At 51.8% G+C, this 66,106-nt stretch overlaps 2 protein-coding genes and 1 pseudogene across 3 annotated transcripts; 1 reads left to right on the top strand and 2 right to left on the bottom strand.

Annotated features, from left to right (window-relative positions):
• Positions 1 to 34,015: 34,015 nt before the first annotated feature.
• LOC118655548 lies at positions 34,016 to 35,092 on the bottom strand (annotated as a pseudogene).
• A 3,256-nt stretch (positions 35,093 to 38,348) lies between these two features.
• LOC118655547 (F-box only protein 31-like) lies at positions 38,349 to 39,848 on the top strand. The gene is made up of 2 exons (XM_036307444.1): positions 38,349 to 39,508; positions 39,632 to 39,848. The coding sequence occupies exons 1-2, from the start codon at positions 38,349 to 38,351 to the stop codon at positions 39,846 to 39,848; spliced, it is 1,377 nt and encodes a 458-aa protein (XP_036163337.1).
• A 9,215-nt stretch (positions 39,849 to 49,063) lies between these two features.
• LOC118655611 (tigger transposable element-derived protein 1-like) lies at positions 49,064 to 55,211 on the bottom strand. Of its 2 annotated transcripts, none has more exons than XR_004967309.1 (3): positions 55,101 to 55,211; positions 50,023 to 50,212; positions 49,064 to 49,872 (listed from the first exon to the last, which is right to left on the bottom strand). XR_004967309.1 is itself a non-coding variant. In XM_036307615.1 (3 exons), the coding sequence occupies exon 1, from the start codon at positions 52,838 to 52,840 to the stop codon at positions 52,097 to 52,099; it is 744 nt and encodes a 247-aa protein (XP_036163508.1). In that variant the 5' UTR covers positions 52,841 to 54,496; the 3' UTR covers positions 49,064 to 49,872; positions 50,023 to 50,212; positions 51,672 to 52,096. The 2 variants fall into 2 exon arrangements, 1 of the variants encoding a protein (XP_036163508.1); XM_036307615.1 differs by lacking the exon at positions 55,101 to 55,211 and adding an exon at positions 51,672 to 54,496.
• Between the last annotated feature and the right edge of the window lie 10,895 nt (positions 55,212 to 66,106).

Here is a 66,106-nt window from a genome sequence, read left to right as displayed (position 1 = left end):
GCACACAATGGGCAGGAAAGGAGAGGTGCCAGCACGGGAGCAAACACAGGGGAAGCCACCCCAGAGCCAGCACAGTTGCCAAGCCTTTGCTACACACTGCTGACGCGCATCAGCAAAGATGGCCAAGCGCAGATAAAGCAGCCACTGACCCGAAATCTCAGCAACAGGAGAGACAGAGGCAACCCACTGGAGCTGAAACAGAGACACCTCCCATGACATGGCAGTGATCAGGATATCAGTTTCTGCCCTTGAAAAGGCACACCGACCACAGCCCAGAAGCACATGCATGAATCTGTCAGGCAACAGAACACACCGCACCCAGGAAATCACCGGACAACCCTGGGGGAAGCACGTGACCCACACAGCTGGAAGCACCCAAGAGAAGGCAGGCCTGCAGGGCTGGACTTGGGAACAGCTGTGCCATAACCCAGGTGTGTTCAGAGGGCAAAGATTAAAGCAGCAAGCTGCCCCTGCCACACACAAATACTGACAGATGAGGCCAAATGCCAACGGATGCACCCTTCCTTCCTGCGGCCCTTCTTTCCCCCGCGGCACAGGGGAACAACCCACCGTCAAAGCAGCAGAAGCATCCCGAAGTAGCCAGTCGAGGAATGCAGGGACTCACAGAGCTTCCTCTTGGAAATCTGGGCCATGACCAAGGGGGGACGGGGGCATGGCCGGCCTTGCAAGCACACAGTCACAGGAGGGAGGAGGCAGGCCCATCCCTCACGGAACGCACAGAGGGCCACCTTGCTGTCTAGGGCCTGCCAATCGGGAATACTATTGGGCCTCATGTCTGTGAACACCTTGAGCACTCAATGGCAGGAATGGGGCTGCCAATGCTTTTCCCGCAGCGCCAACAGAAATCATGGGGGACATGCCTCTGGGCATGAGCACCTAACTGTCCCAGCAGAAAGTACCGGTGTCAATTTGGGAACCCCCCCAGTCTGCAGTCTCCCAAGAAGCAGGGACGTTGGTGGAAGCATTGGAAAAGACCAACCGCTCAGGGTACAGGACCATACCATGGCATACAGCCTTGCCATGAACAGCACGCATACCTTGCTGAGAGAAACAATGGCATTGAAAGGTGGACTTGGTGGGACAGTGCTTGCTCTCAGAGGGGATCGTAGGCAATGCTTCAGGATTGCACTGCATGGTAAGCAAACGACCATGGCACCAAGGAGCTTAAAGACACTACAATGTCTGGGGACATACAGGCAACTTGCATCTGGCAGCAAGGTCGGGATGAATGGGTTCTGCTGGCACTGGATGGATGCAAAGAGTGGGAGACGGCATAGCTGATGACAGCTGTTATCCGGGAATGGATGACATGAGTACACCTTGCAAGAAGCCTTGTCATGTACCTGTCAGCTCCGCTGCCTTTGGAAACACTGGTGTCACAGGCAGCATTGCAAATGCAGTGGAAAGCCCAGATATCCTGTGCAAAGACTAAGGCAGCAATCCTTAAACATGCTCCATGGAGGCTTTCAGAAGCACTGGAATGATGGCACGCATATGGAGAAGCCCAAGTATTTGCCCATCATGGTCAGCTCACTAAGTATGGAGTGTTTTGGTGTACCCACTCGGGAACATCACAGTGACTCACTCAGCAGGCAGTGTGAGAAAGGGGACATTTCCCACGGAGTGGATCCACGGCGCTACTCCCTCAGGAATGGCACACCTGGAAATAAATTGCACACTGTGCACCGTCACCATGCCCTTGGGAGTTGTCAGTGGCACATGGGCTGTCTTTGACGGCCTGGCATTACTTTTCAATGGATTAGGAGGCACCACCACCAAACTGGAGGCAGTCACAGCGCCTAAGGAAGTGAAAGCTGTCTTGATCCCAAGACATGGGTTGCCCCCATGCAGCGCTAGTCTCCCATTCAAATGGGTGCAGGGACAGTCTGCATCACTGCCATGATCTGTGAGGACCATGAAGAAATCACCAGGACCAAACTGTAGAAGAGCATGCACCTCCCTAACGGAACCCAGTCCACTTGCACACAGGGCGAGCTGCAAGCTTGCTCGTCTCGAGTCTCAACAGCATGTGACATCCAACTCACAACTGTAAGTACTGCATCACAAGGGAAACGAGGCAAGCACTCTGAAGGCGCAGTCAATGCTCCTGTGAAATACAGGGAGACAGCATCATCAGGGCAAGCACTGCAGCAACCATGGACAGCAGCAGTGCAGTGCAGATACAGCACTTCCTTGGCAGGGCCTCGGCCATGGTTCCACTGCTGTAATGCCATGCTTCTAGCCTTGTGACAGTGTCTTGGTACTGTGTGCTTTCGCAGCAGGCTCACATATTCATTTCATGCACACGGCAGTGATCACGCTGCATCCGCCATGCTGCTGTCATGGAAAGGGGAAGCATGCACACAACCCCGGTAAGGAATCGCAGCCCAACGGGCACAAACATCATGCACAGGGCCAGCAGTCGAGCAGACAGGACAGCTGAGCACAGTGGGATCAGGGGAAAACCCCCGCAAGGGGAACATGAGGGGAAATTGTCACATCTGTAAGCTGCAACACACACAGGTAGCAGGACGTGTCATGGAACAGAAGGTAACTTCATGACACGGGAAGCACACACCTATCCAAGAGCATGAACAAGCATGTGGGAAAGACCCATTTTGTGGTCTGCTGCACATTCTCATACCAACGTCAACAGAATGGTGACTAGCAATCGGGGAGCTCAGGGCATGGAGCATGGACAGACTGACGTCCTAAGCACTGCAGTGGCCTGAGAGGAACCTCGCCGTAAGTGCAGTCCATGTCACCACTGAAATGCACTGTTTCGCACCATCAGTGTGGCTGAAGTCATCGTACCAGGAACAGGAAGGCACGACACACACAGAATCATGGCAGAAGAACACGCAACGGCCAACAGACACTCGCAGCAGAAACGCACAGCACAATTCTGCCTGTGCTTGAAAGCAGACAGCATGTGTCAAGGGTATAGGAGCACATGCAAGGGCCAGCACCGAACCAACCAGAAAACAGCGCCGACCACAGCAGCACACACAACCAGCAGGAAGGCAGCAGCCCAAGCAGAAAATGTCTCATGACTGCACAGCACCACACAGGACAGAACACACAGACTGCACAGCAGCAGCAGCACTTACCTTTCCTGGCAGGCAGGCAGAAATCATTCGCTGCAATGGGTGACGGACGTCGCCGTTTCCCAGGGAGCAATGCCACAGAGCTACCAGCACACATCCCTGCGGAACATCGGACAGTCAGTGAGTGATGGCACTGTGCCAGAAAGGGGTTCCCCGCAGCACACCTCATTCCCACCATGGAGGAAACCGACGAACGGAATGGAACTGCATAGCAGCCTCAGGCAGCAGCACAGGGGCAGGAAAGAAATGACAGGAAGTGCACATCAGGGAAGACAACCAAAGGAAGGACCACAACCTCAGGCCGCAGTCAAGCGGCACAAACACACAAACAGCAATCCCCACGCACGAGCAGCACAGCAGCTGCACTGCAGCAACAGAAGGCCCATATTTCGAAATCATACTCCAAACGGTCAGAAGAGCATAAACAAGACTGGCAAGGGCTGCCGGCAGCAACAGCAAGGCTCACAGAAAGCACCATTCTCAACAGCACATGTCAGTGACTGAGCCCGAAACCAAGAGGCAGAGCCACAGTGGGGGGGCATGCGTCCATAGTTGCTTTGCACACAATGGAAGACACTGGAAAGAGGAGAACAAGCAAACACACATTCTGCACCCATGTCTCCCCGTGCCTCCCCGTCTCTCTCTCTCTCTCTCTCTCTCTCTCTCTCTCTCTCTCTCTCCTTCTCCACTCCCTCCAACCCTCCCTACCACGCCCTCACCTCCAAAGCTCCAAACCTCCATTCCCCCCAAACCCACTCTCTCCCACACCTCAAGCACCATAAGAACATGGGAAAAGTGAGCACGGAAGACACAGGAAAGGACAGACAGCAGTCATGCGAAGAGCCATGAAAATGCGTGCATCAGATGTGGACATCCAAGCACAGAAGCATCGTCAGGGAACAGCTGCCAACAGTGCCGAAGCCAGCAAACGACAGTGAACAACTGCCTGAAGACAAGGCGAGAAACAAAGCAGTGAACAGGAAGCAATCCTCGACAGCAGCAGGCAGCACGGAGACAGAAGTGCACCTCAGAGAAGACACTGGAAGAAACAGGCAGCAGCTGCAAGGAAGGCTCCACGGCGCACACAGTCATTGGGCCAACACACTGTGAGGGCAGACTGTGCCCAGCAAGCCTTACTGGAAGGCAGTAAAGCAAAGCCCGGGAGGGAACACACAAGAGGGGACAACAGGGAAGCACACGCACTCAAATAAGAGCGGACTCTCCACGGGAGCTGCCCAGACTTAGAAAGGTGCCCGCGAAGAGAACACGTGGTAGGACGTGATCGCAGGAAACACAAAAGCTTCCATCAGGAGAAGAACTCAGAAGACATGTCAGGCGAAGCCTGAAAGGAAGCCCGAAACAGCACAGTAAGAAGCCTCTCCTGAAATGTGAAATGTGCTGCAGTCCAAAAATGGCCACGAGATGGCGGCAAAGGATCACGAATAAAGTGGCTTGAACTTCACAGCTCACAGAGAAGCGATTGTCAATCCTCTGTCTTGGAACAGCAGACACTGCCAATCTGAAGCTGCCAGCATGGAGGAGAGGCTGAATGGAAATTACTGACAGTCCAGGGGAGGAGCACTGTTGAAAGCCGCAGGGGAAATCAGAAAGTACTAACCAAACCTGACATCTGAAGGATTTCCTGGCACAACACGATGCAGCACAGGAAAACATGCAAACCGGTATCCCGACAGCCCAGGGATGGCAAGGCTCCATTTGCCCAGGCACCAAACCGAAAAGGAAACCTCAAAGCAGACAACTGGAAACGGCTGCACACGCAGAAATGGCAGGAAGGAATCACCGCAGCATCACTGTCACAGACTGACTGTGCGGAACAGCACGTGGACGCCACCATGCACACACACATGCGTGGAAACTGTGTAAAGAGGACCCACGGCATCCTTGCTCATGGAAAGCACCTCACTGAAAACACAGACACGGAGATGTTCCCTGCGGCCTACAGAAAGCAGCAATGCAGCACACAATGCCAGCAGTACAGGTGCCCAGCACTCATTTCCCTCCTTTAATGGAGAGTCAGTGCCAGGAATGAGGCTGGAAGGAGAAGCAGACACATGGAGCAGGACAGGAATCTTGCAAAACAAACACAGAAAGGAAAGGAAGGCAAGCCAGAGGCAGCACGGAAAACAGCAGCCCTTTGCCACGGCACAGGAAGTCGTCGCCTCGTGCACCTGGGACAGAAAACCTGCACCATGTTCACGAGCACAGGTGGCCAGCGACATCACAACGCACACCCCCTGCAAGCACAATCCCCAAACGGCTGTGATGGGGCACCTCAGGGAAAATGCACCACAGAGTGCATGTGACTAATTTTAGGAACCCAAGGACAAACACACAGTTGTGAGGTCCAGGGGAAACTGCAAAAGGAATCGGCAGGTGCTATGGAGAAAAACATGAGTCATGGAAGGGTTTCCTGTGCTCAGTTAGCAGACATGCTAAGTACAGCAGAACTCCGATATCCAAAGCACACCTGGCATAGCAGGAAACAGTAACGCACCGGACGCTCACGTCACGGGAGCTGCTTGCAGGCAGGCAGGCAGGCAGGCAGGCAGCCAGGCAGCCAGGCAGGCATGCAAACAAACAGGAAGGAAGGAAGGAAGGAAGGAAGGAAGGAAGGAAGGAAGGAAGGAAGGAAGGAAGGAAGGGAGGGAGGACGGAGGGAGGGAGGGAGGGAGGGAGGGAGGGAGGGAGGGAGGGAGGGAGGGAGGGAGGGAGGAAAGTAGGTCATAAGCAGCCTTGAAAGTGCCCTCGAAACAGCAATGCACTAAGAAAGGGTAACGGAACAGCACCAGCTCCCCACCGCTGCTGAAATACTGCGCCACCCCACTGACAGCCACCAGAGGGCAGCAGAGAAGCAGAAGCGACGCTCAGAAACCTGGAAGCTCAGCAGCGCCGGGACATTGTGAACAACCCTCACACAGCGCCCAGCGGACGATGACAGTCTCAAGCCAAAAGCGTCCAGTGGCGGCTAATTGCACAGGAGTCACAGGCCAACATCCCAAAGCAGCACGGAAACATGCAGGACAAACCATGGACCAGCAATAACATCCGTAATCAAAACAGGCAGGCCACTTCTGAGAAGCATGCCGTCAACCAGAAGCATGCCGTCAACCAAAGAGCACATGCGCTCGAGGCCGGCAAGGACACCGCGCAGGCAGCAACTGGACGCAGACAAACACTCAGAAAATGACCAGGAAGAAATGGCCAAAGAGGACCACGCACCAATGGCAGGGGCTGCCCTCGCTGGGATGACATGTGCATGTCATCAATGACAAGGGGCGGAAAGCATGGAAACGAGCAGTGGCATCCCAGATTCTGGAAAGCACCACTATCAGACTCGCAATGCAGGGACCTTTCCCACCGCTCCTGCAGACCGGGAGGCAACCAGGAAATGTCCAAGTGACAGTTGCCCAGATCTTCTGTGGCCCCTGCACAGCAGTAACTGGATCAAGGAGGAGCATGCGAACAGGGCATGTGGCAAAGATGGGCATGCAACCACGGAAGCAACGAGACAACCGGAGAAGAACGGGAAAACAGGAAAGTGGGACAAAGCAGGGCACAGCACACAGAGCAGCGCATGGCCCCTAATGGGAGCCTGAGAATGTCAAGCCAGAGCGCTGCAGCGAATGCTCCCCATCCCAAACCAGACCTCTCCATGGGAACCTGTCGGAAGGAGGGGCTGGTGGCAGGGGGGGGAGAACTTCAGGTCCTCACGGGAGGCAAGCAGTGAGCAGAAATTCGCACTGAAATAGTAACCCTAACCCACCCTTCTGCAATCCTTGTGGAGTAGCACATGCGAGCTGTGCACCTGCACACCAGGTGACTATGGCTGGCAAACAGCAAGGACGAAAAAGTTCAACACACGCTTAAAAGCCAAAAATGTCCCATGAGTTCAGGGCAATCGGGGAGCACGCAGACAAGCCCACAAGGCCCCAGGAAGGGGAGCCGAGCAGAGAGATTGCTCTCCGCCCAGAGCACAGTCCGTCAGGCACACGCACACAATGTAACCACTGGAATTCATGAGCACACGCCAGGAAAGGGAAATGACCAAGAGGCCGAAAGAGGACCCCACACAGGGGAGGGAGCAAAGCACCTCTGAAAGTCTATTCTCTTGGACCGGGAGGACTGAGAACGTTGGAACATGAGCCGTGCAAACACTGTGGACCCACTGCCATGAAACTCACACCTACAAGGGAAGCAGCCCCACACCTGCCCGAATTCTGACCGAGCCAACGGACAACGGGCCCACCTGCACCTCAGCGCCCGCACTCACCGCTCCTCCCTCCCTCCCTCCCTCCAGCTCTCTGCCCCGCTCACCTGCAGTCTCACGTCTGTCCGCACCCACTCCAGAGTGGCCCGCCGTGCTCTCGCCTCAGCCTCCAACACACGCCCGGGGGCCCTGTCTTTGAGCCGCTGAAGCCAAAAGCAAAGGAGGCGCCAAGCGGCTGCCAGGACAATGCTCGCACCTGGCCCTGAAGCACCCCATTGTGCGCTGCAGCGGGAACAGCTCCCTCTCCTCAGGGCGGGGACTGGATCCCCCGCCTCAGACACAAACATCGACCCTGACAGGACCCGCTGTCTCTGGGCAGCACAGACGGCAGAGCCGCAAAGTATTTCAGTCGGGGCTTCCCTGCTTCCGGCGCCTCGACAGCCAGAAAAGGCGCGCTGAGGCGCTCGGTCTTTGTCATTGAGATGAAGCTCACCTGCAGGCAAGAGCTCTCCCAAGCAGGCAGCCCCCCATCCTGGCGGGAAAAGCTGAGTTGTTGCCCACGCCCCTCAGCTAACAGCCAATAAGTGAGAAAGAGAACCAGTGACGCAGCTTCCTTCTGAGGGCACCTCATAAACGCAGGATGCGCCCTCATCCTCTCTCCACACCATGGCTGCACTCCTCTCTGGCCACGGCCCGCTCAGCCGCCCAATGAGCAGACCACACAGAGTCACGACATAGACGGCCGCAACCACCTCACGTCCACAACGCTTGCCATGGTCGCGGGAAAACTCCAAGGAAGGTAATGGAAGCACCGTGCGCACCGCAAGTCAAGGATGGGATTCACCAAGGGACCCGTGACCCCGCCGACTGCCTGCCGCATCCGGAAAACCTGGGCAAGTCTTTCCTTGCATGCAAGGGGGGGACCCTCCGCTGCTTATGGACAGCATCTCACTAAACTCGACCTGCTCTCGTTAGGGGGGGGGGGGGGGGGGGCGGGCAGTGCTCCGATAAGCTAACGAGGAAACGGCAGGAACAGCAACGGAGAACTGCAGGGGAAGGGCGGGCGGCTGCGGCTGCGGCTGCTTGTGGAAGCCGATGTGTGGGAGTCTGAGCAGAGACCCTGGGCCACACCAATGAGAGCTGGAGGAGCTGGCACAGGAAGGTAAACGACCCCACCCTCCTGTATGCAGAGCTCCGTAGTGTTCCTCGGGACACAAGACCCTGTTTCGGAGGGGGGGCTGGGCACAACTGATGAATACAGAGAGAAACTCATCGGGCAACCTGCACCCCGTAAATGGGGAGCCCTTTTGGGTTAGAACTTCAAAGGCCCCTTTGGAGGACCAGAGAAACCTTAGCTAGCGCCACAAGTGGAGAAGGTCAGCCGGAGAAACAAGTGAGTACGAAGCCCCAGGTGCCCCCTGTGCGTGCTGCCTGAGATGCCTCCTGCTGAATTCCACTGCACCCACCCGTTTCCATACAGGCCGTGCACCTGCTGCCCTAGCACTCCCGGGGGATGCAGTGATAAACAGGCCTAACAATCCTGACACACGTTCCTCCGGAATCCCAGCAGCTGCGTTGGGGGAACAGCCACTGTGAGGTGGAGGAACCCAGTAAGGGAACACATCCTGGAACCAGCACCAGAGATCAGCACGTCAAGCGCAGACCTACCTGAGTTCCTGCAGAAACCTATTGGGCTTTCAGGAATCTGCAGACACAACATGCAGAAACCACGCGCACTACATTGGACACATGCGGTAATGGGGACACCAGGTGGCAAGTAAGACGAGAAAATGTGCTGCACACAACAAGAACCCTACCGTAATCCAGGATCACACTGACGGGGACGGAAACTGTAGACAGTCAATCTGCAGAGATAACCTGACTCACTGTGGTTCACAGGTGGGCCAGCTCCCAAGGATGACAGCAGACCAAGCTGAGGGGGACGATGCGATGGCTTCTTTGGGAATGCAATACGGTGACGGGGATGGCGTACAATTGCTGGGCTCACATCCCTGCGCTGCTGGGCAAGGAGGTGAGTGCCTGTGCATGAGCACAGAGGGCACCACTGGCTGGCCCTCACAGCTGAGTGGGTGGGGGTAGTACTGCAGCAACAGAGCAGGAGCCACCATTGAGGACAGACAGGAGGCAGGCGAACATGCTGGGGTATTGGGGGAGGAGACAGGCTGAAACTGTCCGTGGCAGCATAAGGCAGAAAGGCACAGGGAGGAGGCAGGTAGAAGAAGGCGTCTTCAGGAGGAAGAAGAACCAAGATCCCTGGAGTCACAGCAGAAGAATAAATGCTCCCTGAAAAGTCCATGGGCTTCACAGGACCTGACAGGGACACTAACAGGCGTTGGTGGAGCTTCCCACTTGCAGTGCTCACACAGGATTCTGGAGGATGGCGAAAAAGGAACAGCAGCTCCTGGAAGGACAGGCAGAGCAGGAAACAGGACGGACAAAGAGGTGAGTGGTGGGAGTTGGCTCCAAAGGGATGGAGGGCTGACCTGCACGGCTCCAGGGAGATGGGAAGGCTGCTAGGTGGCTTTTGGGCAGACACTAGGTGAGGCTACAAAAGGAAACATGGAGAGGCTTGTCACAGACTACTGTGGGGAGGCCAGGACTGGCTGCCTATCAGAAAGGTGCAGAACACACAGATTGCATAGGACTCCTGAGAGCAGAGCTGCTGACCAAGGCCCATCCCTTTCCACCACACAGGAAACAAGACTCAAGGTAGCATGATGATGCAGCTGAAGCCAGGCAAATGGAAATCACGGTGGTGAGAGGCACCTTCCTGGGATAGGCCACCCTGAAGCAAACTGGTCACCATCACCCACAACCATGGCGATCAAGGGGCACAGGGACACATCACCCTCCACGAGCAAACCCAGGAAGCACTTGCCTGAGCTGCAGCCTCCATTCCCAAGAAGCTCCACTGGACACACTGAACTCCAAGCACCCCAAGACTGTGCCCTGCTACCTACGGCCTGACCTCGCAGCAAACCCGTGCCCTCCATGTACCTCCCATGTAACCCTCACCCCAGCTGGTACCACACTCACGTGCTGGCCTATCTCTGTCCCTGCCCTTATCCCTATGCCCACGACCCTTTTGACTGAGGCTCAGTGACTCCAACAAACATTGGGGACGAGGTGCTGTGTGAGGGTGGGCACAGAGGAAAAGGTGGAGCAGCAGCACATGCAACAGACCAGGTGACACAGTGGATGTGGAGGAGATGCAGGGAGGTTGATGGGGAGAGACCTCCGTGGGACATAAGCCCAGGCTCCAGGGTGAAAAATACACCAGCACATTCCTCCCTCCCTCAAAGTGCAATGGGGACGTGGCAATCGTGGAGGTGGAGATGACAGGGCAGCACTGGGCTGAGGGAAAACATTGAGGAAACACCCTTGGGTGAGAGGGACACCAACACATCAGTTCTATCATTGAGCACAGCACACTGCAGTGGTGGAATGAACCACAGCGATGGGCAAGTGGGGGGAGGGCATGGTTCTCCACATACACGGTGACACAGCAAGGTCCACCAACATACAAGGACTGATGAGACACCCACGAGGGGGCAGTGGGGACAGTGGGAAAACACACTCGTGCATTGGGCTCCGAAGTCTATGGTCTTCATCATGCTTTTTGCAGACGCTGCTCTACCACATGGGGCACACTCACTCTGCACCCCCTAGAAATGGACCTCAAGTTCAAAGGCACGTGACGGGAAGAAGAGGGGTGGGAGCACAAAGAACTAGACGCGTGGTCAGCGTCAACACAGTGCCTCCATTTATTCTGGAAGTGTGCCAGGCTCCAAGCAAACCCAAGAGTCCACAGGGGAAACTGGCATCCATAATGAAGAGGGCACTGCATTGGAGAAGTGGGGCGAATCTGCACACATGAGGGCACATTCTCAAGGGAAATGACTCTGGGGAGAAGAAACCCATGGCTCACTGGGGGGGGCGCTACAGACAGGACGGTGGGGAATGACTCCCGAAGAGAAGCCCTTCGGTTAAACCTGCACCTGCACCTGCACATGGAGAAACCACTGCAGGGGGTGGGGATGGGGCGAGCACATTCCTGTACACAGGGCAGAGCTGGGATCATGCCAAGCATGAAACTGCCATGATGCTTGCAGTGGGGGGGGGGGGCGGGGGGCACACGGAATACACGGGGGGGGGGGATTTTCATGGCTGCCCAGACACAGGTGACAGCAGGGGACAGAAACTGGCACTTTCCTCTTTGATAGTAGGTGGGCCATGGAACCCATGCAGCCTCTGCTGTGCCGAGAAAGGTGCTCTCAACTTCCCACATCGAGGCCACATCCTAAGAACTTCATAAGAGCACAGACAACAAACTCAGTCAGATCTGGGAAAACTGCATTTACTTCAGGTCAAAGGAAACTCGACAAGGTGCCCGGCGGAGCCAGCACCTCAGAATGGGGGGGGGGGGGGGGGGACGCGGATCACAATCGGCAGTGGGCCGTAACAGGGGCTACACTGGGCGGGAGCCATCAGAGCTCATTTTCGGGATGGCATTCATTAAACCCCATTGGTAACACTACGGCCGGCCATAACCATTAAAGACTAGAGCCGTAGTCTTCGTGTTTTTTGTTTTTCCACTGATGCGGAGCAGTCGCGGCTTTTCGACCCCATGTGGTGCACACACCCGGGGTGGGCAAATGAGCGATGATCGTTCTGGCGGCGGAGCCATGGAAAACCAGAGGCTGATGGACCCAGGAGCGCCAATGCCAACTCTCAGGATTGGGGAAGGGAGTTACCGCTCACAAAGGACCGCCCTTGCGTGGGGGGGGGCCTTTTTCGGAGGTAGAGGCGCTATACCACTAGCGAGTTTTCCCAGTCCTGGGGGGTGGGGGGAAAGGCGGACACCTGGCACCGCACTCCTGGTTGGAAGGGGGGGGATCACTGCCAAATCCCAGAAACCACCACGCCCGCCTGCGAGACAGGGGCGGGAGGGAAGGGGGCACTGTTGTGTGTGGGTGTCACAGAAGACCTACTGGTGAGAGAAGCAAAGAGCTGCTAGCCAGTCGGTGGTGAACTGTTTGAGGGGGGAATGGGAGGTGGGGGGTGAGGAGCGCACAGGTGTTGTGTTAGGGAGACTGCCGCCAAGCTGGTGGTTGGCTGACTCGCTACCCGGCCCTACCTACGCTACCCACTCTGCTTCAAACCGCCCATCAACAGTGAAACCCGGAGGGGGTGCGGCAGCGCGGTGCAAACGGGCCTGAGGACCGTGAAACGCCCGAAAAAATTCCCGCACTCACAGGACTGTGCACCTGTCATGGGCACAACTGCTCTTTCCGTTGAAAGTGGGGGGAGTATGTGGAACGGGGTGTCACAGAACTTCTGAGCCTGACTCAAAAGGCACGATCCTGCTCACTCCGGCAACCTTTCCCTACACCTGCGTGCTCAGCCAGACCACACACCCCCTTAAATCACAGCAGCAACAAAGCGTGTAGGTAGGGGTAAGGGGGGCTGCGCTAGGACACGCGGCTACAAATTCACTCAGGAAAACTTTCTAAACATACACGGTGACAGTGGGGCCGTTGGACTGGTTGCAGAACAAAACTGAGAAATACAGAGAAATCAACCAAGAGACAAATTGGACCTTGGGTGACAGTGGGTTAGGTCGGATTGCATACAGATAACAGGTGTTGCCAGCTGTTCAAAGGCTCTCACATATATGAAAGCTACATGTTTTCAAATGGACTCATCAAACCCTAAAAAGCATGGTGCCCAGGAGCATGCTCCACCACGTATGTTAACATGGATGGCAGCTTCGGTGAACAACGGGGTACAGTGACTCGGCACTGAATTCTCAGAGGTGTTCAGCACCTGCTGACCACAAGTGGACGTTCTGCTGGCCCACCCTTGAAACTGAAAGGGGTGGAGGGATGGATAATTGCTTTCTCAAAACCACACACAGTGGAGTGGACACTACACGCGGACCAAACTCAGTGAGTAGGGACTAGGGAACCTAAGGGGAATGCTAAACACACAACTTCATTGGGGGGCTTCCCAGAGTTTTCTGGAATTGGAAAAAAAGCAGGGGGTTGCAACACAACAGAGCAACATCTGGAAGGATATTGCCCACCTTGAGACAGTGGTCATCCCTGTCAGCTTCACAAATCAAACACATAACCAACTTCATGCCACTGATACACAAGATAAAATGAGGTGTCTAAAGTACTGACTGAACAAATGATGATGGGGACAGGAGATGGACTCGCTCAGGGCACATGGAGCATAGAGAAAACTGTGCTGTTTCCTAACTTCAACAAAGAATAGGAACCATCCAGCCCCGACATTAGGAATCAGGAACCACACTTACCATACTCAGTATACATCAGATGTCTCCACTGTCCCCCATCCACTCAGACCAAATACCCCTGGTTCCATGGATTCGTGAAGACACGATAGCACCAAAGCAACATAGCTGCTCCCCTACATAGGTAACTAAAAGTTGCCTTCAAGGTAGGAAGGGGAAATGTACAGTAGGCAACCACAGCAAATACACAAAAAATAACTTGACACCGTACACATATAGGATGGAAGGGGAGGTGAACGATGACCCTGGCAAGGTTGAGGGCTTTGGTAAATCAAACCAGTTCTCCTGTGAACAACCAGGAAGATAAAAACACCCCACATGAAACCATGTCCATGAAAACCACACCCAACAGGACCCTGCAGCCATGCCAGCCACCCTAACTGTCAGCTCATTCACTGTAAACCATGACTGGGAATGGACACATAAGGGGCTGATTGTGAGCTCTGCTGAACATGGCAAATGCATCATGCAACATGGCCGCACGCCACAGTCAATAAATACAGGCCAAGTGTACACACAACACGTAACGACAATGGGGCGTACATAGCATGAGGACAGCCACATAGTCTGTGGCCTGTGGAGACGCATCACCCTGCGTTATACAGGGAGACCACACAAGACATGCTGTCAGCAGATAACTCCATGGATGCATCCCAAACAACACTCTGCAGGGATGTCTTCAGGATCTCTGTCTTCTGTCCTTCCAACAAGGCAGCCATCCTGTTGAGGGCCCACCCAACCCATACAGCAAGTTGGAAGTCATAGAGACACAAATGACAAAGCAAACCTAACGATTCACACACGGAAAACAAAGCTGTGCTCACAGTCACAGCTTCCCATGAGGTGCCCCTGGGCATCTCAAACTTCATTCAATGCTGACGAGGTGATTCCAAGGGGCACCTCAAACTTCATTCAATGCTGACGAGGTGATTCCATGGGGAAAACAACGCACAGATCCCTCAAACCAACAGCAACCTCCATGGGGAGAACATGGACACCAGGAAGGGCACAAACACCTAGAAAAGACAAATTTCTGTTAGCAGAATCCATAAATAGCAAGTGAGCAGGACTTCAAGCACAAGAAACCCATTCATGAACCCAAACCAACCAAGCAAGCAACCAACCCACCCACCCACCCACCCACCCAACACATGCAGTCTAGGATACTCAAAAGAAAAATGGACATACAGGATATCCCAAACTCTCCAGCCTACTATACAAACCTATACATGATCAAACATCAATACTATGACCTTGAAAACAGACCACAGCACTTCAAATAACTTCTGGCTCCTTGGGGATGGGAGCAGCTCTTCAACACTAAGGGGATGCCTTCCAAATGCCTTCACGGACTAGGAGGACATGGCATACTTCAGCACAACCTGGGCTGGGCTGCTTGCAATGAAGGTGGCTTCCCAGAGCTGCACAGGCTTTGGGAAAACACTCAACGACAGACACAGATGTCACTCTCTGCAACATGACCATAAAAATGCAACCTGCCACCCTCCACACCATCCTTCTCTTCCTGCCGGATTCACTCTACGGGGCTATGTCCTTCACGCTCCACCAGGCCCCTTCTACATCCGTCTTTTCTACAACATAACACAGCACACCGCGACACTCTAACCTTCCCTGACAATCATGGGAGAGCAAGGACCAGGCCTACCTGGACATCACTAGGACCACACACAAATGCTCTGACAGACCCTATGGGCACTGCAAAGACTGGCTCAAACAACACCCTTTCCACACGTGACATTCTCACCCACCAAACAGAAACAACAGACTCAACTCCTCTACGGTGCCAGGTAACTTACAATCAACACATACTGTGGCACAAAAAGGAAAAAACTCCCACGGGGAGCCCTGCAAATAATGGATGCAACATACTGAAAAGGACAGGGAGCGGACAAAAGTAGGTGGGAGACACTGCTTCAGAGAGGACCTACACAAAGCACCTCCTCAGACTTCACAAACACAATACAGCAGATTCACCTAATAAACACTCCACTCTCCTCCTCCTCCTCCTCCTCCTCCTCCTCCTCCTCCTCCTCCTCCTCCTCCTCCTCCTCCTCCTCCTCCTTCCCCCCTGCCCCCCCAACTACAATCTATGCATTTGGGCCACATTTCAAACAGAAATTTTTAGAAAATCGAAACACACAGGTCATACACACCTATATCTTTTCGTTCAAAAAAATTAGCATGGCTTCCCATGGACCTTAACATACAGTCAAACAGGAGGACAAGGGAAAAACATACGCACATGCATGCAAGGAAACCACATCTGCACATGGTCTTGACTCCTCTCCTACAGGGGACAGACACGGCAAATCCTAGAAGCGAATCCTAGGAAACCTACACCGTGGAAACATACAATACACCACATGGATGCACAAGACGCTTCGGTCCACAGGCAACAATCTGCACACGCTCTCCACAAACCACTACCTAAACCTCCTACTCTGTGACATCCAACAGGGACACGTACCTTCTTCCTTTTCACCTAGGAAAGGAATAGCCAAGCTTCACTGTGTCGACGTTGAACACGTGCAAATCAAGAAGCACGTTCATGGAATGGAACTCACTCAGGAACAACACTACAGGGCACAGCCTTTCTCAGACAACCCCAAAACACATCCTCACGGGCTCAGCTTTCACACTTTCTATTCCTCACTCACTAATGTCCTATCACACTTATCCTCACACTCAACTCCCCTACGACAGCACACTGCCATCTAAGCAAACACACCTGCTCTCTGCACCTGAGATCACTTCAACAAACTCTCATCATTCAGAACCATGCCACCTTCTTACCTCTTGATGGCATGGACACAGCCACCCAGAGACACTCTGCTTCACCTACAGGGAAGCTCCAAGGAACAACGACCTCCCACAGATGGCCAAACAGGGACTTCGACATTCAATACATGACCGGACCTGAAAGAAAAAAAGCAACACACAGTTAGACAGCAGCCTTCACCACACACGATCAGAAGGAACCCAAAGCACACAACACACACTATTTGGAGGGAAGGGGGAAGGGAGCCTCACATGCCTGCACAACACCCACCACAGGGATGTCATACTCACAACAGCCTCCAGAGACCACGACGGGTCACTGAAACAACTGGCTACAGGACTCCTGTGCAAAGAGTGGGGCCGGGGGGGGGGGGGGGCGACCCTGAAAATGGCACAGGACCAATCATCACACGAGCCACTTGCCAACACATACCCTCCATGCCTGATTAGCTTCACCACTCCCGTGCCATTTGAGGAGGACACCAGACATACTCACACAAACACATCGGCCTTGCAGCTCCCAACTACAACCATGACAAACACACACATACAAGACTTGAAACAAATCTATGCAACTACCAATGCCGATTCAACTACCTCTCACACCCATCTTTCTTTCTCTGCTCCCATCCATCCCTCCCTCCCTCCCTCCCTCCCTCCCTCCCTCCCTCCCTCCCTCCCACACTCTACAAATCACTAGAACAAATATCCGCAGTGCTTCCATGACCATTTAAAAAAATAATGGCGAGGGAGTACAATCCATACAGGGCTGGGACACAGAGACAAGCACACCCCAACCCCTCAAAAGCACTGGTGGAAATCACTCCTAAGGGGGACCCCCAAGGGCTCAAATCCTCATACTGACATAAATGCTGACTGTGGACACACATCCTCCATCCATGCTCCTCAATGAACACATCATGGGACTAGGTCCCTACTGAAAACAACACAGATCAACTCAACACAGATGAAACGATGACCAACCTCTCCTAGCACAGGCACAGACACCTCAAAACTCAAACACACGACAACCTCAAAACCCATCCCCTCGGCCACTCTCCTCTCCAGGGGATCTTCCCTTCTCTCCCGTGCTCTCCCTCACTTCAACAAAACAGGAACAAATATAATATTTGTATTGGCATGTGGCCCACAGGCCATACTTGGAGGACCCCTGCTCCAGACAATGGCCTCCCATGCACCTTGACAGCACAACACAAGGACAATGGAAAAAGAAAAACAGGTCCATGGAAGAAAACCACATCTAGAGAGGATCTTGCCTCATCTCATGCAAGGGACAGAAACAAGCAAACAGATCACGCCTACAGTGTGGGGACGTGCACCGCACCCGTTGAAAACACAAAACTCTTCACTCCACAGGCCTCCACGGTCCACAAGGAAGAAAACGGAACAGGGAAAACACATCTTCATGCCACGGCCCATGAAGACTCCCTCCGCTAGGCACTCAGTCAGTGCTCTGTTCATTCTCTGACTTGCTCTCAGCCACACAATTCTAGGACTGCAATGCTCATCCATCCTTTAAAAATCGACAGGCATCCTTGGCTAACGTAGAATCCCCAAAACCAGCAAATACTGACTTCATCGCCAAATCACTCCACAAGTTCAAAAACGTTCCCGTGCCGCTTCAAACGCTGCCATGGACACATACCCCTTTGGATCGCTGCACAGAGCGTCAGCCTCCACCATCTACTATCCCAGATGCCATGACAGCCAAAACTGCGTACCTTGGAGATAAGCACATCCGTCCCATGTTCAAGCTGTGAAGGAAGCAGCTGATCCGTGTCTCAACCTCTGCATCCCACACCTCTCCCTCTCCATTCCTCTGTAAGACAATCCAGAAAATAGACTTTCATTGAAAAACCTGCAACGATGCCTACCTCCAAAACTGTACAATTCCATTCAGCATCTCACACTCCCTGCTTGGCAATGCACACAGACTGCCCTCTTTCAAACTCATTCTGCACAAGAACCATGAGAGTACCCATGGATGACACTTAGAACAGACAATGTGCATTTTCAAAAATGATGGGCATGGAGGAGTAGCAGAAAAAAACATGGCAAAAGGAAACGATCAGAACAATGACATCAGGACCATTCCACATTCTTTCATTCGGGGACATCCATGCAACACACATCCTCAGACACTTAAAAAGGGTGGACATCAGACTCCCCAAGAAAGGTGGGAGCACAACACCCACTGCAGCTTTCACAAGGGAACGGTCATGCACACACCACAGAAGGACGACAGACGTGCACCGCTCAAGACAAACAGCACAAACACTGCATACTCTGCACAAAGCCTACATGGACGGTCTCAGGACACTAACAAAGGCACTTTGTCTTCTTCAATAGAAAACACGGATGCAAAAGAAAACGAAACGCACAAGAAACCCATGTGGATACCCCAAGCCACCAGAAAACTGGAAAAATACATTCCATCGCTAGGACGAAAAGATGCACATTTTGGATACAAGCAACAAGCACTGCCTGAGGGGGCTCCCCTGCCTCCAGCCACAAAAAAAACTCCTGACATGGCCTGGCCCTCCCTTACTCACAAACACACTTACTCTCACTCCAACACTGCATTGAACTCCTTCGGATACTGCGGGGAGGGGGGGTGGGGATCGCAAACCCTTCCTTGCCCAAACCTGCTTCACCCAAAGGCCTTCCACATCCTGCACTGTCCTTCCTACTTCACTGCCCATCCCAAACTCCCTGACCCTCTCAAACTCCCTTGCCCTCCTGCCCCACTGACTGCAACCCCTACATAACACCACAGCCTTTCACAACCCTTAGTCCAACAATTAATTCACAACATACCGTGTGCATACTTGTCCTTTGGAAACTGCCTATGTAAAAAACTCCCTTGGGATGACCCACATAGATACCACATTTCAGACACTGACCTGGGCTTCCAAAATACTACCAAAGGGAACAGGACGAACGCTACTGTTCCGTGCCACCCTGCATCCGCGGCAGTGGACCGACGACTCACCGGCAACACGGGAACACAGAGGCTCCGCTGGAAATACAACACATCCGGGAAGTGCTTTCTGGCACATGGCCATGCCACACACCATTGATGTCTCCTTTCACTTCCAAACACCATCCACTGACGACACCTGTCATGACTCAGGGAACAAAGGACAAAAAACACCGCCTACACCTAACACACATGAACGTAGGACCTTCCAGTGGTCAAGGAACCCACTCTCACCCAGGAGGTGGACGACACTCTCTTGGGCTGGACCACGATCAAACATCAAAACACCATCTTCCTCATGAACCACCTCAACAGAGGAACCGAAGGGATCCAAGCACAACATTTCAATCTTCTCAACAAAGAATAAATGACCTCGCCATTTCACACAACATCAGTGCCAACACATGAACCATCACTCGCACTCACACACACACACACACACACACACACACACACACACAGGAATCCTATCTATCTGTCACAAATCCACAAACACAAAACCAACTTCCAGGATTCCCAACTTTCACTGCATACTGCAAAACTTGGGGAAGGACAAGGTCATCCGGACCCCAGCCTCTCAGATCCCTACAACACTCCACACACAGGACCGCACTATGGACCACACGCAAGGGCAACCGGCGGCACACACTCTACACAAACCGCCATCGAAACCTCCTGCTCTGGGACATCCAACGTGGACACTTACCTTCTCCCTTTTCACCTACAAAATGGAAGGACGATGCTTAACAGGGTCCACATGGGACACATGCACATCAACAAACACGTACACGGGATTGCAATCACTCAACAATACACGACTCAGCCTTTCTCAGGAAAACACAAAACACATCCTCATGGGCTCACCAGTCACTCTTTCTGTTTCTCCTTCCGTAAAATCCTTCCACACATGGCATGGCAATCAACGCTTCTACAACACTCCGTGGCCAGCTAAGCAAATGCTCCTGCTCTCGGCACCTCCTGTCCCTTGAACCGACTCTCACCCTTCTGAACCAGAACCCCTTCTTACCTCTTCACAGCACAAGCACATCCACCCAAAGACATGCTGGGTCACCGCACGGGGAAGCTCCAGAGGACAATGACCTCGCATGGATGGCAAAACGGCAACATCCACCTTCAATACAGGACTTGGCCTGAAAAAAAGCAACAAGCATTTCCACCGCAGTCTTCACCACACACGGTGGGAACGAACCCAAACCATACCACACACACGGTTCGGGGGAGAGCCTCACGCGCCTGCACAGCACCCGACACGGGGCTCTCACAACTCACCACCACCTCCACCGGTCCGCCACGGCTCCCTCCAACAACTGCCCACACGAGTCCTGTGCAAACAATGGGACCAGACAAAGACCATAGAAATAGCACATGACCAAGGATCACAGCACACACTCACCGACACCCATCTTCCCCACACCCACCAGTTCACGAGGACCCCACACACACAAACACACACGACCTACATCGGCCGAACGGCTCCCACCTACAACCGTTCACAACAAGCACATACAACACTCAACACAAGTCTAGAAAATTACCAATCACAATTCAACAACCTCTCACATCCATCTTTCTTTCTCTACTCCCCTCCCTCCCTTCCCCACCCCCCCCCACCCCCATCAAAACCTATTGCGCCAGGGACACTGCCACGTCACCCACCTGGCTGGTTCCATCACACCCAACAGCCAGCAGGGACATCGACCTTCCCTCACCCTTCTGACACCCAACATCTTGTAACCACAGGCAAGGATGAACAAACAGACGGACAGAAAACTGGGGAGAGAGGGACCAAAGTCTGAAAAACCTTTTAGAAAACGATCATCACACCCTCTTGCAATTCTACTACGTTAAGGACACTTGCACACAAACAAGGGAGGACGAATCGACAGCCTCCCAGGCCAGACAACATCCTGGGCGGCTCAGAAACACACTTGCACACCAGCACGGCACGCACCGCCCACCAAAATGCTCCACCACACACCCACAACACACACACGCCAAAACACACCTCTCCCTCACCACCCACTCAGACCACACTCCAAAAACGCAATCACGTGCACAAGGAAGCACCCAAAAACAACGCATGCACCCACTCCCACACAAACAGGACAACAAAATCACAACACAGCTCCACCACTTACCTCTGCCGAAAACGGCTGGGTAGCTTTCCCCACGGACAACGCAAAACGACACACGGCTCAGGCATGAAACATCCATTCCATCCGCAGCACAATGCCTGGCTCAGCCACAATGCCTACAGAAACCACTCAGGGGAGTCGCCAGCTTTTAAACGACTTTGGGCGGGATTGGCAACGGCGGGAACTTTTCGGGGCGGAGACTTACTCGCGCATACCCGGAGGGGACACATTCCAATGGCCTCACCCAAACTCAACAGTGCCCTGCAGCAAAACCACTGCCCACACTCCAATCACCTCAAAAGCCACTTCTGGGGAAAAGCAGACTGACGCCAGGGCTACATCGAGCCAAACGGCACCTATCGCTCAGCCTTGGGGACAAGAAGCGCCTCGCATGGCCTCCCTTGCCTCATCAGGACAAGGACCCGCTGGGATCCCTACACACAACCTGCACTCTCAAAAGACACCGACTCTCCACCTCACACACAACACAATGCATCCCCTGCTGCCAAACAGCTTCAGCGCCTGGGACACACGCCTCCTCACTCCTACACAGTCGCATCTCACTTGACCCACCACACCTGCCCTTCTTCGTCTCTGCTCCCACCCAAACGGACGCCGGGAACCACACCCTAGCCCCGAGTGGACCAAAGGACACAGTTCCCCGGCCCTGGGACTCGCACACCACCTGGCCTTGCCACACACCACACCACCTTCGCCTTCCTCACATCACTCAACAACCAACCATCTGACCTGCCTTGGCTCCTCACAAACATCCCTGCCATCAGGACTCACAGGCACGCGCCACACTCAGCCCACTCTCCTGGACCACACGCACCTCGACCCAGCAGACAGACTCCCTGCCACACAACAACCGACGCCAGCGCTGCACCCTCTGCACACACACCTCCACGGAAACAAAACAACAAATAACACCGGCCCCCTCACCAAACACAAACCCTCACCCTTCCTCCCCATAGCCAACCTAATAGCATCATAACAGACACCACTTCCAGCCACTCACCACCATCGCCTGCCCTTGCAACAGCCATGCCCACTTGTCCATGCCTTTGGGGAGCCACACACCTCCACCCTCATCCCCTCAACAATGGCCCATCCGCTGCTCCATCCACCTTTGGCCTGAGGGAACCCAACCGCTTGCAAACAACAACGCCTTGCAAACACATTTCTGGCAAAAATCTCCAATGGCCTCTTCTGTTCTACCTTGGAAAGGAATGCCTCTGTTAACGTAAAAAAAACCATTGAAACCTGTAAAGAATTTTTGTGAGTTTCTTTGAGCCAAACTGTCGACATATGCCCGGAAGCAGAACCTCATCGAATGGAGATAGTGCTCCGAAGAATGGCCGGGTTACAATTGTATTTATACACTGCAATCAAAGGAGGGACATAGGTGGGTTACATGAAATTCATTGGTGACAGATTGAAGGAGGAGGGATGAAGTGAAGCGGGGAAACCTCTAGGATAGGATAAAAAGTAAAATGATGGACACATACCTAGGTGGGTGCAGGATCAATTCACATGATAATGAAGGAATTTGTAGTATCAGTCCTGGCGCCCACAACATTTGGTTGTGCCCCAGGGGCTCCAGAAAAAGGGAAGTTACAAGTTACCCAGACATTTCAAGGGTATGTTGTCTTAGAGGCAAAAAGGCAAATGGGCTCAGTAAGGATCAAAGTTGATCTTGTCAGTGAAGATACTGCCTTAGGACGGAACTGCCCACCATAACTGCTTCTAGTTAAAGTTTAATTTCAGACCATCCTTTGTGGTTACTTTAGGTCTCCGAGTCTGCAAAACTGCCATGCAGGCCTCTCCTGAACTTGTCAGGTCAGCATGTGGCCCCTTTCCTCCACACATCTATGATAACATGCCCTTGAAATGTCTGGGTAACTTGCGGTTTCCCTGTATCTGGAGCCCCTGGGGCACAGCCAGGTGTGCTGAGCCCAGGACAGATGCAGCAGATTCTTTCATTTGTCATGTGAATTGTTCCTGCACCCACCTAAGTATGTGGCCATCATTTTACTTTTTATCCTATCACAGAGGTCTCCCCGCTTCGCTTCATCCCACCTCCTTCAATCTGTCACCAATGAATTTCATGTACAAATACGGATGTAACCCCGCCATTCTTCGGAGCACTATCTCCATATGCTTCCTGGCATATGTCGACAGTTTGGCTCAAAGAAACTCACAAAAATTCTTTACAGGTTTCAATGGTTTTTTTACGTTAACAAAACAAACCCTCCACAAAACTGGCTCCTCACAACAATGGGGACTGCTGGCCTCTTCCAACACACTTGTCCGGGGGAAGCAAAAAAAAAAACACAGCACAATGGACAGGGGGACCGTGGGCCTCAGGGAACATGACAAATGGAAAGACACCTTTTTCCTTAGCACCAGCTGAGCTGGGACTCGGTCACAGTCAAGCAGCAATTTCAGGGGGAGATAGAGCCAGCCCTAGGCATTTGGGAGAATTGGGGTCCATGGAAAAAGCACAGGGGCACACACTGGGGCAAGGGATGTGGCCACAACACAACCAAGCCGGGGGCGCTCTCATCTCCATCACACAACGGAGCACCAACACGCATTTGCATAACACAAACGAAATGCAAATAGCCCACAAAGGTCAGCATTTACAAAAGAAAGACAAGGAAGTCCTGCATTAGGGTGGAAAAGGGGAACGCCCACAGGGAATGAGGGCCGACAACCTCACGAGGCCCTTGGGACGGTCACCCTTGGAGCCCAGGACTTACTCGATGAACCAACTCCAAGGGGAATATGCACCCGTAGAGGGAATAGCAGGCACCACAATCTGCACCCTTGACAGGACATACGGAAAGGAACCCACTGGGACCCTTTTCACCCTCCCTACGGGGAAGTCTGCACTTCGTCTTCAGCACAGCTCCACACTCACTACAACACTTTCTGTCCGGCAATTCTTTCTACGATTCCGGCAGGAAAAAAAATACGGGTTCCAGTACGTAAAGGACGTAGCCACGGGATACCCCCCCACCACTTTCATACACCCGCTACCAAGGGGCACCTCTGCCCTCAGTGCCCGCTCAGGACCCTCACATCGTGCAGGGACGACAAGCACATCTCTCCATCACAAAGACTCACACACACATTCCTCCTCAGCGAGGTCTGGGCTCCCCCTGCTGGCCACGCTGCGCTCCACATGCTGATCCTCACCTGCATCACAGGCTCCTGACAGGTGGACCCGTGGCAAAGGCTCACGGACGCCCGCCCGCCTCTCCAAATGGGAAAAACCCAGACTGGTTCCCATACATCTCTCACCTACTGTGTGTCCGGGTCCCAAAACACCTTCTTCTACAAGGCACGTGGACGCAGATGATCTAAGGCGACATCTTCCTCAGCAGACACAGTCCAGGCATGCTTTGGGATCATTGACTAAAACTTCTATGCTGTTCCATCTTTGACATGAAATTCAGGCAGAAAGCACTTAGGGATTTTCAATAGAAACGTTTAAGGAAATGAGGAAGGAAGCGGGAAAATATTGACGAAAACTGCGAAGCACTTGGCAGGTTACACCATTTTTTAAAAGAGAAAAAAAACAATAGCACATGCGCCTCTTGTCGCAGCCTGACCATCACATTCCCCTCCTAACAACAGGTATCCCCACGGACACACCTGAGGAACAAATGGGGGACAACTACAGCTTCATTCTTCACTTACACGGACACGTTCACAGCAACATGCAAAGCGCAAACTCTGGGCTCCTCTTTCTTCACACCTTTACAACAGTCAAGAAAAGTTCCACACCCAGACGCTCCATCTGCACGCTTTGCAAACTTCCAACCTGAAAGGATCCACAAATTTCCCCCCTTTCATCTCCACTCATTTCACAGACCATGGGGAACAGACAGCAAAACCCCACAAACACCCGGACCTGGGATCACAGCCACAACACCAGTCACGGGGCCATGTGCTGACAGCTAAAACACATCATTTTTACAGCAACGTCCACTTCACCTGGGGAATGGGACACACAAAAGGGCTCAGCACACAAGACGCTACACAGACGGAGGGGTGGGTGGCTGTGGCTCCTGCCTCAGAAATAACAGTGGCGGCAACAACTGGGAACCAACCCTGAGCAGCCTCACCTGGGACACTCGTGCAGGGCACTGTGACACCTCCCGCATCACACGGGGGGCGGGGGGGGGGGGGCGGTCTCTCCTAACCTCACTCTGAGCCTCACACCCGGCCGGCGCTCTAACCGCTGAGCCATCAGGGGCAGGTACCTTGGTTGCGGGCACATCCCCACTAGGGGGTGTGCACCAGGCAACTGATGGATGTTTCTCTCATCCATGTTCCTGATTCTCTAGCCCTCTCCCTGCCTCAAAGTCAGCGGTTCTCAACCTGTGGGTCGCAACCCCTTTGGCGTGAAAAACGACCCTTTCACAGGGCTCGCCTAAGACCATCCTGAAGATCAGATAGTTACATGACGATTCATAACAGGAGCTACATCACAGTCATCAAGTAGCAACGAAAATCATTGGATGCTTGGGTCACAACATGAGCAACTCTATTGAAAGGGCCACAAGGTTGACAACCACTGCTCTACGTAAAAAATCAATCACGTATGTATTTTTTAAAAAGAATCGACCTTCCAAGCTCTCTCCACCATCTTCTTCAAAGGCTACAACAGGCACAAGGAGAAAGATAGATACGTACATCAACACATACATAAGGTCTCAGTGGGTTCTACACTTCCATGACAAACAATTCACAACATGGAAAACACAACAACATCTAAACAGCAGCCAGTATGCACACTCTGACCACCACAAAGGAAGCAGGGGGACCAACGTGGGGACGGAGGCATGAGCGAGGGTCCCCTCAGGCTACACATTCACATACAGATCCGAAAAAAACCCCAAAGAGGGGGAAAATGGCAGACTTGGCCTGTTCACTGTCACACTGCTTCACTCACCAATTTCATGACCGTTTCTTTGGGAATCAAGCGGGAGCTTCACTGGGACATTCAACCAACAACACCTTGTGCCTCGAGCCCTGCTGCTGACCTTACACCTAAAACCATGGGACCATGGCCAAAAGCTAGACACACCATTTTGAAAGGGCGAGGGCTACGCCCTCCATCTTACCCTGGATCCTCCATGTTGGGGCAGAGGCCATGTGCTCAGAAAAGTGCCTTCTTCCCGAGCCCAGGCCCCTGCTGGCCACGCCCAGGATTTCTTTGAACTAACCAATGACAAGCAAGGGATGTGCACGCCATAGAGATGACCACATCCTGTGTAACAAGACCCGACTTGCGCCCGGCCAATCGGCAGGGCCACAGCCAGCTCCCCTCCCCTCACTATGAAAGCCCTGATTTTCACACGGGTCTCACTCGGTTTCCAGTCGCTGCATCGACTGGAGGCCCGGGTCGGGTTAGCTAACTCAATAAAGGACCTTCTGCTTTTGCATCGGACTGGCTCCCTGGCATGGTTTCTTGGGGATCTTGAATTCTGGGCATAACACATTTCAGCGATGCTGGCCACGGCAGCCATCATGCCACCCCTGGACCGAATGAGGTCAAGGCTCTGGGTCTGCACCACTTCCCTCCCAGCACTGACAAGGGGTTCGCCACACACTGCTGCACTGAGTGAGCACCCTCCCTGACTAGTATGTTCCTGGGGGTCTGCTTTCCCTACAGAGTGCTGAGGACTTCTTCTGGCAGCCTCATGCTCTAGCATTGACAAACACCGGCTACTGCTTCCATTCACTTTTTCAAGTGGCCATTTCAAACCCTTCCCAGCCCCCTGGACCGCAAATACACATGTTCTCCTGCGCCTCTTTCTTTCTTTCTTTCTTTCTTTCTTTTTTTTAATATATTTTTAATGATTTTTACAGAGAGGAAGGGAGAGAGATAGACAGTTAGAAACATCGATGAGAGAGAAACATCGATCAGCCGCCTCCTGCACATCTCCCACTGGGGATGTGCCCGCAACCCAGGCACATGCCCTCGACCGGAATCGAACCCGGAACCCCTCGGTCCGCAGGCCGACGCTCTATCCACTGAGCCAAACCGGTTTCGGCTCTCCTGCGCCTCTTGACACCACTTCCTACAGGCCATTGACCGTCCTAAACGGAACTTTTACCAGCAGGAACCAGTGCTTGTTCATTGATGAACTTTCTCACTCCACCACAGTTCCATCCAGAACAGTCACTGACTGTGTGTGAAACAAACTGATGAAACACAACACACCTTTCACCATCACAACATGGGGGCATCCAGCTCTTCTTCTTTTCACTCCCTTTTGGAAATACATGATACAAAAAGGGCTACAAGAACAACATTGGGTCTTTCCATCTCTAAAACACTCATTCAGAATCAGCATATGCCCCTTCGAATTCACATTTTGACAACGGCATTAGGCTATTAGGAAACTTCCTCATCAGGAACCTCAACGAGAGCCCTTGTGTGTCTGCCTGTCTGTCTGTCTGTCTGTCTGTCCATTGGTGGTGCTGACATAAATCCAGGTGCAAAGACCTGGGCCTGCTTCCACACCAGGGGAGCCAAGTCCAACTGCAGGACAAAGGTTGGCATAGCTCATGGTCGCTCATACACTTCCCTCTCACACAGGATCTCATGGCACTCACTGGGCACTGACACAACAACAGCACCTTTGCAGGCTGTGCAACAAACAGGGGATCCACTCACTGCCTCCCAGCTCACCTGCTCTGAAAGACAAACATCTCCTCCTTTGGACAATGTCCCCTGAGCCACGTGGTCACCCTCTCTGCTCTGCTGGGTGCTTCGGCATTCCCCACAGCTGTCGTACACCTGGTCCCAGCGTCGCAATTCCTCAGACCAGCTGCTTCTGTACAAGGTTTCTTGTTAGAGGGGAAAGGAAATTGCATCAATCATCACGTGGAACACTCATTGAAAGGGAGTCATTGAAAAAAGGATGGCATTTCCATGGGAACAATGGGAACCTCTCTGCCTACAATGATTGACAGCTTCGGTGGGTGACCTCAAACTCTCAGAAACAACCATTGAGCCACACCTTCACACTCCCCTTTTCCCACATCAACACAATCCTGACACAGCACCTCGGGACCAGAGGAAATCTGCCCGTTGGGATATTGTTTTCTCTGCGTCTCAGCAGACTCGGGAGGAGCCAGCCTGGACTCATGGAGCTGATGACGCCCAAGCAGGGGCCCTGTGCACACTGGGAGGTGGGCTCTCTAGCCCAGATCAGGAGGGGCAACCCCCCACCCACAGCCTCGCATTGAAACAACACACATTTCCAAGTGGCCCAGCACCTCTGGTCAGCATCTCTCAGAGGGTGAAGGAAAGCTTTGCACAATCAAGTCCTCATTCACATTAAAAAGATTGCTGTCTCCCATGCCCAAACCTCCACATACAGGAAGGTTCTGGTTGGAATAGTCACGCCTTCATTTGTTGAATACATCTTGTCCAGGATATAGTCCAGGATTAGCCTTGATCTTCATGCCCAGCTTTCTCTAACATTTGTTTCCATTTCCACTGTGAGACACCTCACTTCCTTTGGAAGGACATGGAAAATTCTCCAGGATGGGGTGCTCCGCTGTTTGGGTGCAGATGTGCACACAGGCTTTAAACTGAGATACTGTGAACATTCATGCACTGGAATTCTCACGATGACTAAGGAAGACAAGTGCTGGGTGTTCTCAGTAAAATCTGGTACCTTTTGGGGGGAGAATAGGAGCAGATTTCACAGTTTCCAGGTGTATTTTAAATCTCTTCTTCTGGATCTGACACAGAGACGGACAGGGAGACAAACAGAAACAATCAGGGGATGTGGGTGCCCTTACCAGGAATCAGTGTGACTTCTTGGTTCATAGGTCAACACTCAGTCATTGAGCCTCACTCGCTGGGCTGTGTGTTGCTATTTGGATGACCTGTTTCTACAAAGACAATGAGGCCCTGCCTGGGTAGATTACATGCCAGGGGGATGAGAGCCTTTACCTTGCTGGTGTTCTCACGCTGCTTGGAGCATCAGGCCTGCTTCCATCATCACAGCAGGTGGGAGCTGTGCCATCAGGACAAGCCTACTTCTACCTTCTGCCTATTGCTTCATAACACAGAATGAAGGGGAAACCATGCAGGCTGTCTCGACAAGGAGACCAGTCATTTACCAAACATTCTGCTTTGGTGACAACACATGACCCCCAACAGTTCCTTGGGCAGTGATACACAGTAATACTTACCAAGTTGCTAAACATTTCCCAAGTAAAACATTCACACTTACAAAGTTTTTAACATGCTCATTTAATTACACTTAGGAAGGCAACTTTGGACAAGAAATGTCATTTTCTAAAATAAAATCTATGTATCATACAAATGTAGAATACATCACACAGATAACTGCTGGCTCTGATTCATTTTTCATACATATCATAACTACATACAATAAGTTGGACATCACTTTCCAAACCACTGCTGTGTGAATGGATGTACAAAGGGGGCTTGGGTCTTGGGCAGAGTCACCATGAACTAGTAGGTGCTGTCTGTGGAAATGGAATCCAGGCTTCTGGAGTCAAAACCAACGAAGAAGGTACCTCGGGAAGAAAACAAGGAACCAGCACAGTGGCCACAGGTTCCCATATGTCACCTCTCCAGGCCACTGCGGCCTCCATTACCTGTCTGTCCCTCGGTCTCTCTGTCCCTCGGTTTCTGTGTCCCTCGGCCTGTGTGTCCCTCGGTCACTGACACCAGGTGAGTCTGTTTGCATCTGCTCAGTGTGGGTGACTCTGGGAGCAGCGACACAACGCAGCACAGGGGAGTGCGTGCAGGACCCTCCTCTGTCCATTCCCTGCCTCCTTCACACCTCGCTTTCCCCTGATACTCCTGGCCTCGCCCCTAACGTGGTGGCTTGGGAAACCCTGCAAGGACCGCAAGAGAGTGGCCTCATCGTGTTGTGTCAGGACCTTGCCAGCTAAGGGACACTCGGAGATTTTATTTTTATCTTATATACACATCGCTTTGAAAAACATCAGTGTAGCTGAATGCCCTGCTCATCATGGTGCCTTTCTTTAGGGGTATGCTGCTTTTTCACACCCTCCAAATCTTTTCCTTCTCTGTACTACTTTCTTGTTTGTGTTTTCGTTAATTCTGACCAGAGGAGATGTTTTTTACTGAGAGAGGGAAAGGGGGAGGGAGGGAGGGACTGAGGGAGGGAGGGAGGGAGGGAGGGAGGGAGGGAGGGAGGGGAGAGGAGAGACAATAAACAAAAAAGCAAACATGAATATGCAAGAGACACATGGATCTTTGGCTCCCACAGGAGCCCAGACCGGGACTGGCCATGAAACCTGCATCCCAGGTATGTGCTCTGGACCAGGAATCCCAACAGCAACCCTTCCCTGGCCATCGAAGGTCGAACCAGCAAACAACGCTGGCCAGGGCCTATTCCTTCCACTTAGCAGATGACAACACATGTCACTCTTTCTTCTGGCAGAAGGCAGCCAATCTAGGATGGTCACTCATCATTGATCTTTCTCTCTTCTTTTCTGAAATAGTAGAAATGTATATTTCTAAAAAACCCACTGTGGCCCTGGCCAGTGTGCTTCAGTGTGGAGAGTGTCAGCCTGCACATGGAAGGGTCCCTGGTTCAATTCCCAGTCCGGGCACATGCCCGGGTTGCACGCTCGATCCCCATTGGGGAGGGAGGATCCGAAGGCAGCTGATCCGTGATTCTCTCTCATCATTGATGTTTCCATCTCTCTCCCTCTCCCTTCATCTCTGAATTCAATAAAAATATATTTTTAAAAAACACAATGGGTTTCAACACAAAAGGATAGGAAGCAGGCTGAGGAGCTGCACAAACAGTACAAGGTGGACCTGGAGCACTGGCTCAAGAGTCTGTCTCCTGAAGAGTACGCTGCCTACACAGAGAGGACCTCTGGGAAGTGTAAGAACATGAACATGCGAAGAGGGGCCTGGCCCCAAGATCATCAGCACAGATGTGCAGTCTCCATCAGCAAGGACTCTGCAAGGAGGGCTTGCACGGGAGTAGGGGCTACAGGCTCCCAGGATGGCATCTTTAGAGACAAATGGGGACTATTCTCATTCCTCAGGGGGAGCTGAAGAAAAGAAGGAACATGGGGGAAAGGCAGAAAGCAGCAGCTCCTCAGACTCCAGCAGTAGCGATGAAGACGCCAACAGCTCTGGCTCATCTTCCTCGGGGACACCTCTGACTCAGACTCCAACTCAGATGTGTTCATTCCTGGATGGTGGGACAGACAACGTCCCAATTGAAGACTTTGCCATCTATGTACATTGAAGGACTCTTCTCCCTGTCCCTGTTTATTGCTTTGCTGCTTCCTTCCTTTCTCCTCCTCCTCCTCCTCCTCCTCCTCCTCCTCCTCCTCCTCCTCCTCAATAAAGAGTAGGATGCATTGGGAAGCAGGGAAGCAGGACAGTAGTCTCAATATCAGGTCCACACACCTGTGAGGAGAGAATTCTCCTGGGAGAAGAAATATATCTGTGCCTTGGATTGGGTCCCCCGACACCATCAGTACCACTCTCCCTAGGAGCCCCAAGTCATGAATGATTTTGAAACAAATGGTGACATGATTGGGCAGCTGTGAGGAGCACACTGCACTGGACTGAGTATTTCTGAAGAAATAAGTTTTGCTTTCCTCATTTTCTGTCTGCCACGAGTGGTCGGGGGCCACCGTGAGCCTGTGACTCCTGCATTCTCTGCAAGAACTCTCCCTCTGGACTCTTACACTACATCGGGTGTGAGAAAGGAGTTGCCATTCTTTAGGTGACAGTGGGAAGCATCATGTAGCAGGTGATATTCAGACATGTATATTTAACTCTGACATCTCTATGAGACTTCCTAATTTCAAATAAAATAATATTTTCTAAGTTTAGCTCATTCATTTGAACGAGGGCCTCCATGGAATAAATGTTTTATAATTTGGAGCACTGCTGCTCCAAGTAGTGTCTGCATTTGTTCTTGGAAAATCCTAAATTCCTTCCTTTTACTCCAGGTTCAAGTGAATCTCCGATTTAGCTTTCAGGGTTGGTGGATGGATGAGTGGATGTATGAATGAAGGGATAGATAGATAGATAGATAGATAGATAGATAGATAGAAAGATAGAGATAGATAGATAGATAGATAGATAGATAGATAGATAGATAGATAGATAGAGGTAGATAGAAATATAAAGGTACCTGTGTCGCCCTGGCTGCTGTCCTCAGTGTTTAGACCATTGGCCTACAATCCAAAGGGTCTTGAGTTCAATTCCTGATCATGAGCACCGACCTGGGTAGCAGGTTCGATCCCTGCACCCAGTTGGGGTGTGTTTGGGTGGCAACCAACTACTTTGTCTCTCACATAGGTTTCTCTCTCTCTTAAAAGCAATGGAAAAATATCCTCCAGTGAGGATTAACAAAAACAACAAAAAGAGGTATGTGGATAGATACATAGATAGATACATAGAATGAAATAAACGTGTAAATATACACTATTAGAGGCCCGCTGCACAAACATTTGTGCACTTGGGAGGGTTCCTAGGCTCGGCTTGTGCCCTCTCGCAGTCTGGGACCCCTCGGGGAATGTCTACCTGATGGCTTAGGCCTGCTCCCCAGGGGATCGGGCCTAAACTGGCAGTCAGACATCCCTCTGGCAGCCCTGGAGCCCTCAGAGGATGTCCACTTCCCAGCGGGGAGCAGGCCTAGCACCATTTGGACATCCTCCGCGCTGCTGAGGAGAAGGGAGAGGCTCCCACCACCACCGCTGTGCTGACAGCTGGCAGCCTAGCTTGTGGCTGAGCAGAGCTCCCCCTGTGGGAGTGCACTGACCACCATGGGGCAGCTCCTGCATTGAGCATCTTCACCCTGGTGGTCAGTGTGTATCATAGTGACCAGTGATTCCCAGTCACTCTGCTGTTAGGGTCAATTTGCATATTACCCTTTTATTATATAGGATAGAGGCTGGGTTAGGGGCCAGCTGGTTTGCCCTGAAGGGTGTCCTGGATCAGGGTGGGTGTCCCACTGGAGTGCCTGGAAAGCCTGTATGAGGGGTTGATGGTCATCTTCAGGCTGGCGACACCCCCTTCAGGGAGGGGGTTCCTGCTGCGGTGTCTGGCCAGCCTGGGTAAGTGACTGATGGTTGTTTGCAGGCTGGCCACAGCCCCTTCAAGATGGGGGTCCCCGCTGGGGTGCCTGTCCAGCCTGGGGGAGGGGCTGTGGGCCGTTTTCAGGCTGACCACACCCCCTTCAGGGTGCGGGTCCTGCTGGGGTGCCTGGACAGGCTGGGTGAGAGGCTGATGGCTGTTTGCAGGCTGGCCAAGTCCCCCAATGGGGGCCCTCACCCCATGACGGTGTGGCCATCCTAGGTGAGAAACTGAGGGCTGTTTGCAGCCACCAAGTGGGGATGGGACCCCACCATGGCCTGCCACTCTTCAATCTCCAAGACATCCTCAGCATGAGAGTTGATGAAATCCACTGCCTGAGGTTTCAGTTGATCTGCTGTGGAGGTCAGCCAAGGTGAGCATTTCTGCAGCATTCTCCTCAGAGAGGTGTCTGCAGAGGACTTCCTCACACAGGACCTTCAAATGCTCCAGGGCATACTTGTCAGCAGCTGCCAGCAAACCATCAGCCACTTTGTCCAGGTTCGGAGCCTTCTCCGTGTAAAGGAAGCACATCATTTCCTTAAAAACTCCAGGCTCCATGTCAATGATTTCAACCCGACTCTTGTTGCTCTCCTCCATTGCATGCACAAACATGGCCCTGAACACTGGGGAACGAGCTGCTAAGATAGCTTTTGTGAGCCTGGAATTCCTGGCCAGCAACACAAAAACAACAGTCTGTGAACCATGAATTTTCCCAAAGTCCTCCTAGTGCATGGACCACCTGGCACTCAGGAACCTTCACCATCTTCGTGGTGCTCTGGCCAGAAATGGTGACGGAATCTTGCACCACACTCACCTCAAAGAAGAGGGCCAGCTTGTCATCAGGGAGAAGACTATTGTCTTCATCCAAAAGAACATCTCTATGGATGAATTTCTTGAACCCCCAGGATTTGCCTTGTACAAAGCTATAATACCCGGTGACTCTCCAAAGATTTGATTTCTTCTTTCTTGTCATTCAGGATGGAGAGTTTGAATTTTGCCAAAAATATACACTTTGGAGAACTGACCAGAGACAGGTAAAGTGACAGGTAATCTTTGCTTACTGTATCTACCCCTTTTGGGTATACTCTCAAATGCCATGTCAGTTGATCAATGGCTTCTGATGAAAAGGTTGTACTTTGAACGACGTCACCCACTTCCTGCCAGCAAAAGCTAAAGTTACCGATGGTCCACATGTGGGAGAATTTCACTACCTTGATCTCAGTGTGGCACCAGCTCTCAGCTACAGGGCCACTCGACATTTCTGCTGGAGGTGGCGGACTTGGGACCCTTGACATTCCAAGTTTGAAGGTTCAACAAGATTTCCAAAGTCAGAGGACAATGATTTCTGTTCTCTTTTCACCCACGTTTAGTCAGTAGTGGGAAGATGAATGGTGGGGTCCAGCCCCAGCAGGTCCAGGGGTTCCCAACGGTGTGGACAGCACCGGCGAAGAAAGAATGACACGGAGATAGCGTTCAGATGACCAGCACAGCCAGCTTCTCTAGCCAGGTTCTCTAGCCAGGTTCTCTCTTTATTCTCCTGTTACATCTGTGTTGATACCACTTGATTTTAATCCTATCCATTCTATTCCAATGGTTAGGGTGTTTGTTATCTCCATCCCAAGGTCACTACTATACTGTTCTGTTTAGCTACAAGGAAGTAACTGAAGGAGATTATCCGAAGTAAAGATTATGTAGCTTAAGCGTGATGGTTCACAGCTGAGGTGATTAACTACCTTCCTGGCACTTAGTTAAGGAGTTTTACTGATTTATTCCCTTCCTTAGTCTTGTTAATCCCTAACTACAGGGAAAAATTCCCACCTGGGGTAACAGCCTTTCTCGGAGAGGTGACCCTGGTTAAAACACATAGCACTAAGAAGGGGAGCAAACATATGAAGAACACTATGCCATATACGCCAGGTCCCTTGAAATATATTCTGTGCAGATGTTTCTTCCCTGCAGTGACTGTGTCAGGCAGCAAGGATGGACTGGCTTCCGACCAATGAAGTTGTCTTGTCTAACAGGAACTCTTTCAGAGCCGGGCCTACAGCTTCTGGTACCTGTCCTTCTGCATTGGCTTCATCCTCTCCACAACATCCAGGCTTTGCTTCTGAAAACAACTGTCTGAAAGATGCACCTAAAACATAAATGCTGTTTTGCTGACATGGCTCAGTGCTTGAGCGACCAGGTCAGGGTATAGGGCCACCTTGCAGGCTCGATCCCCAGTGTGGGGCTTGCAGGAGGCAGCAATTCAGTGATTTTCTTTCGTCATTGCTGTTTCTATGTCTCTCTTCCTCTCCCTTTCTCTCTACAATAAGAATAAAATAAATAAGACATAAATGCTATCACAGTGGACAGATGCTCAACAATATCTAAGATTCATTTAGTAATATTTATTGAGTTTTTGGTGAGTGCCAGCCATTGCTTAAAGTGATCCTATGGAGGTAGGGAAAGTCCTGCCTCAGGTCCATCTAAGGCCCCCAAAATCATTTGGTCTGGTCCTCCCAAGGCATAAGGGTCATTTAAAGGTTTGACCAAATTGCAGCAGCCTAATTGTCAATAATTGCATTTCATTTTGTATGGCCCTCAAATGATGTAATAAATATCCAAATGGCCCTTGGCAGAAAAATGGTTCCTCGCCCCTGTAATCTAATGTATTTACACTTCAATATAGTCCCTGGAGTAGACCCACAGGGAACACTCCCTAAAAATCCAATTACTTTCCCTTTCCACCACTGAAAAGAAATCACACATTATCCAATACTTGGGTACTTTTATCAAATTTCCAAAAATGTCGTCAATCTCAGGTGTAAAAAATGATTCTTGTGAACACAATTGTTTTCTTCCCACTGGTAATTAGAGTAGCATCTTTTCCTGTTTCTTTGCTCTTTAATTTTCTTTGCCATAAAGAAGCTCTTCATAAAATTGTTCATATTTCTATTGCATGATCCATTAATTTTATGATCTGCAAGTATAGATTTTTCATTGCATTCTAAAAACAAATTACTTTCCGACTAAAATGACAGGTATGACATGCTGACAGTAAATCCCCTTCCTGTTCTAGAATACAGCAGGAACTCTATCTACCAGCAAGCACTGGACATTACTGTTGGCCAAAAGGCAGAGCTAGCCTCCTTCCAGCCTCTGGTCATAGCTTGCTCATCCTTCAGTTAGTACATCATCTTGTTTATGTGTGTTTCCATTTAAAGACATCTTAGTTGTGACTGGCTTTTTTCACTTAGCATGACATTTTTAAGGTTTATGTATGCTATATTCTGGTGTATGGGTATGCCACATTTTGTTTACCCATTCATCAGTTGATGAGTATGACGGTTGTTTCCGGTTTGAGGCTCTTATGAATAACGGCGCTGTGTGTAAAAGATTTTGTGTGGCCTAAACCGGTTTGGCTCAGTGGATAGAGCGTTGGCCTGCGGACTGAAGGGTCCCAGGTTCGATTCCGGTCAAGGGCATGTACCTGGGTTGCGGGCACATCCCCAGTAGGAGGCGTGCAGGAGGCGGCTGATCGATGTTTCTCTCTCATCGATGTTTCTAACTCTCTATCTCTCTCCCTTCCTCTCTGTAAAAAATCAATAAAATATATATATATTTAAAAAAAAAAAAAAAGATTTTGTGTGAACAGGTTTCCATTTCTTTTGGGTATGTACCTAGAAGTGGAACTTCCGGGCCATCGGGTGACTCTGGTTTTCCAATGTGGCCCCGCTATTTTACATTTCGCCCAGCAATGTACGGAGGGGTCCGATTTTTAAGCATTCTCATGAATGTTTTATTTTATTTTATTTTTTTAATCTTTAATTTCTTTATTGGTTAAGGTATTAAAAATGTGTCCTCATCCCCCCAGTAACCACCGCCCCCACCACCACCACCACTCATGTTCTCATCCCCCTGTTGTCCATGTCCATTGGTTTGGCTTATATGCACGCATACAAGTCTTTTGATTGATCTCTTCCCCTTACCCCAACTCTCCCCTACTTTCCCTCTGGGGATGGATAGTCTGATCCCTGTTTCTCTGTCTTTGGATCTGTCCCTGTTCATCGGTCTATGTTGTTCTGTATATCCCACAAATGAGTGAGATCATGTGGTATTTATCTTTCTCTGACTGGCTGATATCACTTAGCATAATGCTCTCCGGTTCCATCCATGCTGTTGCAAATGGGAAGAATTCCTTAGTTTTTACTGAAGCGTAGTATTCCCTTGTGTAGATGTACCACAGTTGTGTTTTTCTTTTTTTACTGCATTTCTGTGAAATGTCCCTCCGCCCACCACCCCATAGGCATATCCCTGGAGGCCTAACACTACAGAAAGCAGATTAGTGACTGCCTGGGGCTAGGGCGGGAGGACAGGGAGGGGGCCCTGGGAAAGGGAGGTGACTGTTAATGGGTGTGGGTTTAAAGTCCTACAATTGGCTCGTCTCTGAGGGGGCGTGGCTAGGCCCTGGGGGGCGTGGCTGGACTTTAGGGCGGACCCATTCAGCTTAAAAGCCTGCGGAGGAGGAGCAGCAGCCACATTCTCTGTGCTGGCTGTTCAGCGAGGAGGATGGAGGAGTGCGCTTGCCTCTGCGGCTTGGGCTCTTCGCGGGGATGTCGGTGTCGTCAGGAGCCCCGGGGCCCAGCTGAGACGGCAGCGGCCGAGGGCAAGCGGTGTCCTCAGAAGCGCCAGCGCCCAGCTGAGACGGCAGAGGCCAATGACAAGCCGGCCCCGGCAGAGAAGCACCTCGAGGCGGCCGCGGCCACGCCCTTCTGTGCAGGGAGTGGAGGAACGGCGAGCCCCATGCCGCCCCCGCACTGCTCGCTGCAGGACCTGCCTGTGGAGATGCTGGTGGAGATCTTCGCCTCGCTCCCCGGCACCGACCTGGCCAGCCTGGCCCAGGTCTGCACCAAATTCCGCCGCATCCTGCACATCGACAGCATCTGGAGACGGCGCTGCCGGGAGGAGTTTGGCGTTTGTGAAAACTTGCAGGACCTGGAGACGGTGGGTACGTCTTACCGAGAGGTCTATGCGAAGCTGCTCCACCCGTACAGACACATCTTGGGTTTGTGGCAGCGAGATGCTGAGGGCCTTAAAACGCTGCTGTATGTCGCGGTGGACGGCTTAGGCATCACTGCGTGGACGGACAGGCCTTGTCTTCACCTCCTGGTGGACGGCCCGATGCAGTTCAAGCCCGCGTTCCGAATCCGCCTGACGGAGACGCAATCAGCCGCGGTGGAGTGCATGGAAGGCCGCCACCGCAGGCCCCACGGCCGCCGCCTGCAGATTCGGAAGGACAGGCTCCGCACCCGGTGCAAGAAGACAGACCACCTGAAGGATTTACCGACGCGGCTTCTGGAGAAATGGGGGCAGATTCTGGTGCCGGAGGACAGAAGGCGGTATGACTGCCGGACCTACCGCCGCCTCTACCTCCCGCCCAGCCACCCGGACGACCTCATCAGGCCAGGCCTCTTCCAACGCAAACCCAATTACTATGGCCTGATCGCCGTGCTCAGCTTCCACGGGAAGTGTGCCAGGCTCACGCCCATCACGGGAACCTTATTCCCGACGTTACAGATCCACCTCATGCGCCGCATCGAGATGCGAGGTGGCGAGATCTTCTGGGACGTCGATGCGCTCTCCCGCGTGGTCCGGGAGATGGAGGAGCAGGTGCTCCGGGAGCAGCAGCAGCATGAGGACGGGACTGAGGACAGCGAGGGCCGTGGCGGGCAGAGCCCTGCCCAGCCCAGCGCCGGGAAGTCCGGGGCTGCAGCTGCGGAGGAGCAGCCTGTCCCGTTTGTTCTGCCTGAGGGCGTGCGCTCAACGGACCAGAACTACCCCCGAACCTGCAGGATGTGTTTCTATGGCGTGAGCACTTCTATCTATAATGGCTTCACCGAGTCCAGCACTGGCGTCGTCGTCACCCTGTTCGATGAGAACCGCTTCGGGTTCCTGTGTCTGCAGGAGAGAGCCTTCAGCCTGTTCGGCAGAGTCCAGAACACCTTCGGGAATGCGGAGGCGCCATCGCCGCAGGCCTTCCTGGAGATGCTCTCCAGCATCCGGTCCTGACCCCCTGGGAGGACGGGCTGGCACGCACTTTGAAGATCTGACCTTCTGACCAAGTTACCCACCTTGGTTTGTTTTTTTAACCCTCACCCGAGGATATTTGATGTTTAGAGAGAGTGGGGGAGAGGGAAAGACAGAAAGAATCGATGGGAGAGAAACACATCAGTTGGTTGCCTCCTGCCCAAGCCGGGAACAGGGCCAGGCTGGGTAGGGGCCAGCAGTTGAGGTCGAAATAAACCTTAGACCAGTGGTCTCAACCTTCCTAATGCTGCGACCCTTTAATACAATTCCTCATGTTGTTACAAATTGAACATCATGAAAGCATAGTGATTAATCAGACACACAAAAATAAATAAAGACATCTTAGTTACTATCTATTGTTTATTTATTAACATTGAACTCATGGCCAAGAGCAATGGAGCTCATTCCTTATGAAAGCTTCTCTAACAGACACATTCTCTCCACAAAGCAGAGCTAGTGCTTTGGCACTAAGGCTGCCATCTATTTTAAACAGCAGGGGTCACAGGCTCCTGGGATGGCGTCTTCAGAGACAAATGGGGACTGTTCTCATTCCTCACAGGGAACTGAAGAAATGAAGGAACATGGGGGAAAGGCAGACAGCAGCAGCTCCTCAGACTCCAGCAGTAGCGATCAAGATGCCAGCAGCTCCAGCTCCTCCTCCTCGGGGGACACCTCTGACTCAGACCCCAACTGAGCTTTGTTCCTTCCTAGGTGGCAGGACAGAGAACTTCCCAACGGAAGTCTTGGGCATCTATGTATAGTGCAGGGCTCTTCTCCCTGTCCCTGTTTATTGCTTTACTTCCTTTCCCCTCCCCCTCCTCCTCAATACAGAGTAGGACGGGTTGGCAGGCGGGGAATTGGGACAGAACTCTCAATATCAGGTCCACACACCTGGGAAGAGAGGTTCCTGCTGGGAGAAGAGATATATTGGAGCCTGTATTGGGTTCCCCTACACCAGTGATGGTGAGCCTTTTGAGCTCGGCGTGCCAGCAGTTTGAAAAACCCTAACTTAACTCTGGTGCCGTGTCGCATATAGAAATTTTTTGATATTTGCAACCATAGTAAAACAAAGACATATTTTTGATATTTATTTTGTATATTTAAATGCCATTTAACAAAGAAAAATCAACAAAAAGAATGAGTTAACCTGTCACCTCTGACACGTGTGTCATAGGTTCGCCATCACTGCCCTACACCATCAGTACCACTCCCTCTAGGAGCCCCAAGCAATGAAGGATCTTGAAACAAACAGATGACTGGGCAGCTGTGAGGAGCACACTGCACTGGACTGCATATTTGTGAAGAAATAAGTTTTGCTTTCCTCATTTTCTGTCTGCCACAAGTGGTCGGGGGCCACCATGAGCCTGTGACTCCTACATTCTCTGCAAGAACTCTCCCTCTGGACTCTTACACTACATCTGATGTGAGAAAGGAGTTGCCATTCTTTACGTGACAGTGGGCAGCATCATGTACCAGGCAATATTTATACATGTATATTTAACTCTGACATCTCTAGGAGACTTTCTTACTAATTTCAAATAAAATTATATTTTCTAAGTTTAGCTGTTTCATTTGAACGAGGGCCTCCATGGAATAAATGTTTTATAATTTGGAGCACTGCTGCTCCAAGTAGTGTCTGCATTTGTTCTTGGAAAATCCTAAATTCCTTCCTTTTACTCCAGGTAAATACACACTGCTCTTTCTCCTGCTCTACCTGTGGATTACTGTGGCAGGACCACGTTGCTTTGATTATCTGGTTTGCAGATATATTTGAAAATCTATTTAATGTCAAATTAAATTAAATCCTTTCCCCCTGTATATTCCTGACTATTTCCATATTGTTCTCTCGTGTATATAAGCAAAATAAAGTAATTGTATCATTTTTATGTGAAGACCATTAAATTCTCAGCACTTAGATAACTAGATATCTTAGTGAATTATATATACACATTCAGGGGAGAAGCCCTATGTGTGCAGGGAGTGTGGGAGAGGCTTTACACAGAAGTCACACCTCATCAGACACCAGAGGACACACCCAGAGGAGAAGTCTGGTGTTTGCAGGGAGGGTGAGTGACTCGTTAGCTCTCAATCGCACCTCAGCAGCTGTAGGTCAAGTGTAGGCACCACATACCTCATATCCCAGCTCTGAGGGGCTTCAGAGGAAGCCTGCTGGCCCATTTCCCTCCCCAAGATTGTAATTAGTACAGAAGTAACTGGTCAAACATCCTCCACTTTTATGAGGAGAGGCAATAGACAAACCGTTCCTTAAGTGCTATGGGGATGTTAACACCAATGTCCCCAAAGGTGTTTTTGGCCTCGTTTTAATAAAGTTTGTGTCCAGACAAACCTGAAGCCGACATGCCTCATCCCCCTTATCACTGAAAGCAGAGTTCCAGGAGGGCCTCAGAGAACGCTCAGCCACAGACCTGAACCCGGGAAGGCGGAATCTGGCATCAGTCCAGTGAGGTTCCTGCCAGGGAGAGGGATTGAGACAGACTCATCAGGAACGGGAATAGCCCACACCAACCCCTTGGCTTCTCCTGGCTCCTCCCGATTCCTCCGACCTCTGTAGCCTCAGAGGTGAAAGCCAGGGAGGGCATGTGCAGGTGTGTGCGTGTGCAGGTGCATGCGTGTGCACGTGTGTGTGTGTGTGTGTGTGTGTGCACGTGCACGCACCTGTGCTGCCTCTGCCTGGACACTGGTCACCCTCTTCTTGCTGCCTCTGTAGCGTTGGCATCTCGTGTGGGGCACAGCACGTGGGCTCCAGGTCCGGCCACGAGGGTTTGAGTCTCAGCTCTGCCCTCACAACTGTGTGTCCTAAGGCAAGACCCGCAAGGTCTCTGTGCCTCTTTCCAAGCTATAAAGTGGGAGGGTGACCCAGCCTTTGGAGTGTCATTCAGAGTGGGGTCAGCACCGGCGCCTCTGGCTCAGGTGGCTAAAACGCGTGTCTCTCGGTGAAGAGCTTCTGCCAGGCCTTGAGGTGACAATGGAGGCAGAGGGAGTGGGGGCCCTGGGAGCCAGTTCAGAGCTTGAGCAGCCCCACTGCTCTCTGCGTGGACTCGGCTGCCTGAGCAGGAGGCGTGGGGTCAGGCATGCACCTCCCCCTGGCCACCCCTTCCCACTGAGCCTGAGCAGGCGGCACTGCGAGTGACCAGGACACAGGCCCTCGCCACCCTGCTGAGAGCTGCTGGGTGCACCTGACCTCACAGTGTGTGCGAAGCCCACCTCGCAGCAGCTCCGGTGCTGGCCTTGTACCTGGGTCCGCGGGTCTAACCCTCCCCTGACCCGTCTGAGATCCTTAACTGCACGTTTCTTACGGGGAGTCTGATGGGCCATGGACCCGCGTGAGCAGAGCAGGCAGGCCGTGTTGGTCATTCCTGGCCACCAGTTCACAGGTAGCATCCACCGAGGCCAGGAGCACCGACCCTCGTGGGCCCACGGGTGGGAGTCCAGCGAGGCTCCAGGGAACAGGTAAGCGTCTGCCTGGGGAGGCGACGGGGCCACAGCAACCAGAGGCCCCGCTTTCCTTACAACAGAGCGGACGTCAATGCGGGGAGCAGGCACACGCGGTGAGGGCCCGTCACCCCCAGCCTGAGCGACCTAGCACAGCACCTGTTCCTGAAGGAGGGCTCCTGAAAGGGGCACCCAAACCCACGACCTGGGACCATGACTTCCCTCTCCTGTGTAAAGGACACGGAACTTTCGGCAATAGAGACAGAGTCATGGGGAATTCCTTATCCCTACAGAGTCAATACATCGCTGTCTTGCGATCACCAGGGGTAAAAGTGAAGGATAAGGCTTTTAAAAAATTGTTTAAGGCAGTCCAGAAGAGATTGCTACCCCCTGAGCCACTCCCGGTTGCGGTCACTGAACCGAGGGAGTTAAGAAAAACAGATTCCGGGCTCAGCTCCGGGCCCCAAGAAAAAGAATACGAGCAGAAAAAAGGGAAAAATAAATTAGAAGGTTATGAAAGAATAGCCTCAGCCAGCGATTCAGAGCTGGATGTTTCATTTTCCACTGAGACGGATGGTGATGTTTACACTCTCCTTAAGGAAAAGAAAGAGAATAAAAGTCCTCAGGAGTTGGCTGCACCGCCGCTGAAAAGTGAGAGTAAAATGGCACTAGCCATTAATCCGGTGTTAGCGGCTGAGCCTCCACCCCCCTCCTGGGGACACAAAGAGCTGCTAATGCTCAATACCCACAAGGGTTAAATTTGAACAGATTATGGATTAATTTATATATTATTAATTATAATATTATTATATATAATTATATATGTTATTAATTTATACAGGTTATAAATTAATTCCATATAACTGGGATGCTATAGCAATATCTACAATTTAAATCCTGGTGGTGGGAAGAAGCCAGGAGAGTGGCGATGATTAACGTCCAACAAAATCCACCTGGATGTAATTTTGACCAGTTAACAGGAACTGGAACACATAGTAGCTTACAGCAACAGGTGCTGTTAGAGGATACTGTTATTGCACAGATTAAAGCTTGTTGTTTAAAGGCTTGGTCAAAAATGGAGGAGGCCGGCACCCCGGCCCAATCATTTTCTAAAGTTATACAAATAATACTAATATAATAATAATAATATTAAAATCTTATATAAATAATTAATAATAATAATTTTCTTGCTGATGCATTAAAAACTGCAATTTCCCATCCTGTTAAAAGCTATGGATGTGGGAAAGTGGAACATATGAAAAAGGAATTGTCTGAAGGCAAGGGTCCCACAAGGGAAAGATAAACATGCTCCCGGAGTTATTAATGCAGATTGCAAAGGAGAAATATTAGTTATAATATCTGCTCCTAGTATTATAAATGCAAAGGCTAGAGAAAAGATGGCAGTTACTATTACTTCCCTATAAACAAATAGGGCATACGGCACCAGTTAAGCGAACTGGGGGATTTGGCAGCACTGGAAAAAAGGTTTTTTAGCATACAGTCTTAGGAGGCCAAAGACCTCAATTTTTACAGTAATGTTCCCGGAGGGAATAAAAATGATCAGCCTGGTGGATTCTGGGGCTGATGTAACTATAATTTCTACTTTGCACTGGCCTCAGTCTTGGCCAGTACACAAGGTGAATGCAACTTTTACAGGTTTAGGGACCCTCGCTGAAATTTTGCAAAGCTCTAATGTACCTGAATGTCAAGGGCCTGAAGGGCAAAAAGGCAAAATACAGCCGTATGTTGCTTCCATTGCACTATCTTTGTGGGGAAGAGATCTTTTACAACAATGGGGGGCTACAATTACTATACCTTCTTTACAGAAAGGCCATAGACAAATGATTTTTCAAGCTGGTGCTGGCGCCAGTGTTCAGGACCAAAATTTATAAAGGGGGCCACTCCAAAGCGCTTCGCCCTCCCTTTAAAATGGAAAACAACTAAACCAGTATGGGTAGCGCAGTGGCCCCTAACAAGAGAGAAGTTAGAAGTGTTCCAAATTATTATTAAAGAACAGATACAACTAGGGCATATTGAAACTAGCTCTAGTCCATGGAATTCCCCTGTCTTTATTATAAAGAAAAAATCATGTAAATGGAGAATGTTAACTGATTTAAGATGGATTAATGAGATTATTGAGCCTATAGGACCTTTACAACCTGGAATTCCAAATCCAGCATTAAAGCCTTTGCTGTAATGGGCAAGCCCCGAGCCATTAAAACTAACAATGGCTCAGCATATTTATCAGGTAAGTGTCAACATTTTTTTCAACCGTTTGATATTAAACATATTATAGGAATTCCTGGAAACAGTACAGGTCAAGCAATTACTGAGCGAAAGAACTGCACCCTTAAGGAAATGCTGCAAAAACTAAAAGGGGGAGAGGAGCTGGTATCAGGCCAGACCCCCTCACGAAGATTATTAAGAGCTCTATTTACTTTAAATTTTTTAAATCTGAATGCAGATGCAGGGTCAGCTGCTGGCTTACACTGGGGACATAAAGAGGAGGTCCCGGTGGAGCAGCCTGTCAGGTACCAAGATGTCACTGCTAACCAGTGGTGCCCGGCTACCGTTTTCAGGTGGGGTCGAGGCTTGGCTTCTGTTTCCACAGGAACCAAGAAGTTCCGGATCCGGATGAAAGAATCCAGGGAAGGCATGGCGGGCAGAGGAAGTGTGATGAAGCGGGACTGGAAGACCGGCTTGCGCAGCTCACCATCCAGGGAGGACAAAATTCGCGTGCCGTTGCCTCGCACCCGAAACACCCCTCCACCTACATGGGGACAGGTGAAGCGCCTATGCCAGGAAGGGGAGCGTCTTGTGACTGCCCATGGAAGGCCCTGTAACTAATGACTCTAATTGGATGCCTGGGCCTTTTGATGAGCATAGGCCTTTGAGACCAGAGGCCGGAATGCCTGTGTGTCTGGGACAGGGTGATCATTGTCTGCGATTGGGTTATAAAGCCTGGTTGAGTGTAGCTAAAAACACCACTAATCCTTGAAAGGACCAGTTCAATGGACTCAAACTACTGGGGAAAGATCTTGTTTTAATTGTACCTTGTTAACTTGTGTAAATAACTCTGTACCTTTTCATCACAGTATCTCTAGCTGGAGCTCTCCAAGCCATTGAGGAAGGAATATTGAAGAGGTCAAAAAGGTTTATTGGCATGCTAATCGCTGTAATTCTTGGATTAATTGCTATAACAGCAACTGCTGCAGCAACTGGGGTAGCATTACAGCAATCAGTCCAAACTGCTACTTTTGTTCAAGACCAGCATAAAGATTCAGAACAGTTATAGAGTTCTCAACAGAAAATTGATAGTGAAATCAATGAACAATTAGCCGATCTTGAACAATCAGTAGTTTTTTTTAGAGGACCAAACTATTAGCCTACAAAGGCGATTACAGTTAAAGTATGATTAGAACCATACTGGTTTGTGTGTCACCCCTGTACCTTACAATGAAACAGCTTTGCTATCTTCTCTGCCATGAACCGGAAGCAAAACAAAAAAGGGGGAAAATGTAGCTGGACATGTGGAAAGAGAAGTTAACTAGAAGAGGACGTTCTGCCAAGAGAAGACGGGAGCCTGCAAGCAGGCCACGTCAAAACAAAGTCTTGCAAGAAGACTTATTGTTTAGAGGCAGAACTTTCCTTGAGGTGATAAACAGTCCATGAGGGCATGGAAAGTTCAAGGAAGGGTTCACTGCTGCAGGTGGAAAGTCTTTGCATAACATAGGAAATTAATAGTCTAATGTGTAACTTAGCTCAGATGATCTCACAAGCATGCCTGTTCATCATTGTCACTTGCTGTACTCCACTGTGATTTGCTGTAGTCCCCAAATAAAAGCCATGAGGGCTTTGGGGGCCTTTGCTACCTGCCTGACTAGCAATAGCCCTCTGCTTCTCTAAACTTCATCCTGCACGCCAAGCTTGTCTCAGCGTCTCCGTTCACAAAGAACATCAACACTCCCGCCCGGCAGGTGTGGCTCAGTGGTTGAGCATCGACCTATGAACCAGGAGGTCAGGGTTCAATTCCTGGTCAGGGCACAGGCCCGGGTTGTGGGCTTGATCCCCAGTGTGGGGCCTGCAGGAGGCAGATCAATGATTCTCTCATTGATGTTTCTCTCTCTCCCTCTCCCGTCCTCTTGGAAATGAATAAAAATACATTTTTAAAAAATGACCCGCCCTACCTAGTTTGGCTCAGTGGATAGAGCATCGGCCTGTGGACTGAAGGGTCCCAGGTTCGATTCCAGCCAAGGGCACATGCCTGGGTTGCAGGCTCGATCCCCAGTAGGAGGCGTGCAGGAGGCGGCCAATCAATGATTCTCTCTCATAATTGATGTTTCTATCTCTCCCTCTCTGAAATCATTAAAAAAAAAAATTTTTTTTTTAAATGACCCTTCCCTTGCCATGATCAGGCTTGTGAAGAGAGTCTACATGAACTAGGGGATGTTAATGATAAGTATCCATTATTCTTTCCTCTTTTTCATGCTTTTTTAAAGGAAGAAAGGTATGTGTCTTCAGTTTTGTTTTCTTTCCTAGTGCAGCCCCCACCCCCCATGCCCAGAGAAAACACCATGAACTGTCCATGTTCTGTGGCATCCTCGATGGGCATGGGAGGGTAGATCCTGGCGTCGCTGAGTGAGAAACTGGGACTGAGATACAGGGGGGAGGGGATCACACACGCCAGGTGCTGCTCACTCCCCACACCAGCACCGGCCCTGGAGGCCCACTCCGAGGAGGCGGAGCCGTTGAAGATGAGAAGGGAGTCTGTTCTCTCTCCCTCCCTCCCTCCAGCAGCAACCCACCTCCCCGGTGTGGCCATCTGCCTCCATGGTGGCCCCCACTCCACCTCTGTCTCCCAGGCCCTTGTAGGGTCCCTCCTTCACAGCAAGGCTGACCTGTGCTGTGCAAATGGCGTGCGGCTCCCAGACCAAAGTCACAAAAAGGCACTTTTGCCTCAGCCTTGCTCACAGGGTCTCAGGGCCCCGTGAGCAGGGAGCTGGGAGTGTGCACCCCTCCCGCCCACCTGGCAGCTGCTGGACTGAGCTCTCGTCCCCGACAGGCAGCTGAGTCCCTGTCCTGTCCCGGGGACACCTGCTGCCTCCAGGGCCACTCCAGCTGCACCTGGTGGCTCCTCAGCTCCTGCACCTGGCCCTGTGCTTGCCCTCGATGGGGCCGGCCACAGTCTCGGGGCAGAAAGGACATCAGCCGCCGAAGCAACAGGACAGCCTGGCCACTGCCTCCATCACCCCCCCGTGACCCCAGCGGCTGCCACGGGTGTTGCAGGCTCCATCTGCTTTCGCTCAGCTCATCTGCCCCCAGGTAAGGGCACGGCCATCTTGGCTGGGGACCATCGCTGGGCAGGTGACAGGGGTCACACACCAGAACCGTCAGCCAAGAACCCAGACCAGTGACTACCCTCCACAGCCGGGTCCGATGAGCCTGGTCTGAAACTTGGCAAACTTGTCTTGACTCCCAGACATGCCCGGCTTCTGGCTGGAAGCGCACTGATCACCAGGGGCAGCTCCTGCATTGAGTGTCTGCCCCCTGGTGGTCAGTGCGTGTCATAGCGACTGGTCTTTCCACCATTAGGTCAATTTGCATCTTACCGTTTCATTATACAGGATTAACTCTATTTTAAAATTCTGCACACTTTTCCATAACATACCTAGTTGCGGTTGTTTCTTATACAGTGGGGCCTTGACCTACGAGTGTCCCGACTAATGAGTCTTTCGAGATACGAGCCCTCTCTCGGCTGATTTTTTACTTTGAGTTGCGAGCTAAAATTCGGGTTACAAGCCGGCTTCAGATACCCCACCGCTAGCTGGCACAGCGAACGTCACAGTGAACGCCACGTCAGCCCGGCACCACGTGTCTCACTCGTCCACTTTATGATCTGACATACGAGTAATCTGAGTGACGAGCTCCGTCGCGGAACGAATTAAACTCGTAAGTCAAGGCCCCGCTGTGTGTGACAATTTTGACATAATTTTCTGAAATGCAAAGGTTTTGGCTATTTCAGACCTCAGGTCTCTGCTGGTGATGTGTAGTTGGTTTTCCAAGAGGTCCTTCTATCTTTTCATGGAGGTAAAAATACCTCAATTATAGCCACTCCTGCTGCCTTACCATTTCCATTTCCTGTGCCAAGCTCATTGTTTTGCATCATAGTTCTTCAGTTATCTTCTCCACTTCATTTCCACAACATTCGCTTGTCAGAGTACTTCTTAGTACGGTCCTTCAATGCTAAACCAAATCCTGTTTTCATCTGTGTTTGGTTTCCAAGGTTGAATTGTCTTCCCTTGAAAACTGGGTCGATTTTGCTTGGAGACACTTCTTTTGCGCCGTCCTGAGCCACCAGGACCTGCCGAGACCACGAAACATGTTCAGCCCCCGTTGCATTGAGGGCTGCACCTGGGGGCTGAGAGGGTGGAGGCGGGCAGAGCACGCCTTTCACGCGATGGAGGAGCTCTGTGGTCGTGGGGAAGCGCTAAGACTCGCTGGCAGGGTGATTCCATGCGAGGCAAGCTTCGGAGCGCAGAGCGGACAGCAGGCGCTGGAAGGAGAGGAATGGAACATTCCGTGGAAAGGACATTCTGACGGCTACTCCCCTGCCCTCCGGCCTCCACAGGCAGCCCTCGCGCTCTCCCCCTCCCTCCCCTTCCCACCTCGTGGTGCTTTGTCCCCACAGCAAACCTCTGCTCACCTCCAGCACCAAGTGTCCCTCACCACCAGGAGGGCACCGCCGCCTCAGGCCTTCCAGGGACCAACTCCAGGCATCCCTGCTCAGCACCCGCTGCTCATCCAGCTAGAACACGGGAGCACCTTCCCTTGCTGTCTGTAATCTGGTGGCCCATGTGGTGTGTCTGCAGAGTCAGGTCGACACCCCAGAGCACCTGTTTTTAAAATGTGGGGACAGGAGAACAGGCTGGAATGAGGGGAGATCATGAGACTGTCCAGGGGAGAGGCTGGGCTGCAGCCAGTGTACTGAGAGGCAGTTCTGAGGTGGCCACTGAGCCCTGAGGACTGGACTGGATCTCCCAAAGAGCTGGGACCGGAGGCCATGCGTCACAAAGGCTGGAGAGAAGCCACGACAACGTGCCACAGAGGCCCGGGGAGGAAAACATCTCCAAATCCAGGACGTGGACCTGGTACCAAAAGCCACAGTGGCCACCCTGGCCCGGTGGTTCTGTTGGTTGGAGTGTCATCCTGTGCACCAAAAAGCTGCAAGTTCGATTTCCAGTCAGGGCACATATGGGAAGCAGCCAATCCATGTTTTTCTCTCTCTCTTCCTCTCAAAAAAAAAAAAAAAAAATCAGCCCTAGCTGCTTTGACTCAGTGGATAGAGCATCAGCCTGTGGACTGAAGAGTCCCAGGTTCAATTCCGGGTCAGGACACAGGCCCAAATTGCCTCTGCCAGTTGGAGAAAACCACCCTCCTGTGCCCCAACCCTGGTGTGCTGTGTGTCACTGTAAAAAAGGAAGAAAGAGCCAAACCGGTTTGGCTCAGTGGATAGAGCGTCGGCCTGCGGACTGAAAGGCTCCAGGTTCGATTCCGGTCAAGGGCATGTACCTGGTTGCGGGCACATCCCCAGTGGGAGGTGTGCAGGAGGCAGCTGATCGATGTTTCTCTCTCACTGATGTTTCTAACTGTATATCCCTCTCCCTTCCTCTCTGTAAAAAATCAATAAAATATATATTTTTTAAAAAAGTAAGGCTCTTGAAAGAAAGGAAGAAAGAAAGAAAGAAAAAAAGAAAAAGAAAGAAAGAAAGAAAGAAAGAAAGAAAGAAAGAAAGAAAGAAAGAAAGAAAGAAAGAAAGGAAGGAAGGAAGGAAGGAAGGAAGAAAGAAAGAAAGGGACCACAGTGCACAGGACAGGAGAACCATGGGTGAGAAGTGGCAGTGTCTGTCCTCCAGAAACACAATGTCATCTGACACCAGGCCCAAGCCCCCCATCACGCAGGCCAGCTGCCGAGGTCTGTCCTGCATGGCCTGTGGCCTGAGCCACTCGCCCACCAGTCGGCCCCACCTGAGGTGAACTCGGGCTTCCTGCCAACTCCCGTGGGGCCGGCACCACAGGGCCTCCTGACGAGGCCGCGGCCCGAGCCTGCCGCCTCCTTTCGCGGTGTCGTTCCTGGAGGGGGTGAGGGTGCAGTGGACTCCCCGGGACACCCGCAGGCGGCGCTCCCGGGTGGGACCGTTCTCTGTGAGGACCCGCAGGCCAGCGGTGAAGTGGGAAAGGGCCTGGGCCAGGTGCTCAGAGCTCAGCGCACCCACACCAGCTTCCTCCGGCCCTGCACCCAACACAGCCTCAGTGAGAGCCAGTTCCGGGCCTGTGGGTCAGGCCTTTCCCTACCTCCCAGGCCATCCCAGAGCCGCTGGCATCTCCATCCTCAGCATCCTGGGGGGGTTCCACAGGGTGGGGGTTCCACACGGGTCTGCAACAGGCGGGAAACATCGGTCTCTGCCACGTCCCCAAGGCCCACGTGGCTGGCTAGTGCCCCGATGCTGCGGCGAACCGGGGGTCGGTGTCGGGCTCCACAGTGCCAGGGGGCACGCACTCAGGCCAGAGCTTCCTCCAGGCTCTGTTCATGGTGGCGGGCTGCAGCTCTGCCCAGGCCTGGGGGATGTTGTCCACGGCCGTCATGATGGTATACCTGCGCCAGAACTCCCGCGTGGAGGGCCGGCCTCCACCAGCCTTCTCCCGGACCAGCTGGCCCAGCGTACAGCGCAGGTAATGGGCCTTGAAGGCGGCGATGATGCCCTGGTTCATGGGCTGGATCAGGGCCGTGTTCTTGGGCAGGAACTCCACACGCACGTGGGTGGAGAGGCTGCCCAGGTGGGAGGGTGGCAGGGTGCACTGTCCAGGAGCAGCAGGGCCCGGTGTGGGAGGCCGTGGCTGGCGCAGTAGCTCTCCACCGCAGGGCAGAAGCAGCCGGTGAACCAGTCCTGGAAGATGCTGGGTGTCAGCCAGTCGCTGCGGTTGGAGCGCCAGACCACAGGCAGGCCGGCCTTGGAGCAGCCCCTGAGGGCGCGCGGGTTCTCAGAGGGGTACACCAGCAGCGGCTTCAGCCTGAAGTCACCAGCTGCGTTGGCCCCCAGCAGCAGGGTCAGGTGGTCCTTAGGGGCCTTGGGCCCGGGCCTGGCTGCCCCCTCCAGCGCCAGCAGCATGTGCTCGGACAGCCGCTTCCAGGAAAGGCCCGTCTCGTCCACGTTGAAGACTTGCTGCGGGGAGTAGCAGCCCTCCTCCAGGATGCAGCGCAGCACGGAGGGGTAGCAAGCAGCGGCCTGGGCGTCAACCACCACTGGCTCATCCATGAGTAGCACGTTGTGGCGTGACTTGAAATGGGCAAACCAGCCATTGCTGGCACCAAAGGTCTCAGCCTGGGCGTCATCGCCCTGCTCCTGCTGCAGCTGGGCGAAGAGCCGCCGTGCCTGGTCCTGAATGAGCAGCGTGCTGACTGGCAGGTGCCGCCGTCTCTGCTCCTCCATCCACAGGCTCAGCCGGCGCTCCATCTGCCCCATCACCACACCCCGGCAGCGGGTCAGCTGCTTGGCGCTGACGGGCGCCGAGGCCTGAGAATTGGCCCGGATCTTGTCTTTGTTGACACAGATCAAGGCGACTGTGGAGGTGGCCAGCCCCAGAGCCCGGGTGATCTGCGTCAGCTTCTCACCCTCTTCAAACCTGCGAAGCTCCTCCAGCTTCACATGCAGGGTGATGGACTTCCGGTCCCACTGGGCACTGTGGCGGAGGCCAATCCCACCCAGGGGTGCCTTGCCTGACACCTGACGGTGGGGGGTTGTCTTCACTCCGCCTCGGAGCGCCAGGCACCTCGACGAGCTCTGTGCCCCTTGCCCCTCCTCAGTAACTCCCACTGTGCCCACAATGGCAGCCTCTTGACCTCTCTGTAAGAGGGGGACACACAGGCATTAATATATGAGCACATGGGAGTCCCACCACTGCCCAGCTTTCCCACGCACTGACACGGAGCACGGAGCCCTGCTCAGAGGCATGCCTGGCCCTTCTGCCCCCGCTCCCCACTGCTCAGAGGGCTGCACACTCATTTTCAAGCATTTCTGCATCCAGGAGAGCGTGTCACTTACTACTTTTAGCTCACGACATCAAAACACAGGTGAGACTTCACTCTTCCCCACCCCCAAACCTCCTATAACCACACGGCAGCCAAGAGCATCCAGAAACCATCACCACCTCCCAGACACGGACGGGCAGAAGAGCGACCCAGCTCCATGCTTCTCCTCAGACATCGGTCCTCAGTGAGGGAGGCGGGACCAGGACATCTCCCGACGACGACATCCACATCCTAACGCAGGGGACTATGAACAAATAACCGTACGCGGCAAGAGGCACCGCGGTGCGATTGATTATCCTGAGAGGGGAGGGAGCCCTGGGTGAGCCCAGTGGGCCCTCAATGTGGTCACGGGGTCCTTGTATGAGGCAGGTTTCGCTCAGAAGGCGGGGTGGGCACTGAAGCCCACAGCCTCCAGCGGAGCCAGTCCTGCCGGAAGCTTGATTTTCGCCCAGAGGAACCCACTTCAGATTCCCGAGCTCCGAGATCTAAGACATTTAGCACTAAGTTAGTAGTGATATGCGACGTAGTCACAGGAAACTCACGCGGAAGGGAAACTCCCTAATTCCTGCTCCCACCGCCCCCTGAGGGAGAGCCACAGCCTGGCCAGCTTCCTGGAGGGCGTCAGGGCCCTCCTCTCCTTTGCTGAACCCGGACCCGGGCCTTTGCTCCTGTGGCTCCTTCGGCCCAGAGCTGGGGCCCTTCCCTCCTGTCTGTATAGCCTGCTCCCTCTCCTGCAAACCTCTGCCCGACGGTGCCCTCCCCGCCTGCTTCATTGTGCATCTGTCACAGGCGGCCTGCGGACTGCAGCCTGTCTGCCCAGCTCTCTGCTGCGCCCCAGGCCCAGGAATATGCTGGGCACTGTGCAGGCAGCTAGTGCGTCTTCCTGAGTAAGTGATTACGGGAAGTACATTGGTGGGACGGGCTTCCCACCTTATCCCCTTTGCATCCTGAACGTTGTGAGAGTAACGGCCGCCTGGCTGGTCTGGCTCAGTGGACAGAGCGTCAGCCTTCGGAATGAAGGTCCTGGGTTCGATTCCCGTCAGGGGCACATGTCAGGGTTGCAGGCTCGATCCATACTGGGGGGTGGCGGGGGAGGGCGTGCAGCCCATCAATGATTCTCACCATTGTTGTTTCTATCTCGCCTTCCCTCTCTGAAATCAATAAAATAACTTTTTAGAAAAACAGGTAAGAAAGTAGCACCTGATCAAAACAGTGACGCTGGTGGTGAAGGAGTGCCACGTGACAATCAGGGACAGAAGCCCATGGGAGTGGCTGTGGCTCCAGGGTCCGTGGCTGCACCTGGCGTGAAGCAGGAGGCACCGCCCACGGACCCCGGAGCCAAGAGGCCTGGGAGGCTCCGGCGTGGAAGGCGGCCCCTAATTCCGATCCGCCCGCACCCATCCTTCTCTCTCCCGCCACCCAGCCTTCGCTGCTCCATCACAAGTTTAATTTAATTCACCCATCCATCCTTTTATCCTCTTGCTCCCACTCCATGAAATTCCCAGGCCCGCCGCCCTACGTCTCTCGAGACTACATTTCCCAGAAGGCCGCGGGGCCGCCCCCAGCTCCGATTGGCCCAGTGGCGCGAGACTGCACGCTCAGCGGCTCCCCCCCTCCCCTTCCCGCGACCGGAGCCGTGAGAAAGGCCGCCCCCGCCTCCGGAGCCCGGCCTGCGCGCGGCTGACCGCCCTCACCTCCAGACAGCGACGCGGGCCGCCTGCTTCAGCTGGGCCGGTGGGGCTGCGGCCCTTCCCCACGTCCTGCCCACAGCACGACTTCCCGGAGGCGACTGAGCCTAGCCCCTATCTGATCGTTGGAGGTGGAAGGTTGCCGAGCGACCGCCGGGATTGGAGGAGACCGCGTAAGGCGCGCCTCCCACGTCGCTCTGGGCGCTCGGGCTGCTGGGAAATGTAGTTCGGTGATGAGGCTGTCGCTGTCCCAGGCTGGCTTCTTTGCAGCCTAACTTCTCCTCGCATCTTCCCTGCCGGCTGCTCCGTCCGTCTTCCATCATCCTCCCTATTTCTTTACCTTCCTGCCTCTGTCACACCGTCTTCTCTTCCCCGTCTGTCCCTCATCCCAGAGAACTGGTTCCCTTCAGACAGTCAACATGTTATTTGTGAAAAAGGTAAAAATGGGCGCGCTTTTCCCTCCCCCTGCTCCTCCCCCCAGGCTCGTTGCCTTTTCCCTTCTCTCTCCTTCGCTCCAAGGAACCTCCTATTGCTTCTGTGACTTGTTTCCTGACCAAAGGCAGCCCAGCTGGATCACTTCTGCTTCTAACTTTGTCAATAAATTTCGTCTAATACTTTTTTTAAATAGGTAAGTGAGCCGTCTCAAAGATAGATTTGCTTCACGTAGCGAACTACGAAGTTGACACAGGTGGCTCCAGAAAAATGGGAGGGAAGGTACAAGCGAGAAGGTTAAAGAACAAAATATCAAATAAAAACGCAGTGCGGCCCTAGCGGGTTTGGCTCAGTGGATAGAGCGTCGGCCTGCAGACTGAAGGGTCCCGGGTTCAATTCTGGTCAAGGGCACATGCCTGGGTTGGGGGCTCAAACCCCAGTAGGGGGCATGCAGGAGGCAGCCGATACATGATTCTCTCTCATCGTGGATGTTTCTATCTCTCTCTCCTTTCCTCTGAAATCAATGATAATATCATATATATATATATATATATACACACATACACACACACATACTTTTTAAAAACGCAGTCGGATTAGTGCCCTAGAGGGCAGCGGGCAGCCGGAGTGTGTCGTGTCCTGCTGTGTGCCCTACAGGGTGACACAACTCAAACCCTGGGCTCTCTTTTCTCAGGACAGAAAGCATTTGCATCCTATTCACCTTCGCAGCATAGCAGCTACTTCACAGCGTCTGGACTCTGATCAAAGTGGCGGGAACAGTTGCTTTGCTGAGGGAGTCACACAGGCTCCCGGTCATGTTTGTTCTCTTTGTCAAGTTTTGGGTGAGTCTTCCTCACAGGTCTCCCTCCGACTTTCTCTCTTGTTGCTGTCACCTTCTCTTAGTCTTTGCAAACCTCAGTCCATCTTACTGTGCCTCTGATTTCTGTCTCCTTCTCCCTCTGGTGTCCTCCTGTGTCCCTGTCTGTCCCTTGAGTCTCCATGTCTGCTCTTCTGGTCCCTGTGAATCTCCCCCCTCTCCCCCTCTCCCTCCTCTCCCTCCCACCCCTTACTGCTCTCGCTCCCTGTTGCTAATTATTCTGGCCACTGGCCTCCCAGGGCCTGAATCCCCGCCCCGCTGGCCTCTCACCACATTCTCTAGGTCTGAGAGAGCAGAGCCCTTTCCCGGCTGTCTTCTGTCTGTTCAGACTGGAGCCTCTCACCTGCAAACTCTGGGTCCCTCCCTGCCCCCCAGTCAGTCACTCTTCACTCTCCCCGCCCCCACCCCTCTTACCCAGGCTTTTCTGACGAATAGCCTGGAGGATGAGAAACCACAAAAAAGGATCCCAGGAGTCACAGGACCGTGGCATCAGTCACTCACCAGCTCTGTCGTGTGTGTGTGTGTGTGTGTGTGTGTGTGTGTGTGTGTGTGTGTGGTCTCTTTTGGGGGGGGTTAGAAAGGGGGCGTCGCAGCGCTTCTGAGCCTTACTCAAAAGAGTACACCCTTCACTCTCGCAACCTTCCCTGCAGCTGCCCACCGGTGGGTAACCCATTGAGTGCGTGCTCACCAAGGCACCCGTAAAGTCACAGCAGGGACGAACGGTGTGTGTAGGGGGGGCGGGGGGGGGCCTGTGCTGGGACACCGGCTAAATCGCCTCGCGCACAAACTGGTGTAGCATACGCTGTTACAGTGGGGCGAGGAATTACGTTGAAACCAGCCGAGTGACAAATTAGACCTTGAGTTACAGGGGGTCAAGATGGGTTGGGTACAGGGGAACGCATTGCCAGCTATTCAAAGGCTCTCGTACGTGGAAGCTACATGTTTTGAAATCGTGCCCTAGCAAGCATCCCTGTACAATGGACACATTGACCCACAATGACGAGCATGATGCTGAGGAGCATGCTCCGCTATGTGTGTTTGCTTGAAGTGTTGTAATGTACCCCGCGAATCACAGAAGGACGCCTCAAGAAGTCGAATTAAAGAGTCACATTTATTGCAATCCGGGACTATGAGGGGACATTCCCAAATCTCACAGTAGTCATTTGGTCACAGTTCCAGGATTATATAGGCAAAAAATCACAAAGGTATTGATTACAGCTCAGGGTTTGGAATGAGGCACCTGGCTCGCAAAAAAGCAGATTACAGAAGCAGAGTTAAGCATGTTAATTACAGTTTCGGGTCTCTGAATTGACAGAAATACATTATCTAGAGGCCTCGGGTCTTGAACCACTGAGTTGGCAGGAAGTCATTATCTAGAGCAGCCGTGGGCAAACTACGGCCTGTGGGCCAGATGCGGCCTGTTTGAAATGAATAAAACTAAAAAAACAAAAGACCGTACCCTTTTATGTGATGATGTTTACTTTGAATTTATATTAGTTCACACAAACACTCCACCCATGCTTTTGTTCCGGCCTCCGGTCCAGTGTAAGAACCCATTGTGGCCCTCGAGTCAGAAAGTTTGCCCCCCCCTGCTCTAGAGCCATCGAGGCAATTTAGAGTAATTGTGCTGTCCTGGTCTTAGGACCACTGAGGCAGCTGGAACGCACCACCTGTGGCCACTAAAACAATTTAGAGTAATTGTGCTGTCCTGGTCTTAGGACCACTGAGGCAGCTGGAACGCACCACCTGTGGCCACTAAAACAATTTAGAGTAATTGTGCTGTCCTGGTCTTAGGACCACTGAGGCAGCTGGAACGCACCACCTGTGGCCACTAAAACAATTTAGGGTAATTGTGCTGTCCTGTTTCCCAGGTACAGAAGAATGTGCTTCCATAACCAGTAAGATCACAATCAATGGGATAGTCATTCAATCAATAAGGCATTCAATCGGATGGGATGACTTATACAATTTAGAAAATCAAAGTGACCTGTCCATTGTTAAGCCAAACAGCAGGGTTAGAGTTAAACTACAGTTTCTACCTGATGGTTGCGACCATACTTCAGAAGAACAGTTGGTGTTAACAAGGGGGTTGGGGGAATTAACACTGAATTCTCAGAGGTGTTCATGCAACTGCTGAGCATAGGTGGAGATCCTGCTACCTCTGTGCTGGCCCACCCTTGAGACCGAAAGGGGCAGAGGGATGGCTACTTGCCTTTTGGGAAACAGGCACAAGGGAGGGGGAGACGCCACATGGACCAAACTAGGCAGGACGGCGGGAGGGCGGTTGTGGAACACTAAACATGCAACTTCACTGGGGCTTCCCTGGGTTAAGTGGAATTTGAGGAAACATTGGCGGGGGGAGAGTTGCAACACAACAGAGCAGCATTTGGAAGGATGTTGCCCACCTTGAGACAGTGTTCACTCGTGTATGCTTCCCAAATCAAACACACAATCAACTTCATGCAACTGAGGCACAAGATAAAATGAGGTGCATGAAGTATGACTGATAAAAAGCTTGTGGGGAGAGGAGATGGAGTAGGTCAGGGGAGATTAGGTGTAAGGGAAAGTGTGCTGCTTACTATAGGGCTCAGGAACATCAACATACAATAGGAACCAACCCTTACATCTGCACTCAGGACCCACACTTACCACACTCAGTGTAAATTGGATGTTTCAAATGTCCTCCATCAACTCATACCAACTATCGCTGTTTCATAGATTTGTGAAGACACAATTAACCCCATACCAACATAGCTGCTACCCTACATATCTAACTATTAAAGGCTAGCTTTGAGGCAGGCAGGGGGGATGTAGAGTAGACAACCACAGCTAATACAAAGAGACGAACTTGACAGTGGGCACATGTGATGGAAGGTGAGGTGAACGATGGCCCTGACCAGGTCAAGGGCTACGGCAGATCCAACCAGGTGTCCTGGAAGCAACCCGGGATACAAAAAAACTCCCAGATGAGACCAGGACCCTGCAGCCACTCCGGCCCCCTGTGGGAACCATGACTGGGAGTTACCAGTTAAGACACTGACTACAAGCTACAGTGAAGGTTGCTCAGGGTAATGTACAATTTCTAGACCGCAGAGGAAATACATAGGAAAAAGTGTCCACACGACAGGGAGCTACATTGGGGGTATATAGGACAATGGCAACCACATAGTCCGCAGCCTGTGCAGACAGAGCAGCCTGTCTTATAAAGGGAGACCAGAGAGGAGGGTAGGAAATGCTATAAGCAGACAACTCCATGGGCCCCAGACAACACTCTCCCAGTATATATCTTCTGTGTCTAAAATCTATCCTTGAAATAAAACAACCATCATGTTGAGAGTGCACCCAACCAATACAGTGTGTGTGTGTGTGTGTGTGTGTGTGTGTGTGTGTGTGTGTGCATGCACACGCTCACATGGACACTATGGACATAGGAAAGGACACTATTCACTCACAAACAACACAGTGCTCACAGGTCCTACGGCAGACATGTCAGCTCCCCACAGGCACAAGCTACACGGATGCATGCGGGTGAGCACACACAGTCACAGCTTCCCTTCTCTAGGAAGCAGCACCATGAGGTGACACTGGGGAATCACAAGCACAACACACATTGTTCCACGCTGGCCAGGTGAGTGCAGGGGGGAAACAAGGCACAGATCCCTCCACACCAACAGCAACCTCTGTGGTGACGACATGGCCACCGGGAAGGGCACACAGACCTAGAAAGGAGGAATTTCTGTTAGCAGAATCCATACACAGCAGGTTAACAGGACTTGACCCACAGGAAACCCATTCATTAACCCTAACCAAGCAAGCAACCCACCCGCTCAAACACCCACCCACCCAGATAACAGCGTTCAGGGGGGTCAAAAGAAAAAGAGACCTGGGGGATACCCCAAACACTACAGCCTAGTCTATACCCTACAATTATCAAATGTCACGACCATTGACTTGGAAATGGACGACAGCACTTCACACTGCTTTTGGCTCCTCGGTACTACAGTGACCTCTTCGGCGATAGGGTGATCCCTTTGGAACGGCCTTCACGTACTAGGATGACGTTGTGCACTTCAGGGCTACCTGGGCTGGGCTCCTTGCAGGGACTGTGGCTTCCCAAGGCTACATAAACATATTTGGGGATAGACTCAGCTACACACCCAAATGTCAGTCTCTGCGAGGTTTCCGTGACAGTTGCAACTGCCACCATCCCCATCACCCATCTGCTCATTATTCTTTCCTCCTAAAGTACCATCTCCTTCACACTCCAGCAGGTCCCTTCTAAGTGACTTGTCTTGCTTCATAGGTCCTCTGTGAGATGCTATGCCCAACCAAGACGTGTCCTTCTCAACTCACAAAGGTAACAATAGCACTATGTCCACAATCCATAAGGTTTCCAAAAAATTGTATTGTATTAGACTTTCATGTGATACATACCTCCTATGAGTGAACCTCTCACTGTGGCTATACGTCAAAAACCTGCCAGTAACAGGAGGGGGCCAGGAACCAGGCATCACAGACATGCTGTCTTCTAAATCCACATTTCCTGCAGCATCACTCTGGCTGTACCTGAACATTAGGTGAGAGCAAACACCAGGCCTCCCTGGAAGTGGCTGTGAGCACACAGAAGTGCTCTGACTGACCCTGTGTGCGGTGTGGTTCCTGGCTCCGACAACACCCTTCCATCTGTCAGTGACATTCAAACCCAAGAACGGGACCAAGACATTCAACTCCTCCATGGTGCCAGGTGACATACAATCAACAGATGCTATGGCACAGAAAGAAAAAACTCCCACATGTTGAGTGTTTCCTTCCAGGTCCTGCGTGGATCAGGGTTCGGGATCTGAAAAGAGGAGCCGCACACAAATGAGAGAAAAATGACACGAGATAATTTTACAATATCGGGGGACCAGGCGGGCAAGTCCCGAAGGACTTCCACCTAAGCTCAGGCAGCTCCGATCTTTTATTGAGGTCGGGGTAGCCTTAGGGTAAGGAGGTCTGTCTGGGGTAGCCCGAAGGTAAGGTGGTTTGAATGACACATGGATTAGCTCATCGGTAGACAATTTCCAGAAATAGGCAAAATATTTGATCAACAATAATCAACAAGGATCTACACAAGTATTTAAGGAACTAAGGTGGGGATGATGCTTACCTACCATTATCTAGGGAATTCACTGAGCTAAGGTGGGGATGAGGCTTCAGCTAGATTAACTGGGTGGTGTCTAATTAACTGGGTGGTGCACAGCCCTGACCTTTGCTAGGACTTTCAAGCCCTGACCTTTGCTAGGACTTTCAAGCCCTGACCTTTGCTAGGACTTTCAAGCCCTGACCTTTGCTAGGACTTTCAAGCCCTGACTTTTGCCAGGACTTTCAAGGGTTACTAGCTTTTGGGGGTCTTTGTCTATATTCAGTTAGTGAAGACAGTAAATGGTTTCTGGCATCTCCCCCTTATTTTTTCTTTAAAAAATCTAGAAATATAAGAACAAGTCCCAATTTCAATGTCCAACAGTTCTGAGTCCACGTTTCAATGTCCAACAGTTCGTGTGTACATGCCAGCAATGAAATGCTGGTTCTGGATGGTGGACAAATGGTGGTAATGCAGGTCCGGTCCTCTGGTTTGGTCCTGGGCACCCTGCAGCGACGCACAGCTGCTGACTGCTAGCATGGCAAGGCGTCTTCACCATCTCCATCTCTGAACTGTCTCTTCTGTCTTTGTGGCTGGCTTTCTGGGATCCGTTGTTACAGGAATCCACATGGTCTTGTAGCTGTTCTATGAAAGTATACAAACATATTCTCGACCAAAGGTTAAAGGAAAAAAACCTTACTTGGGGTCTTTTCTTTAAAATGATCTTCCCTGGCTTACCCTGGCATAATGTGTGTTTTTTCTGGGTGTCTGCTAACGAAAATATTTTAATTTAGTTATAGGATCTATTTCTTTCCATGGCATTTTTCCACTATATTTTTCCACTATCCCCCCTTTTTTGATTTAATTAGGAGACTTTTTGGAAAATTTATAATGCAGTCTAGATAACTTTTTGCATAAAAATATGACTGCTTTAGGTTCATAGCATGTTAAGCAATTTTACCACAAAATGAAAATTTTGGTTAATACTTTTTGAATAATTACTTATTTTAAGTTAGCCAAATTTAATTAATTTGAAAACTTAACAACTATTTTACTGTCAAATTTAATATTTTAACAATAATCTTAATTTACATTGTAAATATTAATTGAAAGGATCACTTTATGTCCTTGAGGAGGCCTAAGCATTTCTGTTGTTAGGCTAGATTTAAATTTAGAGTCTGTTAAACTAAGTCTTCATTTTTTTGGGTATCATTTTCAGCTGGACCAAGTCTCTTCTGTTATTTGGTTCCTGATCTGGACTGGGCATGGGAAGCAAGAAGCAGCCATGGGGACAGGTGACCGTTCACACAGCACAGGAGGACTACATACATGCACCACTCGGGAGAAGCATCACAAAACATAAAACGTGCTACGCATAAAACCAACACTACATTTACTTTTTGTTGGACGCTCAAAAAGGCACTATGTCCAAAATATAAAAACTGGGTGGGTGCTAAAGAAAACTCAAGACACGATAAACACATATGCACACCCCACAATCGAAAGCCATGGTGTCCACACCAAAATAAATAAATTAATTAATTAAGGATGCTCCACCACAGAAACTAAAAAATACATTCCATGACTGTCTATGAGCAAAAAGTAATACACATTTCCAAAACACACAAGGGAAATTGTCTGAGATGGCTCCCCTATCTCCAGGCACTACCAGCACTCTTCACATGCCCAGCACTTGGTCACACACAGCTGTTCTCAATCCAATATGTCACTCCTTCACTCTACCGCCACCCAACACTCAACGAGACACGATGCCGTGGAAAAGAGAATCACAAACCCTTACTTGCAAGAGCCCTTGCCGAGGCTGCTTCACCAAAAGGCCTTGCCATCCTGCAGCGTGCCCACTGGGTCACTGCCCACCGGAAGCTCCCTTGCCCTCCTTCCCCGTGGGACAGGAGCCCCTGAATAGGACTACAGCCTTTCAGAATCCCTACTCCTAGGGCAAATTGAGTTACAAGCACAAAGGTGTGCCTCCTTTTCCTTTCTCGCTTGGCTACATGAACACCTGACTTAGGATGATCTACATACAGGTCACATTTCAGACGCTGACCTGTGGTTCAAAAACACTACCAAAACTACCACAACTCACAGCCTATAGGATACCAACCTGCATCCATCTACTGCAGTGAATTGAGGACTCACAGACAACACAGACACAACTTACAACACTAGACACCCATGGAGAGATGTCTTGCACATGACAGGACAAGATGAATATTATTCTTACTTTCACTTCCAAACACAAACAACGGACTACGCTGCTCAGGACCCAGGAAACGAAGGACAGAAAATACCACCTACGCCTCCCTCCCAGAGATGAACACATGAGCTACAGACAGTGACCTTTCCTACAGAATTCACTCTCACCCAGGAAGTGGACGATATGCTTTTAGGCTGTACGACAGTCATCACTTGTCAAAAACGATACCATCTTCCTCATGTCGCAGCGACACAGAGAGGAACATATGGAATCAAACAATAACATTCCATTCTTCTTTCCAAATAGAAAATATTTGGCCATTTCAGAAAACATGACTGGCAACACATAAAACATAAAAGACACAGACGAATCCTATCTTTCCCACTTCAAAAAGACCCAAAAGCAGCTTCCATGCCCTAACCAGTTTTGCTCAGTGGATACAGCATCGGCCTGTGGACTGAAGGGTCCCAGGTTCGATTCTGGTTAAGGGCATGTACCCAGTAGGGGGTGTGCAGGAGACAGCTGATCGATGTTTCTCTCTCATCAGTGTTTCTAACTCTCTATCCCTCTCCCTTCCTCTCTGTAAAAAATCAAATATATATATATATATACACATATATATATATTAATTTCAGAGAGGAAGGGAGAGGGAGAGAGATAAATATCAATGATGAGAGAACAACATTGATTGGCTGCCTCTTGCACACCCCCCACTGGGGATAGAGCCCACAACCCAAGCATGTGCCCTTGACTGCCTCCTATCCAGACCCCGTGTAGGCTCCAGTTGGGCCACCCCCACCCCCACCCCTCCACCCCCCTCCTCAGGGCCACACCTCCCTCCCCTCAGGTTCAAGGGGCCTCTCGCCTCCATTCCCACTCTGCCCGCACATCCTGGCGGGTCTTTGGGCGCCGGGTGCACAGCAAGGCCCCTCACATACATGCGAGTCAGAGGCCCTGCCTGCAGGAGAGGCTGAAACAGAAAGAGAACCGCGGGTACACAAGGCATTTGGAGCTCGGGGCCTTCCAGTCCTTGCAAAACGATATGAGCAGGCGCTTTAGAAGATGTTATTCCTACTATGCACACTAGGGAGCAGCAGAGAAGAGCATTTTCTTGGCAGGAAAGGGGGCGGGGCCAAAGGCTCTTTCTGAGTCTTGTTTTTTGTTTTTGTTTTTTTTTTAAAATATATTTTATTTATTTTTTACAGAGAGGAAGGGAGAGAGATAGAGAGAGAGAAACATCGAAGAGAGAGAAACATCGACCAGCTGCCTCCTGCACATCTCCTACTGGGGATGTGCCCGCAACCCAGATACATGCCCTTGACCGGAATCGAACCTGGGACCTTTCAGTCCGCAAGCCGACGCTCTATCCACTGAGCCAAACCGGTTTCGGCTGAGTCTTGTTCTTGATAAACAGCTTAAGATCAAGATTCCAAGTATCGGCATCAGGGTGGCAAAACGGTGACCCCTTCATAAGGAATGTGAATTGCCTGTGACACCAGTATTCTTTAGATTGGTAAATGCATTAACAAACTCCTTTCTAGAAACACGCCTTCTCATAGTACAATTTCTTATGCTCCACAGGACATGTTTGCTAATAGTCCCAATGCCTTTAGTTCCTCTATAAGATGAAGCAAAGCATGAATAAATCTGTGTTCAGTAACCCCACTCCTCACCCAAACTCTCACTACATTGCAACACACAATAAACCACAACACACCCCGTTTCCCACACCAGCCACCCCCCGCTGGTCCTCTGCAGGCGACACTCGTTCTGCCTCATGGTTTGTGGAGAGGCCCCCGGTCTATGGAGGCGCCCCTATGTGTCTGCTGAGGCACATGGAGCAGCCTCGGGGACACGGCGCCACCTGAGCAGCGGGCAGTGTCTCCGCTGCTTCCTGGGCCTCCGGGCTTCCGGGCTGCGCTGCAGGGCGGTCACTGGACGCCACACCGCAGGCTCCACGGGGTCAGAGAGGAGACTGGGCGCTCCCTGCAGAGAACATGACCCCTGGGAGCCGATGCCATGAGGACCCGCTGCAGGCGTGTGAGGATCTGCACACGGTTCCCCTTCGTCTTCCCTGACGTTAGAGGACGGGGAGGAGGTAGAGAGACGCGGACTCGCAGTCCCGGGACCAAAGCTGCAACATTGTTTGCGTCCGTCTGGGAGGGTGCTCCCACCCACTGAGCCACACGGCCATGTTCTTACAGCTCAAACACATCGCCCTTGCTGAGGGAGCGTCCATTACAGCGGGGACAGGGACGCACAGAAGAACTTGGCCCAGAAACAGCCACAGGGGAGGGCGGCTGTGGCTCTAGAAACAAGCTGAGCGGCGGCTGTGACTCCAGAGAAAGAAAAGTCACAGTGAC

This window comes from Myotis myotis, unplaced genomic scaffold, assembly GCF_014108235.1.
Source record: "Myotis myotis isolate mMyoMyo1 unplaced genomic scaffold, mMyoMyo1.p scaffold_m19_p_48, whole genome shotgun sequence".
Taxonomy (NCBI): domain Eukaryota; kingdom Metazoa; phylum Chordata; class Mammalia; order Chiroptera; family Vespertilionidae; genus Myotis; species Myotis myotis.
Note: the sequence above shows the minus strand (reverse complement) of the source record. Positions and strands in the feature narration are given on the sequence as shown.

What these genes read in the sequence shown, in the direction of transcription:
- LOC118655611 (XM_036307615.1), bottom strand. Translation starts at nt 52,840, where the DNA reads ATGGGGCAGATGGAGCGCCGGCTGAGCCTGTGGATGGAGGAGCAGAGA.
- LOC118655547 (XM_036307444.1), top strand. Translation starts at nt 38,349, where the DNA reads ATGGAGGAGTGCGCTTGCCTCTGCGGCTTGGGCTCTTCGCGGGGATGT. An exon ending in GACAGCGAGGGCCGTGGCGG is followed by an intron (nt 39,509 to 39,631) that starts GCAGAGCCCTGC and finishes CCGAACCTGCAG; the next exon opens with GATGTGTTTCTATGGCGTGA.